At 42.5% G+C, this 60948-nt stretch overlaps 1 protein-coding gene across 2 annotated transcripts; it reads right to left on the bottom strand.

Moving 5' to 3' along the window:
- Window positions 1-2981: 2981 nt before the first annotated feature.
- Window positions 2982-55230, bottom strand: mgat3b (beta-1,4-mannosyl-glycoprotein 4-beta-N-acetylglucosaminyltransferase b). Of its 2 annotated transcripts, none has more exons than XM_070828482.1 (5): window positions 54971-55230; window positions 11368-11806; window positions 7556-8223; window positions 5932-6214; window positions 2982-5792 (listed from the first exon to the last, which is right to left on the bottom strand). In XM_070828482.1, the coding sequence occupies exons 2-5, from the start codon at window positions 11803-11805 to the stop codon at window positions 5295-5297; spliced, it is 1887 nt and encodes a 628-aa protein (XP_070684583.1). In that variant the 5' UTR covers window position 11806; window positions 54971-55230; the 3' UTR covers window positions 2982-5294. The 2 variants fall into 2 exon arrangements, with proteins under 2 accessions (XP_070684583.1, XP_070684582.1); XM_070828481.1 differs by lacking the exon at window positions 54971-55230 and adding an exon at window positions 15155-15231.
- Between the last annotated feature and the right edge of the window lie 5718 nt (window positions 55231-60948).

The following is a 60948-nucleotide window of genomic DNA, read 5'->3' as shown; positions in this document are numbered from 1 at the left end:
AAAAAAATGACCCTGTTAATGTCATGGTGATGTCATCAGGGTTATCTCAGCTTGGGCTTTCAGACTCAGACAGCAGTAAATTAAGTCTTTGCCAGGCAGGGAAGGTGTAGCAGAAAGATGCTATTTAGTTGCATTATGGGAAATTCAGGATCTTTTCGGAGGACACTTTAACCTCTGCTGGGCCAATTTTGATGACTCTTTTTTAAATCTTAGTCTTCATGCAGGCGCAGTACTAAATCAATTGTTCCTTTAAGCCTTTAGGTACAGAAATCACATGCAAGAATAAACCTAAACAATTTGATGTATTTTAAGAATACATCAAAAGGGAAAACTGCAGGATCCTCTGAGATACAGCAGTTAACTTGACATTGACAGTGGCCTGATATACTTCAGTATACTGAAGCAGACAACCTGCACACAGAACACTGTAAATATTTCTTCAGAAAACACTCCACCTGCACTTACATCCTCCAGTTTCATTAACCTTCCAAAGTTTGCTATAGCTAATATCAATAACTGAAAGGAAATAAAGACGGCGCTGAACTGTTTCCTAGCAACACAACTCCAAAGCTGTCTGCAGCAGCATAGCTCTGTCTCATTTATAGTTTTGCATTTTACATTTAATTTATTTCTTCTGTTGCAATCACCTGAAGAAAGCGTCCGTGTTTATTGCAGAAACAGTTGTTGGTGGAGAGCCCCTGAAAAACCTGATTAGATTAAAAGTATATGTGTATCTTTGGTTCAAATGTTTGAAACTCCTGCAAACAAGCTAGAACACCCTTAATGCATGTTGTGGCTACAGGCTGCAGCTATTTCTTTTTCCATATGCTACTGCTCTATTGATTTTAAGATCAATAATGACAAAAATGACAGCAAGCACCAGGCCAGTGGAGGGATTAGTTAGACTGCCCAGTAACGTAAATGTCACAGGCTTGTTTAAGTGCTATATAACATCTGCTGGTCACAATCTGCCAAAGCGTCCTTGAGCAAAACACCGCCGCTCCTTTTTCCGAATATCAAAAACTTTGAATTCATTATGAGCCCAGTGAGACGGCGCACACAACACTCCCACCGTTCGACACCACAACCTCGTTTTCACTTTAACTGTCAGTGGTTTATAGATTTCCTTTTACAGGGATGATGAGCTGCTCCCTTCATTTGGACGGTTCTCATTTCATCGCCGCAATGACTTTCCCTCATCAAAGTGAAAAATCAAAGCCGTTCGGTCAGGCTTATTACCTCCCTCCTCTCCCTGTGCCATAACCATGCTTCATCCACTAAGACTGTCACTGGGAACAGCAGTGGAAGGATTATTTCCGAAATGTCTCTTTTTGGATTTAAGTCTCCATTCATCAAGCCTTGGCTTTGTTTGAAACAGGACTCTCTGTTTTTTCTTGTCTTCCTGTCTTTGCTCGGTCCAAAAAAATATTTCCCAGTCATGTTTTATTCCTGGCTTATGATTTTAGAAAACAGTTTTTTTTCTGTCTACCTTTTCTGCTCCTTGTGCAAATTGTCTGCTTGCTGTGATGAGTCTGTCAAATCAATGAAAAAGGCAAACAAACAGTAAAAAAGGAGAGGTGTGCGCTGGTTAATGATGTGCACTGCGTGTGTGTGTCACTATTCTCAGCTCTGTCACATTCACAGAAAGCAACAAATGACAGATTTGGGCATTTTATGTAAAGTTGGATGAGTAGAATTTAAGTGTAACTATAAGTAGTACAAAAACAGTTTTGTGATTTCTCCAATCACACTCCATCTGCTCTCCCTCACCTCTTATCCTATTGGTCTGCTATCTTGGTTGATGACCTAAGGCTGTTAGGGATCTCAGGAATTCATCAAGAGGATTGTTGCCATGACGATAACGGGGCAACAGGCCGAGTGAAGTAACCCCGGCCTGTCTTTCAGCAGGCCAGACGCCCTTATCTGGCATGAGTCACTGTTCATCGCCCGCAAACACGAATGACTTTAAAAGTGCACAGCATACATACAGATATGCGAGCACACACTGCGCACCAGATGTGCAGCCTGATTGCAGCAGGCTGAGAGTTGGGAGTTAAATCTGGTTAAATGCCTCTTGGCAGAGCTTAAACACAAATACACACCCCAACCCTTGATGGGATTGAACAGACAACCCCGTGGTAACATTTCTGAGATGATGTTCCTCTATACAGCATGTGGCAGCGTGAAAATGAGAGGATGAACTCATTTTTCACCAGACAGATAGTGTCGGCACATTTGTTGTGGTTTGAGGCCTTGAAATCAGGGGGAGTTTGTTTGTTTTTTGTATAATCAAATTAGATACTTCATTTTCAAAGTATCATCAATGGTGTCTTTGCCAGAAAAGCTCAAAAAGTATTTCAACATTAATCCAGGAGGGGTTGTATTGCAAGCATTTTTAAAATTTCATTGAGGCAAAATGATTAAATCTAAAATGTTCTGCAGTCGTCAAGTTTCTTACTTCCCTTTAAAATGTATCACCTGCTAAATTTTTGTTCCATCAATCATCATCTTTCCTAATGGCAGAAAATCTAATTTAGGAACAAAAAGCGTCACATCCAGCATTGTTGTTGTCTCCTCTCTTGTCTGATGTCAAATCCTATTTAAAGCCCGTTTCTCTGCAGCTCCTCCAGGGTTAGATGGGGGTTTGGCTCTCAGCACCAACACCAAACCCCTAACAGCTGCCGCCACAGACCGCGCTGCCATCGAGGCAGCAGCACAGACCCCATACAACTGTCAGCGGCCTGTTGGCTAATCCGCTTTCCTCACTATGAGCTCATAGCCATGAGGAGCCAGCACGGTGACCGACTGAGTCTCAGCTTTGTTATTGATTCTGTCATTAATTTCAACATACATTTCAGGGTTTTGGCTGATATGGTTGTGCAAAGGGACTAAGTGATATGTGAGGAGGTTGTGGTTCAGCGTCTTACTCAAGGGCACTTTAAACAAGGTGAAACTGGTGGAGGTCAGGCAAAGCATTCTGTATTGAAATATTCAGTATTTCTCCAACTGAAATTACAGCTACAACATCACATACTTGCCTTCAGGTTTTTTAAAATATTCTCATCTCTATCCTCACTCCACAGCAACTTACCCATGAAATTCTGTATTCCTCTTGAAGAGCTGTTCACTTTGAAACAGCATCTAGCCTGAAGCTGAGGTAAACAGTTTCTATAAAGCCCAGGCAGGTCTTGAAGAAGCAAATGCTGGGTGCAGTCAATTCACAATATAAAGAAAAATCAATATATTTACGGTTACTTGTTACTGTGTGCTTCCTTCTTTCTCAACTGCTCCCTCAAATTGTTCATATTGCTGCTATGCTTCCATTGCCCTTGACAAGAATGTAATCCTGGCCTGAATGCTCACCAAATTGTCCACAACATCATCAAAGTCTGCCAAACGATGTGGGGTGGGGAGTCAGGCATCTAGCCACATCGACAGCCGCTACGGTGGGGAGAAGGCATGAGCGCTCATGCCTACATGTTCAGACGATAGTGATCTGTGGGCACAGGGAAGGCATTGCCATGGTAACGTCTGCCCTGTCCTGTCCTGTCGAGACGTGGAGAGAAATGAGGTAGAGAGAAGATAAATACACCCCTATTACAGAAACGGGGCATTCTTATGAGGATTAAGAGGAAATAGATACACACCCAAAATGGAGTGTGAGAGCGTGTGTGTGTGTGTGTGAAAGAAAGTTAGGAAAGAGCTGCAGATTTTAATATTTTTGAGGGACACGGGGACATGTATAAAGAAAGAGCGAATATAATTGAAATGAAGAGAGAAAGCAGGCCTTGTTAATGAGGATTAAGAGGAAACCAACACCAAAGGAGGAAAAAAAAGTCACTTCACTGGCATGAAAAGAGAAAGAAAGAGGAAAGGAGACACACAGAAAAAGCTGGGAAGAGTCACTTTCAGAGAATGGGTGACTGACAGCTGTAGAGAAAGAGGAATATTTAACCAAGGGGACCTACAGTCGGCATTGACCTTGTCTGAATGCTGCAGCCTGATGTGAATCCACCCACTCATCTTAACAACACCCATCCCCATCTCCTGTTTCACATACTTTAGTTTCCAAGGAAACAAAGTCATCTCGGTTGCTGGAAAGACAGAGAGACGAAACTGAGGGGTGATCTTTCCCCAACTGGCCTCAATTGTTCTCATTGGACGAACAATAACGGTGAGTTTCATCCATCTCGGATGCCATCGACAGGGTATGATTTATTCAGAGCTGTCTGTAAGCTCTGAGGGACACACACATTCACACACTCATCCCTGCAACACCCGTGCATCAGCAGGCGCTATGGGAAAGGAAACGTAGAGATTTTCATCACCGCTCTCTTCCTCCCTCATTATTCTCCTTTCTTTCCTGCCTTCTGTCTCGCTTGTGCTGTTTTCCCATTTCCCTGTCTTTATTCCACGTCCCCCCCCTGATGATTCTTCCTCGCTTTATGTTTCCTCTCGCTGATCTTGCCCCCCGTTCACAGCTCAAAACCTCCCAATATGATACAAAGACAGACCGCACACACTTTTTGACAAACACAGACTGGGTTTAAGGTGCATGTGAATGAGTGTGAATACATGAATGAGCCCAAACAACTTCATCTAATAACTCCTTTTCATTTGGCAGTGGGTACTCCAGCGGGGCTTTAAGTAGGATTTACAATTTTCTACTGAGACCCAAGAATAACGTAATATCTGAAGGTGTGTCCGTTTTCTGGAAGGAGGTCACCAAACATGACAGGAAGACATCTGAAGGTGTAGAGTGAAGTGGGAGCGTCAGCCAGTCCGTAAACGTTAGTAAACCCAGTCAGAAACAAAAAAAAAACAATCCTCCGCTTCGTTTCTGGTCTCCACAGGTTTCACACAACTGCGAAATATCCCTCTATTATACTTCGAAGAGGCCCCATGCTCTCAGACAGCAGGCGTATTGGCTCGTGTGAAGAAAGGGATGACAGGGGCGGGGTGACAAAAAGAGAGATAGCTTGGCTCCTCCCCCAAAAAGGGAGGAATGAGGAAATCTATAATTTTGTTTATCCAGTGGTTGTATCCTCTCAATGATCTCTCTATAAATCCATGTTGGATGTGATTCAGTACTCCCTTTTTAGACCCCAAAAATAATGATTTTTTTAAAGAGATTTTAAATCCCTGCAACATCAGTGCTGCCTTGTGAAGATACATGTAGTATCGCTCCAATGAGAGATATAGTTCGTCAGTACCATTACGCCCCCCAAAACTCAGTGCTGAGGCCTCACTGGGGCCCTACTAGTTATTTCACTTATCTTTTCCAAGATGGACTCCTAGCCCTCACTCAGTCTGGACTCTTTGTTGTAAGGGTTCTCCAGGAGGTAGTGATACCTGTCATAGTGCTCCAGCATGTACTTGGGGGCGTACATGTGCTCTTTGGGGTCCACAGGGGGATATTCCTGCAGGGAGCCATCGAACCAGCCCCCCGTCCTGATCAGATCGCGGATGTAGTTGAGGTCGCGCTTGTCCTCGTAGTCGCCCCACCGCGGGAAGTCTCCGTTCTGCGCCGACACCAGCTTGAAGTAGATCCCCTCTGGCGTGAAGCACCAGGAGCAGTGCCACCCGGCGAAGTGAAAGGGGCTGCCCACTGACCACTGCACCAGGATGTGGCCTGTATCGTTCTCATACTTACGGAAACCCGGCATGGTGTAGTACTCGCGACGGCGGAGCTTGATGCCATCGCCATCGTAGACGTCGCGGAGCATTCCCACCGTGCAGCCTGATACCACCTCCAGAGAGCCAAACTGTTTCCAGAAAAATCCATACAGTGACTGGATGTTTGGAGAGAATAGAAAGACACCAGAATTATAATCAGATAGCATTAAATATGGCTCACTTGTTGCATTTGTTCTTTTCAAAAAACAGAGACCAATTTCATGCGTGTCACACAAGCTGACATATCGCTGCTACCTTGCGCATGTGGATGGCAAAAGGCTCTGTCCAGCCATCAAACAGCTTGAGGAATAGGAGGCCTTCATGTGCTGGGATTTCGTCCGCGTCATTGATGACAAAGACATCGTCTGTTCTTACGCCCACCACCCTGGACATGCCATTGTGTGTCAGGAATGTACGCAAGTAGTCATCAGCGATCCAGCCGTCCTGCCGACCACCTTCTGGGAAGTGGTCGAGGAACACGTACAGGATCTTGTGGCGTATGTAGTCGTACGTACCATTAAGGAGGAGCCGCAGGAAACTGGGGAAAATTACAAAGTAGTTAGTAGATTCTTTTATCAAAAGAAACTTTAAGCCATTGGTTTCCACTGTTTTCCATTCGTTTTAATTTGTTATAAGACTCTTAAAGTTCACTGGACTTGAATCAATCACAGTGTACTGTATTTTTTGCCAAGGTTAGATTGTCCTTCTTTTGTTATACAGTACAGAAGATCCCCTATGGAGTTTTGGACTGCCATGCACTTCAAAGCAATATTTAGCTCATTTTGCTTGCATCCCCTGCTTTACAGTACATTAGCTATTCTAATGATTGACAGTCTTTGTATACCAAAACGTGCCAGCAAAAGGTGGTGAAGAGGGAGATCGTAAAAAATGCATGTCTCAAAACATTAAAGAAATTACTTGAGGAAGGAAATGAAAACACTCAAAAATCTGTACAATTCCTTGTGGTGTAAAGAAAACTCCTTAGGATATTTTAACAGCCTGCTTATTGATTTCCATACTTTACACAACACAATGGAAACCAAAAACTGCCTGGAACAGTAAGAAAAACACATTTAAACTGTTGAATACATGGAGATTAGCAAAGCTGTGCAGCACAGAAAAAAAGACAACAGGCAGCAAAGGTCCTTGTTTGACAAATTATGCCTTTCAGTGAGAAAACCCACTGTCCATACAGCAAACTGACTGAAAGAACAACTCAATTAACCTGTTGATATGCATAGCAAAAGAGATTGTTCAGTGAATGTAGCCGCTTTCATGCAGTGTCACATCCTATGATTGAACACACCAATCTCTCCCTCCAAGGCTGCACGCAGAGTCAATCATGTCGCTCTTGTCATAATCTGCTGTAAAATTGCTCCCGAGGCATTTCATGTTGTTGCCAAAGGAGCTTCACTGTAATTGTTATTCAGCACTCTGATACTCAAAAAGCATGAAGGTTGGCTGTAAACAAAGACTGTAAGCTGTAAACACTGACTACTCAATGCAGCAGCAGTGTCACAACTTGGCAAAAACTTTTGAATTTGCTACTGATGAATATGAAAAATGGAGCATAAATGAGCTTCTACAGTGACCTCAAATAAACTCATTTATCTATATTAAGACTTGACGATGATTGAACAAGTTTTTCATGATATATATATACTTCTGTCAGGACTGCACTGCACTACAAGTCCTATCATCGTGCCCTCTTTACCTCTTAAAACCAGCTTAAAGTTTGCTGAGCATGCATGACAATGCTACACTGGCAGGAAAGAGTCATCTACTAAACTACTGAGCAATTCATTTGAGGACTACACATATTGCTTAAATACACTTTAACTTGATCTCAGCCACACCAGTCCAAACAATGGTGTCTTACCTCAGAGGCCGTTTCTCTCCATAGGCAGTAAAGTTGGACTCACACACGAGGAACAGATCAACAGCTTGGGCAAGCTCATGAAAGCGCACATGCAGCAAGTCAAACTCGTGGTTAACGTTGATGGCATTGATCACCCTCCGTGGAGTCTCTCTGGGTGTCAGCCGTTCCTTAGTGGGCAGATTGGAGTGGTATACCATGGTAGGAACTCCGCAGTAAGGTCCGTGCCATCCCGGCCGACACACGCACTTAACCAGCCGTTTCCCGTTGCCCCTGGCCCTTGCTTTGGCTTTTGGGGCTATGGAGGGCTGCTGCTGGACCTCCAGAGGTTTCCTTTGGCCAGCTGCCCCAGCTCGAGCACCTTCCCCTGCTCCATTGGCCACAGATGACCCTGATTTTCCAGAGTACTCTTTTGGGGTAGCCACCTCAGTCCCCTGCCTGAAGCACAGGGCACCGGCTTTGGTTCGGACAAAGTACGGTGTTTTGTCATTTTGAAGGTGGTGGGTGCGTGTGTGGAGGTCTCCCATATTTTCTAGGGGATCTAGAGTTTTTTCCTTAAATAACACCACCTGATGCTCTTTTGCCACCAATGGGACCTCTGGGAGGTCAGGCCCGGCAGGTTGTTCTGGGTGGCCAGGGTTCCCAGGCTTCAAAAGATCTTCAGCTCTCTCCTGAAAAGAAAGACATAGAGGAGAGAAGGTGACTTCAATTTAAAATCAATGCCTTCAACACGTACATTTTACTGTCAATGATAAACCAAGGAATAGCTTGAAACTCATGGGTATGAGGGTAAACTACATTGGAATTCATAATTACACAAACATCGAATGTAATTTTTGTTTTGTCCTATAGTCCGCTATTTTAAATACCTAAAGATCAACTGACATGCTGAAACTGTGTGTCTGTTATGACTTCCAAAGGTTCATATAAACAATTCTCGTGTAAGAAAATTTTATTTGATGCTGTTGTTATATAAAAGTTGCTATGAAACTGTGAGACTCTTGAACACCTTGAAAGCAATGAAGTTGATGATACCAAATAAAGAACAAATACTCAGCGTCTTTGTGGATCAACAGATGAAGGTTGGGGAAAGAACACATTTATCTTCTCTGGTTTAAACCAAATTTGCCCATTCTGACAACTAAAGGCGATCCAAGTTCGTGACTTGTCGGGAGTGATGGTCAGTGCAAAGGATATCCCATCCCAAGCATCCCACTAAACTCACAGACTCAGCTGTTAAAAACATGTTTAGTGGGTACAATGCAACATGTAAGAACATGCGAAGAACACAGATTTATTCAAACACCAGAATTTGAAGTGAGGCCATTACATTAAAACATTAGATTCCGCATAATAATGCATACTTGTCCTTATGGTCCATGAAATAGAATAGAAACTTGGAAACCCATGTCCTACAATCTAAGCACTGGTCAAAATGATATTTTTCTTTTTTCTGATTACTGCTACTACTAAGAATCAAGCCTATTTCACAGCCTGTGTCAAAGTCTGTTTTCATAATTGGCTTTTTATACTCCCTAATGTCTACAAGTGGATTTTATTACATAGTGGGGCGAAGCAATGGACATTGGAACTTGGTTACTAGGTAAGGTATCTCAAATGTGAGTGAATGAAAACAAATACTCAGTTACTGTAGTTAATGTTTAGAAACACACACAAAAAAAAAGTGCAGTTGCCTCAGTCACAGCAGAACAATGGTCACCTTATCATGAAAATCTTCACATGAAAGCAATTACTTTTTGAGAAATACAGTTTAATGTTGACCAGAGACGATGCACGACCATATGACCTCTGATGACTGATTACAGAGCAGTTTCCTTCATCTCAAAGGTTCCATGAACATAAATGTGAGAATTTGCTGAATGTTGGAGATTATTTGCACAGTGGTAAAACAAGAAAGAGCCAGTGTGATAAAAAAAAGGATGACAGCAGGACAAGGTGAAAGAGGATATGCCTTCATAATGTGTGGTAATATTTCATTAGATTTACTTCAAGGGGGTTATGACAATATTTTACTTCAATGTGAACAATGTGAATTGTGCTTCTATTTTTCTTCTGCCATTCTAAAATGCACTCTCATGAAAATATGTTGTTTTTACCCACTTTGTTTCATCAAAACTAATTTGAAGTTAAGCCTAAAAAAAACATTCTTTTAATGAAATGACACATATCACAAAGTTCATGAAGCAGTACATTTCTGCAGGATTATTTTCTTCCTGTGGTAAATGAGTTAAAATAAAAAAAGCTTTATGTGATCACAAGGAACTGGAGCCTCTTCCACACATGCTGGGCACAATGTTGCTTGTATATCACTATCAATATAAAAACAACACTTAAGTTGTGCACAGTGAAAAAGAAGTTTGACTCAAGAAGTCTGAACTTCATGTTTACAGTGATGATTTATCAAACTATCTATTTATAACTGCAGCAAATGAATTCTTCTTCCTCTTACAAGAGGAAAATTATCCTTGATATGCACAAATAGCAGAACATAAAGTACAGTGGAAAGGAGATGATGACGTGCATGATGAACACAACCCCTAACAGGAAAAGTGATATAGTGGGAGATAAATTCATAGTGTATAAATTATTCTGACGTGTCCGAATCTGTAATAGCATCCATGCTGATCCCCCAGGGTGTTTATGCAGAATTCACATGGGTCAGTGTGATGTATTGACTTTTTTTCTCTTGCAAGGTCTGGCATCACTTCTTTTGCCTCCACTAAATCATAGTATCTTGAGATGAGCTTCATTCGACCATCAACTTGCACCGTAAACAAATGAACTCTACATCTTGCAAAAGCACTTCTCCTCCACTCATTTAAAAGAGAGCTTGTTTGAAGGTTTAGACATCAGCTTATCATTATATTAATCCTTAGGTTTTAGAATTATCTCCACACAAGCTCACAGAAATCAATTTTACAGGTGTTGACTTTTATCCCAGAAATAAAAAAACACTACTTATCCAATCATGCTGTAAGCTTTTCTTTTGTTTTTTTTAGACCCACACCATCTCATCATATAGCTGAGACATTCATTCCAGCTGAACAAGTCTCCTTCAGGAGAATGTTTGAAGTGATGTAAAGCCTGCATACAATGCAATCTAATACAACAAAACAGTCCTTTAGTAAATACTAACTTCAATCAAATCATCAAATCATCCATCCATCCATCACTGGGGGGGGGGGGGGGGGGGCTGGAGCCAATCCCAGCTGACTTTAAGTGAGAGGCGGGGTACACTCTGAACTGGCCACCAGTCAATCACAGGGCCAACACACAGACACAGACAACCACCCACACTCATACTCACACCTACGGGCAATTTAGACTCACTAATTAACCTGCCCAGTTTCAGACCTGGATTCTAACCACCGCTCCACCGTGCTGCCCCAATTTATATAATTTTAAATTAAAATAATGTGCTGTTATCTGTGTGTATTATGTGTGAATAATTCAAATTTCTGCCTCCCAAGGTATGCCAAATCTACTGAATGCTACATTTCTATCTTGTTACATTAGACCAAGTTGGACTTGGTAAAAATGCAACAAAATATAAATTTTCAAGGGAACAGTGTTGTTAGTTCTTGGCTTGGGAAAATCCAATATAATACCACCACAACATAGAGCTTCAAAATCATTCAGTTTCAAATCAATCATCAGTCAACATACTAGCAACTAAAAACATCTGTTTCAACAAACATCTACTCTGTGGTAGTATTTATTGCAGGGCTGTTGCATTGCATTTTATCTGGTCACCCAATATGCCTAATGTTATAGTAAAGGTTTATTCATCTCACCTCATTCGGAGAGTCTCCTCGCTGGTTCTCCTCCGGTTTCTCCCAAGGGTGAGGGGGCGCCGGCTCCTCTCTCAACCTCATTTCCAGGCCGGCGCTGCCAACGATTCCAGCACCTCCAACAATGACACCCCCAATCCCCAGACCCATCCCTCCTCCTCCCACAGAACCTGCTACGGCTCTAGTTTTGGTGTCCAATTGATGGAGAACGGGTAGGGGTGGGGCCTCTTCAGGGGAGGCGGGGCTGAGTGGGGTGGTGGCCACACCCTTCTCCCTCCAAAAGAACCCAGTGACCATGATGAAGGATTTGATGTTGGGATATGGGGCAGAGAGTTCGCGCAGCAGGGAGACGTAGTGGAGGGCCTTGTAGTAATGGAGGAAGGAAATGACACACAGGCCCACCGTGCACAGCAAGAACACCCTGTGCCGCCGCATTTTCATCCTGGAGAGAGAGGAACAGGAGAAACGAAGAAACATGAGTCTGACAAGCAGCATAAGAAAAAAATGTCCATTTAGGAATAATTTCTCTGTGGGTGAACCACAATTAACATAAAAGTAATGGCCTCAGGTTTATTAAAAAGGCAAACAAAACAAAAAAGGCATCAAGGTATCAAGTTGGTTGTTACTTGGCGAAGCAATAGTTCAAATAACAGAAGTAAATATTCAAGTGCCTCGAGCCATGACCCTTCAAGCTAGCTCAAGTGCAATGATGTTTGCCATTTTTCAGCATGTTGTCTTCTAATTATAAGAAAATAGCTGAAAAGGCGAAAAGATATTCTTCAAAGGGGAAAAGTTAGGCTAGGATCTAGGCTAGGCTGTACATAGATAACAGAGTTAGCTTGCTTTGTTTCTGGATGACTTGACATGAGCATGGGACTTCTGTTCTCCAAAGCTGGAGTCAAATTCAGATGTTCCAGACAGTAAAACAAGTTTCTATATTATACAGACACACATTAGCAGCTATATAATAGAACACTAAGGAGCTACACAACCATATATTTCCCTTAGTGGTTGGTGGAGGCCAAAACAGGGATAAAACAAGAGTGAATACTTGACGTAATTTCAACATTTGAATACAAACCTGAAAATAAATGCTAATTTTGCTCTGTATCTGCTAAATATGTAAATGTGCAACTGTTTGTCAACTTTAAAGGTTGATAACGTCACCTTGACCCCCAAAAGTTTAATTTAGTTTCAGCTCAAACCTATAAAAGTGCAGGCTTATTCAATAAACATGCTGAATCTCTGCTTACGTGCATAATCGGCCACACTTAGAATCAAAGTCCTGTTGCTGGCAGTGCTATGGCCTGGCTCTGCCTAGTGAGCTGTACATAATTTATGCTGATTATCAAGTTGATTAAATGATTTGATTTAATTTCCGTCCTGTTGCTTTTTATTATGGAGGATTAAAGGGAAAAGGAGGCATATACAGAAAAGAGTGAACAAAAGAAGAGAAAAATCAACATTGTCTTGATATCATTATTCATGCTGACTTTTTGCTTCTCATGGACGGCTTGCTAAATGTGCTTGCGCTGAGAGATAGGGAGACCAATGAGATGCAGGCTTACTCCTTGCGAAGTCGTCTTCATAATGTTCAAAAATACCTAATCTAGTCTTGTTATACACACCCACTCGATCCAATCCCCATACATTTTCTCTGTTACAATAAAAATAATAAAAATATTCAAAAAAAGCATAAAAATGGACTCGAAGCATATCGATGTCAGCATCTGTCTTGGCTTTTGAGTGGGATTTCCTTTTTAGCCAGGCACAGGCAATACGATCAAGGATTGGGGACGCTCAATGCTTACGCAGCAAGATTTATTCTTGCCCTCTAATCTATCTTCAAAAAATCTTGGACATCTGAACACATTTAGCGCACAATGTGCAGGGGAAACGAAAAACAAAACACTGAAGCAAGGGAAGGAAAAAAAAGAGCCGACTCTGCCAGTGACCTCCCAGCATGCATAGCATGAATCTCAAGTAGACTGTTCAGCAGGTTGAAATCTATCACTAAAACAAATACTACTTCATCGACAAGAGACCATGGGTGTCTTCAATTAATGGTTAGAAATTAATGGTCGTCTTCAGTGACACTTTTCTCCCAAATCGTCTTTTTCCAAAATTTCAAGAGGTCCTTGAGTAAAAAGAATATGTGAGCAGTCCCAAATGAGATGCGGATGCTCATTTCAGGTCATGTTGTGGGAAGAACACCATCCCACGCTCCCCGTGTCTTCAGTAAACAAGCCCTAATACTGCAGCTCTGGCGGAAATGTGCAACCATATATGGATAGAGATGTATTATGTTGTGTAACTACTCCATCTCCTCACTGAGATGCTTCACTTCTTTTCCCAAGATGTCAATGAAGTATACATAATACCTTAGTTTACAATCATACATGGAAGAGAGGATAAGAGAGAAGAGGTGATGGGAGCAGAGGGCAGAAAAGCAGAAAAAGTCAAAGGAAACTGCTGGTGTTTGGTGTGTTACTGAAGCACTGCGCCACCTCGTCTCCCACTGCCACATCCTCTCTGCAGCTCTTTCAATTCCCCACCATTATCTGTCATCTTCAATTCCCCCTCACATTCACTCCCTCCTTCACTCCACTCTTCTGTCTCCCACACAGCTCGCCATGAAAGACAAAGAGGAGGAAGTGAGGGGTGAATAAAAGACTCATCTCTCTTTCTCCATGAATACACAGAGAATTGAAAAAAAAAAAAAAAAGCAGTGACAGTGAGGGAAGCAAAAGGGGTTTTCTTTCTTTCTTTTTTTTTTTTTTTTACAAAAACCCACTGATATCTACTGCATGTCAGGTTTGGGGATAACTTGATGACAAGTCACAGATTAATGCACCGAAGTATTTCTCTCTACAAAGGCTGTGAAAAAAGCAAATGGCATGAAGCCACAATCTTTTAACAGCATTGTGACACAAAGTATTAGGACAGTGCTGGAAGGCATGCACCCGTGCCAAAAGAGTTGATGCAATGTTATAATATATATATTTATAATAAACAGGTTTTTCCAAGACAATCAAGTGGGGTTTGTTTTCGGAAAGCAAAGTCCAATGTTTATTACATTTAGCTGATGTAAATGTACTAAACATTGTACGTATTCATATTCATTTCAAGGTTTTAAACATTTAAAATTAACAATGCAGTTTTGAATTTGGTGTGTTGGCTCTTCTTGTGTGTTGTAACAAGTTTGAGTAAGCTTGACAGTGACAGTCCCTGAGCAACAACATTCGAATGAACATGAGAGAATGAACACAGAGAGAAATATCCCAAAGATGAACGCTAACGCAAGAGGAGATTTCATTTGCAAAGCAGCAGGTACGGCGGGTGAGGAGCAGTGTGAGAGCTGGAGTACGCAAATCAAAACAGCACACGTTTGATTATATGGACCATCTAGAGTGAGCCTGGTCATAGAAATGTGACAACAAAACAACATCATAGTGGAACATGTGACAATAAAACAGCTGTTGTGCTGCCTTGACTAGTGTGAGGAAGTGTGTAAAGCAGAGAAATGATATGCAACAACTTGGGAGTACAGAAAGGTTGCATGCCAAATTGCGAAATAATTAGATCAGAATTAGTTTAGAGGAAAAATATGTCCTGATGATTGATAGTCATATTAATGCTAAATTTAAAAAAGTGATTCTGGCAGTATTGGTGAAAAAAAAAAGAGGAGAAATCACAGAAAATAGAGAAAGGGGAAAGATTTGCACCAGGACTGATTTATTTACCATCACCACTCCACACACCCCAGCAACCCAGATACAAAGGAACTTACAAACAGAGAAACCGCAGGCATCGTGTTGGTGTTTTCTGCAGATTCAGGGAAGCCCAGGCACCTCTAAGCCAAGACATGACTGCAGAAATTATTCCAGTGTGCTCATGTCACCAGTCGTTGCCAGTCTATTGTTGCAACCTTCCTCTTCCCTGCGATGCTGCCTGTCAGACAATGCACAGGAGTTTTAAAAGTGGAATAGCAAACTGCGTCTGCATATCTGTAACTGTGTGACGAGGAAACACAGGCGGAGGAATGTACTGTACATATTCTGGTTCTATTGGTTTTTTATGACTTAAGTAACTCTCTGCAAAGAATGGAGCTTGTTTGGTTTGTTCAAGCATTTACCTCACATCTACTACTAACCGGTCTGGACACAGGCCTCATGAAATGCAACCACACCCCTTGGCACCTGCAGGGGCTGCTACAGGGGTTTGGGGGTGTGGAGAGCCAGGTGACAGGCCAAGGCGAGGTCCTGGGTGTTCGGGCTCCCAGCAGACAGTAGACTGGCTCTAGGCACATGGATGTTCATCGTCTACACAACCCCAGCTGTCACTGGCTGAGAGGCGAGGCACACCCAGGACTGGTCGCCAGTCAATCACAGGGCTGACACATAGAGACAGACAACCACTCGCACTCACACTCACACCTACGGGCTGTTTAGAGACACCAGTTAACCTAACCGGTATTTCTTTGGACTGTGGGAGGAGTCCCACTAGAGAACTCGTGCAAGCACGGAGACAACATGAAAGCTCTACACAGAAAGGCCTCAGGCTCAAAGTGCAAACCGCATTTCTGCCGGCTAGCAGGCTTGAACCAGGAAGCCTTTTGTTGTGAGGCAAAAGTGCTAACTACAAGAGAGAAATAATTCAGTTTGATACAGCAGAGGCAAAGATATTTTCACATTTAGTCTCCGTATTGGGACGTTTTCCATAATTAAGACTCAACAGCATCATTCATTACAGACTTCTACTGCCTCAACCATTCCCCAGTTTGTAACAAAGGCCTTCTGCAGTCTACAACCTCAAGCTGAGATAACCCTGATGATTTTTTTATTTTTTAAAAACGCAGCCACTGACGACATCAAGGAAATAATAACCGTGTGGATATTTTAACAGATGATCAGAATCCATGAATGTCTAAACGAGACACAGACACAGAAATACTCCAGCGCCGTGGCCCCATGTCTTAGCACCTCTCCCTTTTCTTTATCTTCATTGTAATCTAAATGTACATTCCTTTCTGCTGTACAAAGCACTGTGGACAAACTAGTCTGTTAAAAGCTGTTTAAAACCCAGCCAACCATTCGCCAGGGCAACACCCAGCACCCGTCTCTACGGTGATAAGCCAGCCAATCAAAACTGGGCTTGTGTTCAGGGCTGGAATGTATTGAATTGAAGGAAGAGGACATTTTCAGAAAACTACTTTTTGTGTGTTTTGATTCAGGCCGGTTTGAGTTCCTGTGTTTATACAACTGAAAGTTTTTTTTTTATTTGGAGGACAGTCTGATATCAGAGGAGGCGGAGAGAGCAGAGATAACTCTCCCCTACAAAGCTGCTTGTTTATCTTATCAGTATGGTCTTACTTTTAGATTTCACACTCCTCCCAAACAAAACTCCCCTCTCTCCCCTCCTCTGTCTCCACCCCTTACTCTGCCCTTGTGGGAATTTCTTTAAAAAGTTTCTGGGACTGCAGATACACCCCTTGGTGAAGGGCGGGGGTGGGGGGGTGGGGGGGGCAGAGAGAGAGACAGACAGAGAGAGAGACAGAGAGAGAGGGGGGGGGTAATTTGATCAGTCTGACTATGTGTATGTGTGCGCTGCCACTGCTGGTCTGTTGAACCAATTTCACATTGAACTTGGTTGGTCTTAGAAATTGAAGGTGGCAGACAAAGGGGGGAGGGGGGGGGGGGGGTGTCTGTTGTCATGGCAACAGTGGGATGGGGTGGGAGGGTCATTGCTTAACGAGGGCAAATAGCATCATTATATGCAGTTTCCAGTTTTCATTTTTAAAAATGACAACATATCGGTGCAGAATCTTTTCGGTTATTCAAAAGAACAAAATGATTTCTAGTGCAAACACACTGGAGGTTTCTTTTTATTTGCCGAGTACAAATCCAACATCTCATTTATATCTCTATATTTTTCTCACCCTTTTCTGTGACCAGGAGCATGTTTTGAGCCATCAATGTCAAATAAGGACCTAATTTACTGTAAATGATTGTAATCAGTCGCTATTTGCAATAGGAAACTTTTGGGGAAGTGAAACATGGTTGACTTGGGCCCAAACAGCTCCTTTGAAAAATGGTATTTTTTGTCAAAACTAGTAAAAAACAGACAATAATGAGTCGTACTAGTACTAGTCAGTACTGTACTATCAGTACTAGGAATCTAATGTTTTTTACATTATAGTATGGAGGGTATTTCACAGGGAAAAGGTTTAAGGAGCTGTGAATTGGTATTACAAACAATTCTTTGTGAAGGAAGTTGACTCAAAATCATGTAGACATGCCATTATTAATAAACTAATGCTTCAATGCTTCCTCGTGGTTGTTGTGTTGACACATTCGACCAATTTGAATTTATTGAAATAGAATAGAATTTATTTTTAGTCTAAGTACACAATATCATCATGACTTCATTCTCTGCTCAGGTCAACATTACTCCACTGTATCTTTGCAGACCGAATAGCTGTTTAATGCTCATCTAATGTTCTGTAAGTCACATAGAGAGCCTTTACCCAGAGTGCTTTTTCACACCTAGTTTTAGTTTTTGGTTCAGTTTTAGTTAACTGAAATAACCTTGGTCAGGAGGCAAAAACATTCAGCCCTAGACTCAGCTTCAGCAAAAGTGCTCACCCACAATATTTTCAGATATACAAGCGTTTATACATGGAGGCAGACACACTTCAACACACACAATCCCACACTTGGTGGTTTGTGGCCTAAAAAATTTGCCACATCAGCTGAACTGTTTCAAAGGTGGAGTGATAAATGACGCACTGCTCCAAAGTGCTTAAAGGCCTTTGTTTTATAAGAACTCAAGGCAGTAAAGCTGTGTTCAGTGTGTGTGTTTGTGTGGCGATGCTCTATGAGAAACGAGCCGCCTGAACTAAATCCCCCTTTCTTCTCTTTCAGCACAAACAAAACTCACAGCCATCTTTCCACATGGGAAAGGCTTTGGTATCGTCTCATCTGATCTACAAAGCATCTCTCGGCTTATTCGGCACCACCCACAGTCACTGACCAATCTGTTGACCTCACCTAACAAGCACCCAGGGGGGATATTGAAAGAAAACAAAGCACCTAGGGCGCAGCAGTTAGTGAGACCAACTTCCACAAAGACGATCGTAAGTTTGGCCCAATCAAAGTGTCCTTAGTTAAGGCCCTGACGTAGAAGAAATAAACTTGTAGTTGCACTTTGTGCCACAGAGACTCAAACTTAAAAAGGAGCCACAAAGTCTTAAATCCTTTCATTGAAATTTCTCAGATTGTCTTTACCAGGGAAACTTTGGGTTGTGAAGGAAAGAGCAAAGCTTTTTTAAACAAAATTGAACGACCAGGGAATATTTCTAATGAAATCTATTGTATTCATGGGTTTAATAAAAAGCTATTCAGACTGCACCTTTACCCGTGAAGAAATTAAAAAGACAAGTTTCTTAACGTAGCACTTGAAGCAGCTCACCTTCTTTGATGCATTTTACGCACTTGCATGCATGAGTCTTTTTTAGGTTGTATTCACTTGGTTGAATTGTAAGTCGCTTTGGTTTAAACCTTTAGCTAGATAAATGTAATGTAATGAGTTCATGGGTTGACATGGACGCATTCACACACACGGCCGTAATCTCATATCTCTTTACATGCTGATGGCTAGAAACAGAATAGCATGCTCTGTAATTGAAAACCGACCGCATATAAGGTGCGGGGCTGAGGCAGACGAGGCCACAATTTAGCACGCTTTAATGTCCATCTCCTTCACCCGATCCTCGGAAACAAAACACAGATAAAGTCCAATTAATCGAAAATGTTATTGCCAAGCAGATAATGCATAGATGCAGAAAATAGCGGCTATTGTGGATGCACACCTTCATCTATTTTTTCCTGTCAATCATGCAAATGTAAGTATTCCTCAGTCTAGCAACTATATTGTTATGAAATAATATTATTTGACTATTATTGTGAAAAACTACATTTTTCAAAACACAAGGAGTTAGTAAGTTAATGTGATGAAAATAATTGAACAGGAATTTATCAAGTAAAAACCGCCAATTATATTATTATTGTCATATTTTTCTCTTATTAAAGATAAAATGACTCATCAGTTAATTTGAGTAATAGCGGACTAATGCATAATCAAGATAATTCTCCACTGAAAGTATTTAGATTAAAATGGGCTAAAACCTAAAATCCTATTAACACTTCACACATACAGACTTTGTTTTCTTTAAATGGTTTTGTTCCAAATCCATTTGAAAAGTGCAACTTCTAATCCAATAAACAAGCACTGGCATGAAATTGAAACTAACTAAATATGAAAAAAAACTTACTTTTTTTTTTTATATCGAATCTTGAGCATCAGGCAGCAACTTTTCTCCCAAGATGGATGAGTTTCTGAGTGAAACACCTCAGCCATAAAGTTTTATTAGCCTGATCCTCCAACTGCCAGAGTATAAGAGCACATTTCTCACCATGCAACACAGTTTCCCCCCTTGTTCCTGCTTTTAACGCATGCTCAGCCAACTTTCTTGTAGGTGGTTCGTCCATTAGCAAAACAGGTCTGTTTAACTGGAAAGATTGTGAGAGGATGAAACTTGATGCAGTCACCAGCACTTCACCACTCACTCTGAATGGATTTACTGCACTTCCTCACTCACATTTCACCCTTCCTTCCCTGATCGGTGCCAAACGAGTGTACATACACACTTTGCTCAGTTATTTAGGAGATTCGTCTGAAGGTATATAAAAATAGCTCCCTGATCATGCCAAATGAAAGCTGTTGGTCCAGGGCATTCTGGGTGCTGACAAAGTTTGTTTGGCCTCTGTGCCTGTAATGCATGTTCCTTAGAGTCTTTTTCAGGAGCTGTCTGGCTGACTGCCATGCTTGATTTGTGGCTTTTGAGTCATATTGGACTTATTCGTTCAAAATGCATTACACTGTTCTTGAATATATGCGATGCTTTGAGCTGTTGCTTTTGGATGAGTGCCACATAGCCTTTCTAAGGCTGAGTGCATCATATGACTGAAAGCTTACCCCTTGGCCACCACACCAGCTAGAGGTTTGCTAGCTCATTCTTCTCTGCTGTGATTGAACTGCTGGATAAAAATGTAAAAATCACAACCGTAACCTGACTCTAGCACTGCATTTCATTTTGAAACTGTGACGAGCTCCCATGGATGTATTTACACAGGATAATGTACCAAAACATGCTTCTACTAAAAACAAGTTTCCTACTTTTATGTCAATAACGCCTGTGCATAAGCGTCTCTCCATAGATGCTGCTGAGCTACTTTGGAACTATTGTTTTGGTTCATGTTGTGGTAAGTCGTTTTTGAATGTACGATGCTTTGACCTGTTGCTTTTCAATGGATGCCGTATAGTCTTTCTACTGAAGCCTGGTGATTTTCAGTAGGCCTAAGAGCAATTTGTTTCTTTTAAATACTTTTAAATACCAGCTCTTCTTCTCTCATTCCTCCAGCAGCAGAGTGTGCGTATAAGTTGTTCCTTTCTTTCCATTTCATCAGAGACTAAAGCTGTCCCTCTCTTGTCCCGATCTGATGCTAGAATATTAGAGTAAATTCTTCTCTAGTCTCTTTTTTTGCAGCAGAATCGGGGAATTCAGCTCCTCTTCTCTGGGCTTACGGGTCACTGGTTTGGTGATTCAGATGTCAGGAGAAAGCCAGCATGCTAAGTGGGTTTCAATAATGCAGGCATGGTGAGGGCCTCAAAACAGTGTGTGTGCGCACATGTGCGAGTGTGAAACTGTATGTTAAGAAAGAAGCAGGGTTTAGGTGTACATGAATTTTGGGAAGTGGAAGGCTAGAGCTGCAGTGTGAATGTGTGCTGCCTCAGAGACTTTGTGCGTGTGAAGAATATTCTTTGGGTGAAGGGAGTGTAATTTAGTGCGTGTGTGTGTGTGTATATTCAGGTGGGAGGATGGGAAAAGCCGGTGGAGTGCCTCCATTCCTCCGACCTCATCTATAATTCAGCTCTGTAGCGGTCCGTGAGGTCTTTCTCTCATTCCCCCCTGTTCGCTCTCTGCACTGAAGGTGGAGACAAGTGTTCCACGGTACATTTCACTGTCTCAGCCCATCTATCCATCCCCATCTACCGCTACCTCTCCAGAGGCGCAAGCAGCTGTGAGCAGCAACCCACTGAATTTCACTGAATGAAGATGTTCTGAACATAAGAATGACTTCAGCGGGTGATACTAGACTTAGCCCAGCCGTAAGACACAGTTAAAGATGTCCTCTATGTTCTCCATTGTCCTTGACTGAGCCTAAAGCATTCATTATCCACCTTAAGCTTGCATTTTAAACTACCTGCTGCGGCCATTTTTCCCTCCGTCTGTCACAAATACAATGGATAGGATTTTTTTATTAAAGGTGCTATTTAATTTTGCATTTCCATACAGTTGGGGGACTCATGCAGTGGGGGTAAGATTTATAAATGAAGGCAAAACAATGCTTCAGAGGTCACGTTATTCAAGCCCCTGCATGGGTCAAGATCCGGAAACTGTGGATCGTACATTTCCAATATTGTGACTCCATAGCTTGCATTGGTAAGACTCTCTCTGCCTCATAAAGCTCTTACATCACAGGCTTTTTATGAAAAATTGTAGCCTCCAAATCCAACCTGAGACACTTGAGCGACTTCATTTGAGTACATTTCTCAAAATTCTCATTTTTTTCCTCCATAGCCACAGAAAGCATTAAACAAATGTTGGCTCTGGATGCACATTGTTTTTCAGCAGCAGCAGTAGTAATGGCCTGTGTTTTGGTTTTATGTACTTGTATAATTTTTGTTTGTAACTGTAAAAGCTGCAAAGTCATTCAACCTAAGGGACAATAACGGCTCGCTCAGCTGAACCCCCCTCTGCTCCTCCGTCAAGGCTTATTCAGCTGTTATCTCTTCGTAGCGTCCTTCCTTCCTTTCATTCCAACTTTCTTTTGCTAAAAAATTCAGACACCAGCATTTTACAGAGGCAGTGAAGACACGTCCAGACCCTGATCCCTCCTCAGCTGCACTGTAACATTTCCTCTGTTATCAGTTTTCTCTTTTTTCTCTCCAGCAGTGTCTCTCTCCAAAATAAAAAGGTGGCTCATTCTGTAATGGCACACTGTCCTGCTTCCTGACACTCTATTCTTCAATTTAAATGTCACATGTTCCCGTAGACCGCTGTGATTTTACTTATGTTGATTGAACCTTCATGTGCTATCAAGTGATTGCTATGATTTCTTTGCAATTAATTTTAGTCTTTGTCAATTCATGTATTTTTATCAGCAGTAAGAGTAGTTGTATCTGTGGTACCAATTGCACCTCAGGCAGAGTGGATGTTGTGCTGTGCAGGTGATGTTCAAGTTTTCAGTTAGTGGGTCCATTCTGCTCTGTGCAGGATTTGATGCACCTTAAGGTTAAAACAACAATCTCAACTCAGCGTCCTCTTACGTACTCCTCTTACTGGGTGATAGCTCGCAGAGGTCCTCAGAATCACAGACAATCTGAGCATCTATGACAAATAAGCAAACTTGATCCACTGGCGAAGACTGCGTGATAGAGTTACAAGCTGGAAAGGAAGCGAGTACGTGGACCTAGAGCTGAGATCATTTTGTCTCCCTTGACAATTACTTTTCTTTCTATGAAGAAACTAAATCTTGCCTCTTGAAAACACCTGTCTGTCTCACTAATTTGTTGCCACATAGAGAATTTAATGCAACTACAGTTGTTATTGTAGTTGTTGTCAACCATGACAACTGTCACCACCAGGAAGTTTTATCCTCAAAGGTTTCAAAAACATGAAAAACTTAAAATTGATTCATTAACAAATAGAAATAGGAGTCCTGTTAAGAGCGTGACCTGTTTCTCTATTTCTAAGTGAAATCTGGCTCAACATTATACAACATGTCCCATATTGTGATTCGCTTGTGCAGCCTTGACAGCCAATGTTAGATGTCTTATGTAAGATATGTTACATATTTGATGAAGCCCGCCGTGATTGAAAGGTTCCGTACGGAAATGTTATTTTTCAGGGATAAAGAAAGTCAGCAGAAGGCCCTGTGAAGAAAAACAGCAATGAAGCCTTCGAGTCTCACTGAGGAATCAAAATATTATTGTCCTTTTCATAGGGAACGAATTTCAGCATAAAATCTAATTCCTAGTTTGTGTCCTCTCATCATCATCATCATCATCATCATCTCGGCTCTCTCTGACCCTGATCTGGGTTCAGTTGCCTCCCCTCGATCTGCAGAACATTCTCTGTACTGAAAAGCTAATAAGACTCCATGCGGCCTGCTGACCATGGTTCAGCTGGCAGTTTCCAGTCTTGTTGACCGAATGCCAAATTAAAGAAGTTAGCCAATTATAAATCTGTGGCCTACGGGAAATCTTCCCTCCACTACAAAAGCTTAAACGTCCATCTTCCCAGTTTCCTACGATACCCCGCACCGTCGTACATCACTGTGCAGCTCCACTAATGAACACAGCTCTCTCAAAAAGCAATCTCCACTGCAGTGAGTCACTCCTTTAGTCATTTGCAGAATACATCTTCCTCTTTTTGCCACGCCCACTCACTTCTACTCTATTAGAAGCTAAAAGCCAACCGCTAATATCGGCTACTGTTTGCTCGTTACCACTCTGCGTTCTGATTGTGCGGCGGACTTCGCTGACTCACGCTAGCATTTGTGTAACATCAGTGGTAATGACAGGGTTCTGCAGATCATCTTGACAGTAAACAACGATGCTCTCTGTGTTGCAGTGCTACCCCCCCAGGTGTGTCATTATTTTCAAGGCAGGATGAAAACACCAATTCTTTCTCTGTTTTTTTCCACTTCTCTCCCACCCTCCCGTCCTCCCTGTCTTTCTCTCGGATGCCTGCTGAACTGAGAATTGTTTGCTGCAAGGACTACCGCTTCTATTTGTGCCTGAAGTATTGAAGTCATTAGTTTTGCTTGTGTGTGTGTGTGTGTGTGTGAGTGTAGTGGGGTGACAGTGGTCTCTCTGGTGGATCAGCGTGGGTTTGCGCTCTATCTATTGGACACACAGGCTGTGAGGGAGAAAATGAAGTGGCAGGTTTTTACCACCGATTCTCAGTGTGTGTTTGTTTACCCATGTGAATACACGTCCCGGTCCAAGCCAGCCTTTGTGAGAAGCGCACCTGCTTGTACTAGCCGCATCCTTTCATTTGTTTTCGCTGCCCCCTTTCGCTGCATCCTCTTAAATTGGGATGAGTTGAGCAGTCTGTGTTACATATCACAAAATTAGTTCTGCTGGCTAACGAGGTGGTCAGTCGGCAAGGTCAAGGCACCTGTCCCTTCAACATCAATGACTTTTCAATCTGAATAGCTTACTTAGCAGATTGAGCCCGATTAAACAACATACAGGCATATACACGAGCCTGGGATTATCTTAAGTAGGTCAACTTCCAAAAAACACTCAGCTGATGGATTCGCTGACACACTTCTATTGTCTGTGTGGCTACCATTGTTAATACGGAAACAGGAAGATGGAAGTCATTAGAAAGGTTCCATTTTGGCTCTGGTTAAGCCGCATGGTCTTTGCATTAGTCTACGGTCCATGCGGTAATTGCTGAACGCACAGAATCAGGCCTGATGGACCCAGAGAATGGCGCCTTTGTGTCCAGCATTGTTGCTGTGTGATGCATATCAGGATACTCAATGCTGAGAAGTGGCCACGCTGGTTTAAAGCAACCCGCAGTGAGGAAATCTACAACCATACATTCAATTCTCCCAGCAGCTGCTCAGTTTACCTCTCCCTTCCCCTCATGCGACAAGGCAAGTAGGCATTTTGATGCTTGGTAATGTAATGTGTTCTGAGTCAGAGAAAACAGGGGTTACACCTACATGCAGCTCACTCGGCCTCTGCAACTGTTTTTAATTTCAGGTCGGGAGATCCGAGGGAGGAGACGGTGATTAGAGAGGTAAAATGCAGGGGGCGAACATCAGAAGAGGAACAGCTAGAGGGAGAAAAGGGGGCGAAAGGATATTCTTAAAAGGGAAGCACGAGTGTGAGGAAAAAGGGGACGGTTGGTGCAACTGATAGTGCAGCAGGAGGATGTGTGGCTGTGGATGGCAGCGAGAATAGGAAGTAGGAAGGAGGGAGGGACGGAAAGAAATAGAAATAGAGAGAGATTTGTGGGGGAGGGATGCAGTGGAAGCGCTGAATAAAGAAACAGCCAGAAGCTGTGTGTGTGATCAAGGCTGTAGACGAGATCACAGTGTGTAGGAGAGTTGGATGGTAGGGGATGTTCAACAGTAAGTTCAACAGAAAGAGATGAAACATTTGGTACATTTAAATGCAACACAAACAATTTGACTACAGTGGATTCACAGATTGAGGATAATGCTTTGATTGAGGAAACAACAGGATTTGCAGTAACCTGAGCCTGTCATATGAACTGGCTGGCACATATACCTATGTCTCTAAGCTAGAATTGGCTGATGATATTGGCCCATAGAACAGGAAATGTTTGATAATTAATAATGTCTGCATTAGAGCCAATAAGAGGTAATAACACAACAGAGTAGATGGACGGGTTCAAGTTACTTACAGTGTTAGTTGTAACATTAAAGCTGTTTTGCTGTCATACCCTCCAAAAAATCTTATTTCTTTGACATAGAGCCTAGTGATGATATTTTTTTTTTTTTACCAGGGAAGGAAATCACTAAGCTGTATAGATGCCAAGAGGAATTTGAGTAATCCAGCTGGGTTAATCGAGTTCTGCTTCTGCGATTACAACCTTAATGCGAGTAAGATAACTCTAAAGGGGTTTATCTGACAGTTGTGATACTACCCTTTTGGCCGTAATCAAATTATTAGTGTCCATGTAAACGCCGCGAGTGACAGAGAAAAAGATGGAGGGTGAGGAAAGGATGGCAGAGTGGCACATTAGAGAAGTGACGGTAGAAAGGTTCAGAGAAACTGATACCGATGAAGCAGGATGAAAGAAAGAATCAGGTGATTCATGTCAGTTGTGTGACGCTGAAAAAAAAGCCGAGCGCCGGGGGAAAAACTGCTATCAGCCCTGCTCTTCCTGGCTCTGCTGTCATCTGCTCTTCACTTGCTGAAAAGACGACCGGTGAAAAGCCTGAAGGCACTTGGCACACACTACCAGTGTCTCCCTTCCCCTCGGACGGGCCTTCCAGACATAAAAGTTCACCAGATCTGAGCTGAGAAAAGTCAGGCAATGGTGTGACACTGAGGGTTAAACATATTTTCCTGTTCTATCTGATAGTTAAGTCATTTTTCATCCTCCATACATTTCTGTCTAATGTTTTCAGAACAAACACAAGAGGTTGTTTGGAATAAACAGAAGCAGCATGGGCTCCAACCACAGCCACCATGGAACAAACACCTCCACCTTCATCAACAGAAGGACATAAAATGTTGATGAAAATGTCACTTGAGGCTGCGTTTTAGGAATTATATCGTAGCGCATCACATCAGGGCATATATACAGTGTAAATAAAGAAAGAATGTCCCATGAACACAAAACAAGCCATGCTGAAGGAGTTCTCATTCATCCTGTGGATGTCAGGTAAAGTTCCATGTAAAAAGCCTAATATTCATGTGCAGTTACTACTTAACCAACTACTGCATCTCAACTATATTTTGACCATATTATCATACATCTCTGTCTTCTTTAAGGCTGATTTCTTTTAATTACTAAATAACAGATGGCAGGGTCAAAGTACCAGATAAACACTGAAGCGTGTTTGATCTTTGCAGCTCTGAAAAAAAGGAAGCGTGTGAAAAGTGTGCTTATGTGTGAACTGTGGGCTGTCCTTATGGGAAGGAAAACTGACAGTGGTGTGAGGGTGTTGCTTGACTTGACAGTTGTATGTCAGTTAGCCCCGTCCCTATATATCGCAATCTAGAATATGACCACAGAGGAAAAGCTGAAGATGGATGAGACACTGATCTGTGCCAATAATACTGCAAACCAACAGAGAAGCAGTGAGGAAAGAAGTAAAACTAGAGACGTGGATGGCTGACAGTGTGATATTTAAAGAAGAAATCTCTGTATCCAAAAACTGCAGAGAAACTGATGCTGCTAAAAAAAAACAACCTGTGCAGCAAATTAAAGGCTGGAAGTCTGAACTTGTTTTGTTTTGCTTTTAATGGGAGCATTATCTTAGCATACGGGAACTCAGTCCTATAAAGCAGCATTATGTCATTCCATTGTTGACCATAATCAGAGCTAATAATGCTCATTAGATTGCTAAACCAAAAACCAACACAGACCTGTCACTGTGTTTAACAGGTGGCAACAGTTTAGGAAAACCTCGGCTTGGACTTCCATTTCGTTCAGGTGCTTTGTCTACACACTCTATCTGTAAGCCGTCAGCATACATTTGTTGTTGCTACAATTTTTTTTTTTAGCTGTTTGAAGTTTGAAAATTAAGAAGTTTTCTTTCATTTCTTAGGATTTTCAACTAATTTTCCCTTTTTGGCTCAGTCAGGTACCTGTAATGTAGCCACAGATTTCTTTGAAGCTTTCAGTTGCTCTATGCAGCTTTGAAAACTCACATAAAAGTATTTCTTAAAAGAACCCTCTTCAAAACGTTGACACATTCTTGCTAATTAGCTTTCATTTGCATAATCTTACTAACTTTTCTTGTAACACTGCCTTTGTAATTGTGACTAAATCAGGAAAGAAAGTTGAGTCCTACAAGTTACTTCAAACAAAAATGTGAGCGATCAGCTTCAGCTGTAAGCCTGCATTCATGCTGAGCAGGCTTCACCGGCCCAGCTGACTCCAAGACCCATGTGTTGATTCGTGCCACAACCCACGAACCTCACCTCATACAACCCCCCCAAAACACATTCAGACCTGCACTACTGACACACAGCAACACATGCTCGCACACCCTCACAACACCCTCCTCTGTTTCCCGCCCCTCATGCTGCACACAGCTCTTTTGCTGTCTGAGTTTTCAAGCAGCGTGACAGACTGATCAGCAGTTGCTGTTGCGAGTGTGAGAGCGACGGTGTCCGATCGGGGTTGGCAGGTTTCTGCGGCCACAGCGTTGTCCAAACTTGGTACGAGCCCGGTGCCAACTGCGATCACAAGGCCTGTCTCTGCACTCCACAGCTCACTTATCGGTTACAGACGTAGTTCAGGAGGCGCCGTGCACGTTGGGAAAGCACAGTGGCTAGGCTCTGGCTGTGTATTTGTAAAGGAGAAAGTGTGTGTGTTTGAACAGAGAGAGGAAAAGGAGACATGCATGTGCGTCTGCGCACCCAAAATATCTATTTATTAACAGACTGTGGCTCTTTGGGAGTGTTACTGTTATCACCATAACACTGTAAGCCTTCACGCCACACCCTCTCCCACGTTCAGACTTGACATTTAGGGAGTTAATTTTAGCGACAGAACAGAGCAGAACAGGGAGGCAAAGCAAATGGAAAGCAAGTCTGCAAATAAAGTTATACAGCAAATGAATAAAAATGCCAGGAAATATAACTTTTTAAAACCAAGCTTCACTCCCTTTTCCATGATGTGCGACTCCCTCGTGGCTTAAAATCCACTTTCAACCTCTCAATGACCCGTTACAGAATAAAAAGGATGTGTCATTTTTAAGACATCTCCTTGGGAAAAAGCTAGCCACATAACACGACACACCACGAGGCGTCTGCTCTGTTCTTAATTTTCGGAGGATAAACAGCAGATCTGAATAGGTTTGGCAGATTTCTGGATATGCGCTGACCACTGGCCACCTATTTTGTGTCAAATACACATCCTGACTGTTTTTAAATCAGGCTCCGTTCCATGCAGTTAAACTGGGGGGGGAAATGCTAGTAATGTAAATCCAAAAACACCCAGTTATGCTGTATTTGACAACACACTGCTCAGCTCGGCCACGCAAAATGACCCGTGGTGCTGGTGCAATTACGGTGCCACTTACAATGATGTTTTAGATCGGATTCCTGTTGTGTTGCCATAGAAGCTGCACATTAAAAGCAGCCACTGACGTACATGAGATTTCTATGTGAGAAGACAGGAGCTTCACAGCATTCACCTGATGGAGAACAGGCGGTCCCTGCTGAAGAGCTGTGTCGCTCTGACTAACCAAGGAACAGGTCAGTATTTTACAGTTACAGCCGGATGGGACTACTATGGGTGAAGAGCTAGTTAAAAGAAAAAAATTAATGCTGCTGCCCATGACCTCTGGGCTGTTATATAATAACCCAAATGGCTGTAGAGATGGGGGGTGTGACAGGAGGATAATTACTGTACTGAAGAGTACATGCACAACTTCAGACCAAATAATCAGCTGAGAATACTGCATTAGCCTAAATGGGTTGTTTTTCTCTCTGAATCTGTACATTTTGTGCACTGCTGTGGTGATACTGCTTCTGTTGGTGCAAAAAAGGAGATAATAAATCAACATAAGACGCAACAATATGCAAGAAAGAGCAGATAGAATGTACATATACATAAAATGTGGAAAGGCAGAGATATGGAGATAAAAATAGCAGCCACATCGCACTGCAGACAGAGCGCTACACATCCCCAGACCAGAGAAACTCTATTATTCTCTTGGCCGACAGAGAGGTCACGGTGGCTGCAGTCTGTCGCGTCGGCACCAGTCACTGTCAGAGTCAGAGCTCCTTCCGTCTGAGATCGTGGCATTGCAGCAGTAAGACCAGTGAGGAAGAGTCAGACTGTCTGATACTCTTTTTAAGCTTTTCAGCTCCAGACTGCAGTCTGGAAATGCTTCAATTAGTGTATCAGGGAGACTTCCTCTATTACCGACCCTCTGCTATTTCTCGTGCCAAAGGGCGGGTTCACCCAGACTCCAAAAGAGCTTTTCCTCTTGCTGTTAGTGGTATCTAGCCATGCCAGTACTGGAGTTTTGGAGTTTATTTGGCAATGTTTGGAGACATGTGTCTGAGATGTTTGCTGCCATCTTAATACAGTTATGGTGACTGGAAATTAGAATTAAAAGCAAATCAAGTAAAATTACATTTAAAGCTGCATTCATTGATTTTTGTGGCAACCTTTGGGGCAAGTTTTCAACTGGCCAACTTCTGACTGTTAGTCCAATATCGATTCCTCTTTTAGCTTTGTTACTCAACTCTTGAGGGAAATACTTGCCTATTTAGCTGATAAATGTTTCACTAAGTTCACTAACTAATTGCTAAATTTGTCTGTCTTTGTCTGGTGCTACAGCGGTACAGAGGGTTTATCACAGCTTTTGCTGCTGAAAACAAGGTTGATGAGAAAGGAGAGAAAGAACCAAAACAGTTAAGTCGTAGGCGGTAAAAATAAATGACCTAAAAGATGCTAAAACGCTTCATGGAGCTGGGGGGGGACTGCACAGTTGGGTTATAATTCTGTCTTGCTTTATCATTACTTGTGCCCCTTTCACATTACACACTTTTGATCCTTTGTTGATATAAAAACATCAATTGGTGCAGCTTTAAAAAATTTAAATTAAAAAGCAGCATAACTTTCAGGGGCTAAATCCTAGTAACTCTGGATAATCCACTAGCCTCACTTGAGAGTTTGCATTGGAACTACTTTATACAAAACAATATGAAGTGTTCACAGCCTGTGTTGGTTTTATATGAGCACCAGAAATGCTATACTTCACACCAGATCTCAATTATATTTGAATAAGGGGCAGAAATCTCAAACAAATCTCTCAAAACCTGTGCAAATAAAACCACAATTAAGTACCGCTACAAATACTAGAACACTTGCTAATGCTTTTGCATTATGAGTGAATAGACTCAGATAGTGTACAAGATAAATGCATGAATCATTCATGTGTTTGTGTTTTAAATGATTGGTCAGCAAGCATTTATTTCATCACTCAAGATTACATTCAGCTCATGTTTTTTTGCCAGTGCTTTCCACGTTGACCATTCGCCCAACTAACCAAATAGCATCTCAAGTACCCTTATCTCTGCCGACCCTTCTTCCCTTTCGACAGCTTCACCTGCACTCGGGGCACTAACTGGAAAGGTCAGGAATGTAGAGGAGAAAGAAAACGGGGAACGGAGAGCAGGAAAAGGAAAATGTCAGGCACCCTGAGCTACTTGTCAGCAGGACGTGCGTTAGAGAGAGGAGGCGGTGTGCTAGCATGTCCGATCCCTCTGAGAGGAGGGTAAATAACCGTGGGCTGTTTGCTGTGCTGCCTCTCCTGCTAGCGCTCATGCTAATCTTCACACAGACGTACACACTCAGATGCACACACACACACACACACACACCTATTGTCAACACCTCATTGTCATTCACGTTCTCATCTCCTGTTTCTCCTTCAGTCTTTTTCTCTACATCTCCGTCTTCCTCTCTGCTCTGGGCCTTTAAAAAAAAACAGAAAATATGATTCAGCTTTTTGCCTCCCTTGTCATCTCGTCTACAAAGAAAGAAAGGGAGAAAGTATGCAGACATTTTTAAAGCTCTGGCTGCTGCACGGCTTCAGATTGTACTCAACACCAAGGTACTCTCATCCCGTGTAGCGAAATGCTCGGAGCTCCATGCAAAGCACTACAGCACATCCGTGTGACGCATTATTCATTGTTATTATGACAAATCACCAGAGGCGAAATCACAATGAGTAACTACAAATGGCTTCAGGCAGTAAAATATAACGGGTATTAATTTAGGCAGGTTGGAGTACCTCAACGGTACTGGAGCACACTGTTTGTATTAACGCAATGACATAGAATAATGATTAAATAAGGGAAGAAAATTAGATTCGTATATTTCAGTAATGAACTTGACATCATGCAGCAGATCATTTTGTTGTGTCAAATGAGCAAGAGGCTACAGAGTCATAAATCAGTCCGTGCAGAGATCTATTTGTTACATTTACTCTGAATGAACCCTGAGGTAACTAAATTCATGAGAGAAACAACTCAATGCAAGTCACATTGTGAAAGTATGAATACATCTGTGCATAACCGGAAAAATGTCCACGTCAAATATTAATCAAATCTTTGTGTTTCAACTTTTGAGTTCAACCCATGTGTAAATAGCCAGTCATGCAGCTTCGGGCCACCTGCTATTCGTGGTATGAGTTTACACTCCAGGATATGAAAAGTGGCCTGACAGACTGACATAACTTTGTCGCGCTCTTTTTAATTAGTGCCAACTTAGTTTAGTGTGTGGAGGACTTACACACCAGAAGTCCTCACACCAAAACTACAAAGTTAGCGGAGTTTTGTCCAGTTTTCATGAAACTGCAGAAGCACTTCTCATCCATGTTGGCCATCCTGACGTTCGAAGTTCATTCTTGATCTTGGAACAGCTAGATGTTAAGTAAACAATCCTATCACAAAGTCAATTTAGTAGCTGTTCTTGAGCTTTTAATCATATCACATGATCATGTTCATGTTCTCAGTGTCTGTATGACTGCTCCAAAGACTGCTTACAGGTGGTTCTGATTTTCCATCAAGGTCTGGTTATGTTTAGGTACTAAAATCACTTCATTAAGGTTAAAGAAAGAATCCCCCCTGACCCTCTCCCTCAAGGGTTTGCTGCAGCATAACAACAACAAGCTGGTCTGCTATTGATAGTGATTGAGAAGGTCATTATTAAGATGACCACAAAAGATTACTGGTCAGGAAAACTAGATGGCTCATTTAAAAGTGAATTTAATTCAAAGTCAACAGCAATTAACAAGTTAACAACCCTTAAAAGGCGATGGATGTATCAATGTGTCCATGATGACTAGGCAAACTCCATCTGCTGATGAAGATCAAATGATATGAAAGAAAGCTCTGGAACAACAACTAAATGGACCTGAAGGTGAGCTTGTTCAGTGAGTAAACAACCAGCCAGTGTTGTCATTTTTCTGGTGAGGACAGTTGGGGAACTTGAACAGTAAAACGCTGACGCATGATACCATACCTATTACTACAAGTCAAATCTTATTCATTTTTTTGTCATTTTGAATTCACAGAGCCTCTTTTTTCCAACGCTAACCACCAAAATACTCCCACTCTGCTGCGACTTTTTTGTTCATTCTCTAAAATTAAACTCGAGCAGATGGGTCACAGCAGTCTGGATGAACCACTTGAGGCTACTCCTGTGCTTTGGTTGATTGGGAGGCGAGTGGAACATTTGAAAATATAAATAATGATTTCATTACCAGTGCATTTTTTTTCTGCTTTGATGCTCTTAACCTTTATCCATACTGAAGCACAAGAAGTAGTTGCAGTATCTCCCCATATTAATCTCCTCTCACAGGAAATGTAAATGTTAGGACTGAGAGATACTGTATATGGTGCATTGATATCCTCACATCACTAAGTGTGTGATGGTTTCCTGTAATACTGAATTGACACTGGTGGAAATGTTTCATTACAGTCACATCAAACAGCAGTATGATTCAGAGCAGAGCTCTCAGTCCACCTAAGATTTAAAACCACTGTAGCTTGCCTATGTGGCTTAGGGGAATATATAGACGGCCTCAAGCCACTATCTGTTCCAGTAAAAGTAAGTTTATCTTTACCTTCGTCATCAAACTCTAACTTTGCATGCACCACATCTAAAAAAAAATCACCACAAGCAAATGCTGTTGATGTAGGTCCAGCACAGCATGAAAATTCTTTATCGTTAGACGGTCCTTTCATTTGCTAATGGTGCAGAACCACAGCGAGCAACAGCCCTGGTCACAACAAGACACCATGAAGAATATTACACCCAAATTTCAATGCAAAAGCAAAGCAAGCGTTTGCTGCTAGAGTTTTGTTCAACAGTTTACTGCACTTCATGTTTATCATCTCCAGGAGAACAAAACAACACACATGGGTTTGATGGTAGATGTGCTAAGAATACATCAATCATGCCTAATACTTGGTTATTCCATTAATGGTTTGGCTTATAGTTGTGACAAATGGTCGTGACAAATTCCCAACAGTCTCAATAATAATAATCTATAAAACAATGTAGTAGTTGTAAGTAGATAAAGCAGCTAAAAAAGTTTATCAAATATCTTTAATCTTTATCATATAAGACAAACAAGTTCACTTGCTAACTGACAATTATCTAATAAAATCATGTTTTTTTTAATGACTTTGAGCACTTCAGGTAGTCACAGACCAGTTACACCACACAAGCCTCTGCTAGAAGAAATAATGAATGAATACCTGCAGCCTTTCTGTTGAGGTACATAAAGTCCTTGTCTGATACATGCACTTGGTCTCATGGACATCAACCTGACCAGCATCTAGAAGTATAAAATTATTATTTTAGTTCTCTGCAAAATCGGAAAAAAAAAAAAATTAGAAAATGAGCACCTGCCCCATCAGGCCGCTGTGGCTGTTTCTGGAAGGAAATGTGAGAGGAGGGCGAGGCGACTGGCAGCTCATTAAACCCTGGAAGACAGCCTGTTAATGATGCGAGCAGTAAGCTAGCACCTTACCCCCGCCATCAGATGTCACAGAATGACAGAAAGGTGCATGAACAAACACGCAGGTGAAATGAGCGAATACACAAAGACAAAAAAGAAAACAAACACAGACAAGAAGTAGATACTCAACTCACTGCTGCGGCCTCTTTGGGCAGTAGAAAAGCCGCATCCTTACATATCCGTACATTTAGGCCCGCAAATACAACACTGCAGCATTCCTGTGCCATCTAATTGAGATCCTGGCAATTCAGCAACATCTGTCCGCTCCTTCTCATCTTGACTCTTCGGCATTCAATCAGACACGCACACACACACCACAATTACAGAGGGCCTGTTGGTGACGTTAAGCCTTCCCTCCCGTGATGGCAGGATGAGAGAGTTCACGACTAATGGCTGCTGTACATTTGCATGTCTTGCCTCCCTCCGAGTGCTGTTTTGCATACGGGTGTGCAGCTGGGACTGTACCCTGAAGAATCACATTCTCCTTAATGAACTGCGAATTTCTGCAGAAGTTCTGGTAATTGCTTTTAAATTGTATGATTAATTTAAGAAGGTAATGCGAACCGGTCGTTTCCTTTGCTACAGATCAGGTATTTAAATGCCATTTAAAAGCTGCTCATGCTGAATTTTGCTGCTGACGTTATATTTTATTTTGGTAGATTTCACAGGATACATTTTCAAGATGTCCTAAATGCTGCGTCAATGGCCATCCATCCTAAGAAGAGAATATATATATAGGGGTAGTGTTGTTGTGTGTTAAAGCTCAGAGTAGAGTTCAGTCAGAGGCAATCCATAATTCAGGTGTCAATTCATGCCACGGAGATTTTTTTAGCTTTTCCTCTCAGTTCAGACAATTAAAAATCAATTTTCATGATCTTCATTTAAATTGTCTCTGCACCAATGCCACCAAAACAATTTTCAGCACCGCCAAAATGAAAGAGATTCTGATTAAAACTTTTTTTTTTAATTAGTGTTTTAGTTGAGTCCTGTGTTAAAAATACTTCAGAACAATTCATCAGCCCAGGCTACCTGTTCCCGCCTAATCAAACATCTGCCTCTGACTCTATTCTTCGAGATTTACATATTAAGATTAGCTTCTCCCTTTTTTTTTGCCATCTGCGTCACATCTGTTTCAAAGCTACTTTCAATACCTGAACGTTTGTCTCATGAGGATGAGCTATTTCTCTCTTTTAGAAACCTGTACTGTAAGCGATAATCTACAGGTTTAAATAATCATTCAAATTAAACACTCTCAGAAAAGGAAATACCTTCTTTCGTTGACCTCTGACAAGGAGTTCAAAAAGCAGAGAACTACAGCTTTAAACCGCAGCCACTCGGTTGACTGACGCCAAACTTGCTGCAAAGTTTCACAACTAAAACGCTCCAGCGGCCCACCACTTCACTGCTCATTCGATTTCCTGCTCTTTGCATTGCTTCCATTTTCCATTTTTTTGGCACTGGGAGCAGAACAAGCCTAATTTCCTGGATCGTTTCTGTTTTAATCAACCAACTGTAAAGAGAGTAGGCGGGAAAGCCTCCGCTTCCCCAGCAACGGCAAAGAAAAACAACATTCCTGCAACCTTAAAAAGATCATGGTGGGAAGAAGGTCCTCGAAGTGAGGAGAGAGGAAGAGGGTGGATTTCTTTAATGAGAGTAATTAGTGCGAGCAGAGGAGGACAATGTAGGAGAGAGGACAGGATTTAATGGGGTGACATGAGGTTATTCTTAACGTGATGAGTTTTCAGCCTACAGTGACTTGTACTCTGCAAAAGGTGAGACGGTCATCTCGCCACCATTGTTCGTGTATATGTTGTTGTGCAAGCATGCATTGTATTCTTTGATTTGTCATAAATCAAGTTTCCCGTTAAGGACAAAGAAAGTCTGCAAGCGACACAGAACAACAAATTTCTGAATTAAGCTGACAATGGTGGAGCAGTCCCTCTGCTTAAACTGTGGCTCAGTGTGAACACAAACGCAGCTGTATGCTCAGCCAGATAAATTGGATCATTTAGACGCACAAACAGCCTCTCTATTTTCTGATAAAATGCTGCATTATGGCCCCCGAAACAGTGAGGGGCACAGAACAGTAGGGGGCTTTTCTCTAACTTCATGCCTCGTCAATGAGCCTTTAAGAGCAAATGATGGTATTTCAACTGTGAGCACACACACACACACACACATCAGTATGAACACACAGTTCCTTCTTCACAACACGTCTTGTCTCTCAAAAGTAAATGGTAATAACAAGCATTGTTCAATATTAAGAGCAGCTCTCAAACACTCTTCATACAGTTTTTCTGTATTAATATACAGCTCAGTACAAATGGTCATTTCAAGCCAAAAGATTAAAGCGTCTAAACAACAAAAATGCCTCTAAATCCTGTAAATCGTTGTGGATGTTTTTGATTTCACCTTGAAACAGTTTAGCAGAGGTGGTCAGCCACTCGGCTCCTGACATTCTGATCCTGTAATTAATTTAGGGAGCTAATGGCCTAAACATGAGTTACACAGCACAATGTGACAATGATTGATTAGATGATTGACACACTGATGCCTTTGCTTTTTTTATACAGTCTTATAAATAGTTTTTCCTGAGAGTGTCGCTAGTGGAAGAGCCACGGGATCATTGAAATCAAAAATAATTGTAATGAACAGCATGAATCTCCTCTGCGGCAGAATGCTAATATTATTTGGGACGCAATGTCTGCCCTAACAAAGTCTGCGGTAAGAGAGAGAGAAAGTGTCCAAAATGGAGAGGATTCGTCCTGTGGGGAGTTGAGAAAGTATTCTGTGCTTTTAAATCTGTCAATTAGACATTTCTAGTGGAAATGCTGGTTTAACTGTGACACTGGATGAGAGATAATATACGAAGCCAATTCTATTCATTAAACTTTGTTCCATTTAAATTCTAAAATCATCAGATTTTGGTGGTTTTCTCATTTCCCACAGTCATTTAAAGTCAGTTTCTCACTCAACGGCATGATATCACTGAAAACCTTCATGTAAAAGCAAAATCCACTTGTATAATAATAATAATAGAGGTTTCTTTTAACAGGCTTCCATCACAGCCAAACACTGCGATGAAAAACAGTGTGATGGCAGATTGGCAGTAATGGCAGCAGACCTGCAGAGAGGCAGCGTGACACTGAACTAGAGTCAGAGTGAGGGAGCGAGAGGGAGACAAAAATAGGTATATAGAGGCGGGGGGTCACACGAAATGAGACAATAAGTGAGAGGAAACTTTTAGAGAAAAGCTTAAAGGTATGAGTTTCTGGGACACACAGCAGACATAATACCAGTTGATTGGAGAAATGAGAATTGCATAAAACTCAATAATAATGACAGCTTTCACATTTTTGCTGCCCCAGACTAGACAAAGATATTCAAAGTTTAAAGAGCTCGTCTGTGATATCCTTTTCGGGCGACAGCTTTGGTGCTACGGGCTCTTCGCTGTGGTGTTTTTGAGTTACAACTCCCACTTATCGCCTGTCAATCACACTGTGTGGGCAACACTGGGAAATACTTTAGATTTTTTTTTGCTCCACAATTGAGAGATGTGAAACAGATTTTTATATGAAAAGGACACAAAAGAAAATGTCTGATTCGTCACTAGCGATGAGGGGAAGATTTCCCGCCAGCGTCTACGACCTCACAGCCAAACTAAATGTGGGCAAACTAAGAAGTGAAATTTTGTTTCCCCCATGCAGCTCCTTTTTGTGCGTTATTCCTGGAAGACAACTTTATTTCGGTATATGCAGACAAATCTTGTTTACCAAGCTGCTGCTGCCAGCTCAGCTTGATGAGCAAAGTTCAGGTGAAGGAGCATGGCTGATGGAAAGCAAAAGTGTTATAAGACAACAGCCCTTGGTTAAAGAAGTACTTACCACATACCCGTACAGGAAACCTTTTGGTTTCAGAAAAAAATGTGTGTTGAATGAAGCACATCGGCCAGTCATTTCCCACGTGAACGGCGTGTGCAGGATGATTATGCTGCATTTATTTGTGTTGATACAGTCAGCATGAGCATCTCTACCTGCCAGCAGGCTTTTATCTCCTGCTGGCTCATTTACATTAACTTTGTGTTTCACTGTGTGTCACTTATCCACTGACTGTGCTGTAAAGTACGAAAGCACAAAAGGCAGCAAAGAGGAAGCTTGTGTTTTTGCGTGACACAGATATAGAAGTGTCAGAGCATCTGTGTGTGCGAGAGTGAAGACAGATATAACAGCATGTGTGTACACAAGAGACAGCCAACAGAGCTGTGCATGTTTGTGTGTGTGTGTGTGTGTGTGTGTGTGTGTGCGCGCGCGTGTGTCTACCAGCGTGTTTTTTCATCACATCTCAACTTCCTTCTTTGCCATCAGAAAAACTCAATACACCTATCTATCACAATCATTAAATGGCAGCTTCAAGTTTCAAGTCAGCTTTGGCCTATTGGAATAAACAGAACAAGCTGAGCTTTGTGCTAATAAGATTGTGACACTGCACAACATTCAGTTTGAGCTCAGCTTTTGGGGCCTGAGCTCTAAGGAAACATTATTCTTTTCCTTTTAATTTGAAAAAAAAGAACTAAATTAAGGTACTCAACCATCTATGGATATCAGCATACGGTCAGCAAGTAATCTAAGACCAGGGCTCCATGCTGTACTTGATGTATATCAAACTGAACTCCAAACCTGTACACACAAACGAACATTACAGCTGGGTTCATGCACTTTGTGACCAGATGAGCAGCGATCAGTGTTACTGCGGCTTTAGTTAGCGCTTTGTTCTTTTCTAAATCTGTAGCAAGAATTCATCACGGTCTGTTTTAACCAGCCTTAAGTAAGATACACTGCAGCAAAACCAGGGGAATCATTGTTAGAAGGCCTTGTCCTCTGGAAAACATGAATGTTGGTAAAAAGTTCATGTTAATCAATCCAGTAGTTCTTGAGATAAAGAACTACAAAGACTGACCATCGAACACTACTAGAAAGGCTACTAATAACCAAAACAGATTGGAATCTCTCATCATTTCTGTACAATCAATTTGAAACTCTGTCCATGCTCTTAAAAATATAAAATAAAAAGTATACTTAAGTTCACGTCTACTGGTGACTCAGATTGTTGCTGTTTTCATGGCATCACATCACAAGATCCCTCATCGTTCTCTGTTAGTTCACAGGTGGAAAGTGATTTTTATAGCTTGTAGGTCTAAAGGTCAACTGCAGCACATAAAAGACAGAAAATACTCTCTAATTGCGACGGCAATTTTCCGTTATTGTCAAAAAAAATAGGCCAGAAAAGGAATCCAATGCCAAGGTGTTACAGGTATTATAGTGCTGCATCTCACACAGCGGGTTGCTTGCTGGCGAGTCAAAGACACCAAAGCCTCTTCCGCAGGATTTAGAATTAGCTCTGGAAACGGTGAGAGCAAACTGAGAGACCTGCTTGGAAAACACCACTTGCTGTAGTGAATGTGTATACAGCAGAATTTCCAATATGGCTACAACAAACACCACAAAGTCTGCACTCCATCGTGTGTTTGAAAGTGTCAGATGTGTGTGGAGTTTTAGACATGAGCAGAAGCTAATGTGGACAAACAGTGTTAATATGCAGCGCTTATTAGAGAACAAGACTGCTGTTGATTCCAGTACAGTGCTTCTCATTATGTGGATGTGTGTGTGTGTGTGTGTGTGTGTGAGAGAGTGAGAGAGACAGAAAATGAGAGCGACCATTGTGGGGTCAAGCATTAGCCTGGACAGAGAAAATTGTATATCTGTGTATCTGCGTGTGTGTGTGTGTGCACATGTTTTTCCGTCCCTACTGGGACTGATTCCAGACCAGTAGTCCTCACGGGGACCAAAGGCTGATTCCTAAAGAAGCAAAGTGTCATTTCAGAGGTCCTGGTTAATGTTAGGGGTGAGGAGTGAATTGAGGATGCTTTAATGTTAGGATTTGAGTTAGACTATCAACAATGAATGGAAGTCAGTGCAATGTCCCAATAAGGACAGCTTAGTGTGTGTGTGTGTGTGTGTGTGTGTGTGTGTGTGCGCACACCATTGGCTCGCCACTCTGTCTCCAAGATAGTGCAGATGGAACACAATGGAGCCCATTCAACTCTGGAGCCACCTCCTGTCTCTAGAATAGTGCTGTATCACAGCTCCTGATTGGGTTAGAGCATGAGACACACACACACACACACACACACACACACACATAATCCTCAATAAAGCCATCTTTGAATTGTCATTATGTTGATGTAATACCATCATGAGCAAATGTGACGCCAGGATGGTGTGTCTGCCTGTGAATTATAATAACTACAGACCTTTATCATGTCATGTCAGCGCACTGAAAGGTGCTTTATGAGGGGGGGCACATGCCAAACTCACACAGGCCAACCATATAGTCCTTAAAGCTCATCAGTGATGAATAACAATACATCAATACCCATTTTCATTTATTAAATGACCAACCTGCAGCTGCAGCATTGGGGCTATAATCTGCTGTGACAACATGATATATAGCCACATCATTTTACTATAATATTATATGTAAGCACCCAGAGTGAGCAAACAGAGAGTCCCACATGCTAAATCAACACACTGCTAGACACCTGACTAATAAGCATAACATAGTTTACAAAAGGTTGCAGCCCAAAAAGTCAATACGACCATTTAAAACCGAGCTGTTATTATCAATCTAAGCTCCGAGGTCTACAGTATGTCTGTCTTTAAGTATGTTCCCAGACATCTTAAGTGACTTGGTGGCACCCTCAAATTGGTTTGCTCCCACCAACTTTGATTTCTTGCTTTCATTGTGTTTACTTCTGCCTTCCAGAACTGTGTGTGGAAAATCAGACCAGAGTGCTGGCTGACTGGTGCCTGCAGCAGTGGTGCATTCACGTGCAGTCATGTGCAGCAGTACATTTACTGGAGAAGCACACTGAGCGTACATGTGCACAATCCAGAAGTAGTTGTACTTGATTATTTCCATTTTATGTTGATAATTCTAATGTCTAATGTCATTACTTTGACCAGTACTTAGGATAATGACCAAATACCTGAAAACCTGCTGACATTTGAAACTAATTAGAGGAAAACTAGAAACAGTGTTCTGGCACTTCCAGATAAGAAATCAAATTAGGTGCTAGTATAATAATGTTGTTTTTCCACAGGCAAACATAACATATGTTGAGAATAAAGGTTCCAAATAATGAATCATTAATGAATTAATATTTACTGGGGATGAAGTGAGGCTTTTCTTTCATAATGTCCCTATAATTGGTACCAAAGAACAGTGTGATAGACCCGTAAAATAAAGTGTGTTAGTATAACACTGTCTAAAGGGCGACTATACAGTTACTCTGACATGTATTCAATATCCCAGTTATGTTTGGATGTCATCTTTCTGCAGTGACACAGTAACACATATTAACATTCACAGACAAAAAGTGACAAATCTCAAGTGTCACATGGAATAATCTCCTCCTTTGCTTTTCGGTGAGGTAAGACTCACATACAATAATCGGCCACAACAATGTCTTTGTTCGATATTATACAATTTGACCCATGTGCATTGTTTAAGTAGTTACTGATCTCAAATAGCATCTTGGGTTACTGACAATGAATATGAAGGTGTGTAACACTGACCTGTTATCTCACACAGCTGTTAAATGTGAGCAGGCTCAGGTGTGTGGTGTGTGACCGAGATGCTCCAAAAACACACAAAGTCCTAAACACACTTGATCTCTCACATGACCTTTCTTATAGTACAATCTGTCCTCTTGCCAGATAATAGGCTTGGCTCAGTCAAACCTATTCAGCTCTCCACTGCCTTCTGGGTATCTACGACAGAGACGCAGTGGCAGTGGGAGAGGTGTCTGCTTACACAACCTTTACGGAACAATGAGCCACCGGTGGAGTGAAACGCCAAGCAGAAACCCTCCGGGGTCGGTATTTGACTACAAGGCAGGTAGGGCAGGAAAGTTTGCTTCTCTTATATGAGCCTCATTGTTATGCTGGCAGCACACAAGATGACTTCAAATCCTAAATCAATGGGTAAAAGATATTTACTGACTGATGATCACAGGTTAACCAACCACTGAATACGGTCCAAGTTTGTCCAGATTCCTGGGATATGTTTGAGATATGATTAAATCAGGCCTTAGGTTATGCAATGCAATCCTGGCAAGTGCTTCTTAAGACTAATCTCAACTGTAGTCAATAAGTCTTATACCAAAAGAACAACACTAAAGGTTGTGCACATTATAACGAGTCTGACTTTCTTGATTCACCACTCTTTGCATTTCTTAAGAAAATGAGTTAAAAGGAATTAATTCATGTGTGGAGTTAATGCAAAACGTGTTCTGCGAGGTTTCATTACCACATGAGCTACAGAGAGATAAGAAATGCAAGAAAGGAGAAGTACACAGTGTTACTAAAGGATTCAAACATTTCTGTCCATACTCATGTCATGCAAACTCAAGTATAGTGCGACTGCGACTGAGATGCAGATGTACATGTTTCAGCAGAGGTCAAAGGTCATGGACAGTCAGCAGCACTGCTTTAGTGTTTGATTGCAAATCGCTTCCCTGTAGCGAGTATAATCCTATCAACAGTGGAGTGGACTGAACCTGTGAGCCACCCAGCTGCGCTAAACCAGGATGTGTGTGTGTGTGTGTGCAATTCACTTAACTGAAAGCGCATGACAGCAGTGTAACAGACACACACACACACAAGCAACTAATGATATGCAACTATGTTGGTAACAAGATGATGCCATGAGGAGACAGCAAAGTGTGATATGATGAATATTCCCACATCCCACCACCATCCTCATTAAAATGCATCATTCATTCACTCCCTCTCTTTCACACACACACACACACACACACACACACACACACACACACACACACACACACACACACACACACGCTCCTCCATTCTTGGCTTTTAGACTAAATCCAATCCAAGCCTTAGGTGATTACAACAAATGCGAGGAGGGGACTAGAATGTAACACTTTCACAAGCTGAGGCGATAATCTGACATAAAACATGCAGGAAAATATCACAAAATCAATTCATGGTTTTGGGGGAAAACCTTTAAGGATCAAGTACTAAATGAAATACTAAACCTTTCAGATGCGTTTCAACTTTAATATGAAGAACAAATAGTTAGGAAAAGCATCATTAATATTTCATCCACTGCAGGGTTTCACACACTCGCACTACGTTTAACGGTAATCATGGACCATGTGGTACAAACCAACCAGCACTGATGATGAAAGGAAACATTTAACTACGTTACTAATACCACAAATCAGAATCCTTTAACAGAGCAAGTATCAATACGGTCTAAACCAATGCCAGTCCTCCAGTTCGATCCTGATCTTGCGCATTCTAACAGACAACACTCGGGCCTTTCCCAGCACGCCACACAGGAGAAGTGTTAATGTGTTAACAGAGCTCCCAGCCTCTATGTAAAGTCACGGCATTTCGTAAGTGGAGACATCTTAAATCTCACACTGAAACCCAACCTTAACAAAAACACAAAGCAGGATTTGTGACTCATCCTATGTGGAGCGTCAGGTCGCCCCTCATACGTTCAAGCTGTAAGAAAACCAGAGCGGCAGTATGTTTTAATCTTCACTGCTGGCTGCATGTACGCACGTCCGCTTATGAAAGAATTTAAGATTAACCTACTATCCTACAGCCATAGGTCACTCCAAATAAGAGTGCAACAACAGTGAGTTTCAGTTCAACTGCTCCGTCCTCCTGCTATGAAGACTAAATCTAACTAAACTAATGTGAGGTACCGTAAATATGAAAAGGAGAACCACAGCACAAGCGTTACTGTTTGCTAGGGGTGTAAGGATTCACTGTTATAAATGGGTCAGAGATGTAGCTACATTGATAAAAAACACAAATCTGAGAAGTTCAGCATGAAATTTGGAAAAAAAAAAAGAAAGAAAAGTGAAAAATGCACGTGTACACGTACAACCCTGTCTTCCATGTGCTGTTTTATCTGCAGGAACGAGCACCTGTACAGCTTTACTGGGAATTCAAAGCAAACTGAGGTTAAAACCTGATCAGCAACATTTAATGTAAAAGTTCTTCCTCCTTAGGGACTAGCCAATATGTTACCCAGTGTATAAATGTGTTAACTACTGCAGAATTTCTGATGATTACTGAAATAAAAATTGACAAAGTGATTTGTTTTAGCTATACTTGCATTATTCAGAAAGTAAAAATATCCTAACTGGCTGTGTATAGACTGAGCCAAGATGAGAGATCTCTACTCATTACCCTTCTGTGGTGTGATGTTTAAACTACTTTACAACTGACTGTGTGATGAAGTTATGACTATATGGCTGCCATATATCAGTGGCGCTGACGGAGGTACTTATATTCATATAGTTGATGAACAGTGTGACTAAACGCCATCATGTGACATGAACTATGCATGTGAAAGACTTGGGGAAAACAGCACGTTTGGCTTTTAAAAAGTTTAAAGTATATCCCCTAAAAATGCAAAAACAAGTCGGATAAGAGAGTGACCGTGAAAAATGGCTGATGTTGTAGAGCCCAAGGCGGCATCTTCAAATTGTCTGTTTTATCTTTAACAGTCCAGACCTAGAATGTGTTCAATATGCAGTAAGAGGAAAACCGAGAAAGATCCTCACATTTGCAAAGCTGGTACAGGCCAAGGTTTTTCCTGATCAAAAAAAATTATTTAGCAGATTTTTTGATCAATCGCCTGATGAATGGACTAATCGCTCTGGCGCCTGTATAATTCTGCCTTTGTCCATGTGCATTAGGTGAACTTTAACCCTTCCTAGAGTTTTATGCATCTGGCCTGAAGTCTCCAAGTAGAAGTACAGCCAATATGGGATACAAAGCACGTCACCGCTATCACGGCTCTCCTCCTGGCTGCAGCCTGCTGGCGGGTGGGCAAGAGTTTGGGGACGCTTAGTGAATAAACAGTGTAATCAAGTGGGAGGGCCTCCACTGGGATTCAACAAGGAGAACAGACGGATGGACCACACGCACACACATAAATACACACACTGATATTCACAGAATTATATATTAAGATCCAGCAGCAGAGTCTTCCTGGAGAGACCACTGTGTAGCAAGGAGGCTACAAGAGGGGCTTTCCTGGGCAAATGGAGGTGAAGCAGAGCTTTTCCAGTTTTTGCAGCCTCCTACGGCAGTGTGTGTGTGTGTGTGTGTGCGTGTGCGTGTGTGTGTGTGTGCAGTAAGCACTGGGCCACTTTCCCAGATGAGATTCTCTGCTGCAGGATAATCCTGATGAAAATGTCTTTCCTCTTCCTCTTCCTCTCTCACTCTCAATTCTCTCCATCCGTCCATCCATCCATTCCCAGACAAACAGTTGGCTAGCCACCCTCACCTCTTCCTCTCCCACCTTTTGCTCACGTCTCACCTCCCTCGCACTCCCAGTGACAGACTCTTCATTGACGTAGGTATCTCTCTCGACAGCCAAAAAGACTAGTAAAGCTATGACTGTGTCATTGTCATTCTTAGAAAACATGCTGAATGGGCGAGCTGCTTTTGTTGTTGTTCAAAATTAATCATAAGCATGTCCTCAACCTCCGCCTCCCTCCTTCATCTCTTTCTATTCGTCTCGAACAAAACCTCCCTCTGTCCAGCACTGACACCATATGCTAGTGCATTCATTGTTCCTAACACCTAGTCGGATTTGACAATTTAAAAACAGTGTCTTAATGTTTGCGCTGAGGGACACAGGGCAAGCATTGTCTGCTATTTTAAGGCGCTTTTTCAGAGTCGTTTCAGGATATGCTGCAGGCTCGCAGGAGGCAATAAAACACGTGTCAAAAAGTGAGTGCCAGTTGAATGGAGACGGCCTTCAAGTCAGCACATAGAAAAATGGTTAGCAGTATGTCACAATGACCACTCTGACACTGGCTACTCTTTCTTTGGCTTGAACTATAAACTCACTTCATCGCTTCATCAGATGCGGCTCGAACAGCATTTGCAAATAATTCTCTGACTAAATTCAAATTTAAAGTATTAGATGAGGATGGATAGCGTTACCAAGGTCGGCATCACATCCGGTGAGCATTCGCAGGTCAAAAGACTCATAAGTGCAAAGGTTTTACTGCATTATTATTTTCAGAGGTGACGCTATTCAGAAATATCCTAATCTGGGTGACACTATGCGAGCTCTGAGACAAATAAAAAAAGGGGTCTGTTTTCTGTGATTTGAAGATGTTTTCATTACAGTATATGAAAAGAAAAGAATGTCAGTGTTGGTAAAACCGTACATTTGGGACATACTAACCTTAATGTGTCCTCATAAAGTTAAGCCCCTTTTTCAACCTGGGTGTACAGACATCTTTTGACCTACAAATCAGCAAAACTGTGCTTCACGGACACTCAATATTTCAGCTTGTTCTTCTTTAAATGTTTTGTCCTGCATTGCACAAACACAAACCATCTGGTGCTCCACAAAGACTAAACACTCACACAAATATCTGCATATTCATCTTTGCCCCAGCCGTGACTTATGCTTCGTTTCCAACTGGCACCAGACACCCCCCATAAATCATGTGGCAGTGGTACGCTCCAACACTGTAGCCTCAATAAACACACATGCTGTGTCGAGCACAGGTCAGGACCATTTTCACTCCCCGCTAGGTGGGTCTCCTGAGGTCTCCATGACTGTAAGGTGACACTGAGGTGGCCAAGGTGGGGGAGGAGAAGGAGAGTGGGTAAGAGAGTAAGCGGGGCATGGGGAGACAGGCACAGAGAGAGAGAGAGAGAGAGAGAGACATCCTCAAGGACAGACAACTTCTATTTTGGCCTGGTGGTAAACTCGGCTTGGCTGTGTGACAGGAGTACGACACAGTGGCGGTGTGTGAATGGGGGGTGGGGGGGTGAGGGGGGTGAGGCCACGGAGGGAGAAACTGCCTTATTTAGAAAAGGGGAGCACCCTCCAAACAGCAAGAGGGGAGGAACAGAAAAGAGAATGAGTAAGGGAAGAAAAAGGGTTGGGATGTCGGTCCTGTCCTTGACAAACAGCAGCAGTGCGGAGTGCTCTTCATCCACCCCCACATAAAGTCCAGCCACACTCAGTTTGACCTGCCAGAACAGAAATCCATACTTCATCATAACAACTGCTGCCCCTTCAAGACCCTGCCTGAGAGACTGAGGGTGTTTGTATGTGTGTGAGAGACTATGAAGGGGTTATTGAGTGGGACTGACTGCATTATAAGTCTGTGCTTTATGCACTATAGCACCAATATCTCACAGATTACGACCGTTTGCTGCTGATGCAACATTGTTTTCCTCAAGCATATTAACCAGAGTCCATCTTTTCCGTGCAGGCAAGATGATGAGGAGGTCTGTGGACACCTGCAGGATTTCTTTTATAAAGATCCTTGTTAAACTGGTACTTGCCAGAACTGCTCTGATAGTAATCTTTATGGCCCAGCAGATGACACTTAGGCAAGGTCATGGTTAAGATACAGGATGTTAAATGCTGCTGTAAAAGCAAGAGGAAATAAAACTTGAAGAGCACACACCGTGACAATGGTCAGTCTCGGCTTCAGTGAGCACAGTGAACAACTCTTAACAGACTTCAATGGCAGACAAATCCAATGCACGAATCACTTCTTCAAAATAAAAGCCTTACTATTATTCTAATTAGGGTGGATAAGGATACAGGTTGCCATATGATGTACTGACTGTAACGCCTTCTAGGAATGCCCTGCATTTCTAGCCAATACATCTGACAGAAAAATACAAACTCTACGGAAAAAGAAAACATTCAGAAAACAGCACAGAATTCTTAATAGACCGAGCCGTGATATGCAGTAGACAATGTGATTCACCGCAATCAGAAACCACAAGAGCACACCAAATCTTCTCAGCTTAACATAAGAAATATTATAATGATGACTGACACATGCAAATTAATGCTGCATAAAAGTAGATTTAAATATTGAGCGTGAAGGTTCATTGTTGGCCTTTGAAATAGTTTGACATGCGAGAGACGTGGAAAATGCAGTGGAAAGCTTTGGAGAAAGATGGTAAAAGGGTCCTGGATCTAAGATTGTTTTGTCAAATTATATCTAAATAACTTGTAAAACAATAGCAGTAAATCTTCCATTACTGAATGTACTGCACATCACTACGGGCCACTTAGCTGCCCAACGGCTCAGCCTGCCACCACGTCGTTATCCAAAAGTGAAATTAGTAACTAGCAGCAGCGCTTTTATTTAGACAAACCAGATTCTGAGGCAGAAAACTTCAAATAATTGGAGGTGTTGTCACTATTCATGACAGTCAAGACACACTTCTGACACCTGTTGCATTAAAGTCAAGGGCACACCTTGCATTAGGAAAATGTTTCTTGCCTGTGCACCCGAAATACCAGCTTCACAGTCTGCAGAAACATGGGAGCTTTTCAGAGTCAAAGTAGAACACCGGAGTGCTACCTTTCATGTGCTGAGCTCGGGGATGATATTTTTTTTTTCCTCTGTAGCTCGTCGGTTGACAGAGGGTTAGTGACGGGGAAAACTTTGAGCTGTTCGTGCATCGAGCCATCAAACGTCCTCCAACCGACTAATGAGGGCTCTGAATGCTGAATCCAACAGCAGTGGGGGGCGGGGGCACACCAGCAAATGTGCTTTTTCCTCCCTTTTTGCCCTTTGTCCTCCTCTTTCCTGTCTTTAAACACGGTATGCATGGGTGGGGGGGGGTTGTAATGCAGGTGTGTGTGTGTTTATGTGTGTGTGTGTGTGTGTGTGTAGGCAGCGAGAAGGAGAGATAGCTAACCTTCCTGATACAGTTATATACACACACACTGCATGAGAGAGTGTGCAGAAAGAGATGTCAAAAAAAAGGAAAGAGATGTATGTCTGCGTGTCTGATTCTCTCTCCAGGAACAGTGTGAGCACAGTCAGGAGCCTTTGCAGTGTGTGTGTGTGTGTGTGTGTGTGTGTGTGTCTACAGATGCCAGATCAGAGGTGGAGCACAGCTTAATTCCCCCAGCAGCAGCACCAGGCTGTGCTCGGCCATACATAACCTGGTGGTGGGGTTAGCATGACGCCATTTGGAGATCCTGGAGCTTGGGACGACCCCGAATGATACGCACGCACACACACACACACACACACACACACACACACACACACACACACACACACACACACAGAGACAGAGGTAATGATGCACACACACTGGTTCTACCGTTTGATCCAGGTCAGTGGAAAAACAATAGGCAATGCTCATGTTGCTGCATGTTTCTTTTCTCTGCTTTCACTCTCTGCTGAGCTATGTATTGTAATTACAGTAGCTCTCACCAAGCTTTCGCTTCTGTGTCTCACTGCTGAAAACATCCCTTTGTCCCACTGACTTCCATAGGAAAAAAAGAGAGCATATTAATGCCCCGGGCAGGAAGCAACACTAGCAGCTGGGACAAATATGGCCTCCCGCAATACACAGCTTCGAATTTCTCCACCCAGCACTTTTTTATTGTGGAGACACAGGTAATCTAGATTTAGTCCTTCACATTTAACTTCAAAATTGTTCTGTTGCTGCTCAATTTCAAGCCTGCTCAACAGCTACAGTTAAACACGTCAATAGGGCTCATCTACAGCTGCTGCCTGAGGCCACAATACTTCATCTTCAGGAGGCTCCAGGAAACAAGCTATGTGCAAAATTTGCATGATGACAGCAGACTAGTTCCAGTTTCTGTCACGAGATTACATATTCATAAAATACAAAATGGAAAAAAAAGAAATCCACCTGCAGTCACAGCCAACATGCAACCAAAGGAGCGGCCCGGCATTTCACTTTGGAATCACCTTTACAGTTGATACTTATAATCGAATCAAAGCACATTTTTCTTAAAGCTCTTGTTACAGACATGTGAGAACACTCTGCTTTGGATAATAATGCGTTACCTGGTTAAAAAGTACGTCTACACATTCTGCCTCATTGAATCTATAAATATGTTTTTTTTTTGTTTCAAAAGTTTAACAACTGGACCAAGATGTCTTCTACTTCGCTGAAAAGTGGTTGCATCAATGCACATGCCTGGAAGTTAACACATCACACTTGTGCGAGTCGCTTATCAGGAAATTAAGAAATGCCCTCCCATCTGGTGAAAGTGAAAAAAAGCCTTCCGATGTCAATCTTTTGCAAAAGTAAACAAAAAATAAGCACATTTTGGAGTGAAAGGGTGTAGAAATGTTTTCTTTCTGTATACTGTTCACTGAGGAAACATTTCCTTTGTTGGTTCTTTTGTGGATTTTTGCATCCGGCTCATTTACATCCATTCCACTCACTTTCCAAGAGACCAACATTAGTCAACAAAAGTCGCTGATTCACAGGTAGTTTCCTTAATTTGACGGAGGAATTTACTTTGGCTATGCAAAACTCTCTTTGCAGCACTGTGTTGTCCTTCAATGGTGTTCACACACTGCAGGATATCAGATGTCTGCATCCATCTGCTTATAACAACAAGCCTGGTTTGTGCTCATTTCCTGCAGTCTTACATTCTCACTTCTTGCAAAACGCCATGCGTTTGACTTGGAAGAAGATGAGGCCGCCATTTGGGTTTCACGCAGCACTGTTGACATAGAAGGAGAAGGAATACACCCTCTGGTCTACACAGGGACAGTGTCAAACATTCTTTATCTGATTACTGCCTGACAGTTTGAAATCAGTGAGCTATGATAACGAGAAGTTTGGCTGTTGGGTGACTCACAGTGAACATCTGATTTCCTAGAGGTCAAGACTTGCCTGCAAAACAGGATGCCGTAGAAGAGGAAGAGGCTGCTGATCTCTGTGTACCCAGATCACCTCTGGCTATGTTAACTGACTGCCCCTCTGTGCGCCAGCGAAACCATTTGTTATGGCCTTACAACTTCAGTTGCAGTGCAAAGGGGGCACGACATAATGAAATTGCTTTGCGAGAGGAAGCAAGGAAGTGTGAGTAGAGGAGCTGTGATAAAACAAATAGAAAAGTGTAAGGCTGCGTATGACAGACTGCTAACGGGAGAAGAGGTGTGGTATGGAGAAATATATTAACCATTTTACCAGAGAGCTTTTCTTCTTCCCACATGAATTCTTAACTTTAAATACTGTGCTTGCTGTCCAAAATGCAAAAATATTTGAGCCGAACACGATCAAAGTTTTGAAAAAGCTTCAGTATCCCAAACATTGTGACCACGCCTGATGATGAAAAGCTTTCTTTTCTCTTACTGGAGAAGGACCGACACACCGTAGGGCGAGAAGCCACGTTTGTTATCAGCTGCCACAAAGTGAGACAGACAGATGACAAATAATCTGTCACGCTGGATCTAAGTGCCTTAAAAGGAATAGTTCGACATTTTGGGAAGCTCAGTTGCTCAAGTTATATCAGACGATTTAAACTGCTCTCTTTTCGGGACAGTGAACAAGATGGCAATTCTGAATTTTATGAGGGGGTTACCCCAAGGTTACTAGTCCCTGCCAAGAAATAGTCCCGCACATAACCCTCTGTAGAATGTCGTATTGTCCACATTAGTGTTTTAGTTTTTTGTATATATTAAACATCTTTACAGCTGATCCCAGCTTCACATGTCCCGTACAGACATGAGAGTGGTATCAAACTCATGGCAAGAAAGCGAATGAGCATGTTACCTAAAATGGTGAACTATTCCTTTAAATGTCATCTTTTTTTTGGTTTTTATGTCCCTTATCTACAATTTCTCTTCCTTGCATGCTTTTTCATAAATATATTTACATCTCAGGCCAATAAACCACATTGAAAGTGAAATAAGAGACTGTGAAAGGGAGAATTTACTGGAGAATGGATATAATCAAACCTGGCAAACGAAGTGTGCTTCAGCTGTGGGGCTCAGGTGGATCTCGGGAGTCCATACACACTCTTTGAGGCAAACAACTAGATAACATCCCCTCAGCCCACTCAGACCCTGTTCTCCCCATTTTCGTTATTCTTCAGTCACTCCATACGTCCATCTACTCTCCATCTATGGATTTCACTCATTCTGTCTCCTCACTGTGACCTCAGCAGCTACAACTCAACTGTGATGCACACAACATGCATATTCATGTATGGCAGCAGTGTTCAGTCCCAGGCTGTGGCATCCTAAACCCCAAAGATCCTTTCCAAGCTTTTTCTATTTCTGCAACCCCACACGTTCCACACACACACACACACACACACACACACACACAAACACCAGCCCACTGCCCTGTCTTTCAGTATTAGCATGACCATGAAGTGAAAAGGCCAGCATCGCCATGAGATGTGGTGTGTTGCTGTTTTGAAACTTGGAGATCTGGGCCGTCGGGTGGGGCACGGTTGACAATTTGAAGCAATGGTGAGATAGCCACAGAGAGCCCGAGCGGTAGTGTTACGGTATAGTTGGAGGCCTCTGTTTATGCCGCTGCAAACACACAGTGAAGAGTATACTTCCTGCTTTCCACTAGCTCACATTTTTTCTCTCTCTGCTTTCTTTAATGCCTGGCAGGTACAGGTCCGGGGGCCAATTCGCTGTCCAAACAAGTCACAGTAAATCGTCCCGCCATTTCATCAAGAAAGCTGCGTCCGGGTTCAACTGGACCAAATGAAGGCTGGTATGTCTTCTCCACAAAACACACACAGACTGATCTCCCTTGGAGAAACCTTGGATTCTCAAATAATTACCTCTACGCGACATGCATTTTTAAAAAGCTGGACTCATCCTGACACACTGAGCATGCTCATCAGCGATGCCCCGTTTCACACGTTCACACCTGGGAGCTGCCAGGTACAGCTACAGTCTGCTACTGTTGTACTACTGAGCGTCCGTCTAACAGAGTTGTTGCTGATTAATTGCCTTGCTCAAGGGCGACATGTCATGGGAAAGAGAAGGCGGTTGTTGTTTATACCCCACAGCAACAATCTTCATCTGCCTCTCTATATCCTCCAAGCTTCCACCAGCCCTTCATTCATTTTCACTTCATTTGCACTTAACTGCCTATCAGGGATCAGCTGACTCCAGCCCTCATATACTCAAACCCATCTGGGGCCCCAAGATCAATACCTGACCCCTAAACAGCGAGCAGGGAGCCGGGCCTGCCCTTGTGGGAAATTAGAAATGGATTTAGCAGGCGGTGGTGTTTGGCTTTGGTTTGCCTGGTTGGGAGATGAAAATGTTTTTTGTCAGCGAGGCTCGCAGTCGCTGCATACAGAAGACAACCGCCTGGGGCAGGGTGATTCAGACGCAGCGAGGTGACGTGTAGTAGGGATTTCCTCTGGGCTGTGAGATGACAGAGTGACGAAGCTTGACACTGCCATCAGTTCAGGTGTTTTGGGGCGGGGGGGGGGGGGGGCGGTTATGTGTAAGAGCGTGAAAATGAAGAAAGGCCCTGCAGAATGCTGCCACATTAGCTGGCTCTTAAAGTGCGGTCTCATTCCACGGTTCACTCAAGGATGGGGATCGAGCCTCGATTCTTGCAAGTGCAGCATCAAACCGCTGAGCCACAGAGAACGTTTAATGGTTTGAAAACTACAAGGCTAAATGGTTTTCAATGTCATGGGCACTTTATGAAACAAATGGGCCACTGGGCAAAAGGACAGCCAATCTTCCTGCATAGGAGCGAGATGCCCAGACTGAAAGTGTTGTGTAGTCGCTTCGCTTTTTTGTCAGTTTGCTCGTCTTTGTGGTCATTTAGCGCCTCTTACAGACTGTTTAGCTCTGATTTTTTGGGTGTTTTGCTCGTCTTTGTACTGGCTTTGCGTCTCTTCCTGTCCCCCTGACCCCTTGGGTGCCCAGTACACTTGTTCAGCCATCTATCTATCTATCTCTGCACCTGGTGTGTTCCTTCTGTGAACTAAAACTAGATCTCACATATCCATGACCTCAAAAACATAATAGATGATTCATGTGATCATGCGAGGTGGCATAAGCTACATTATCTCCAGTTTGACCAGTGGCGAAAGGCCATCTGTTCTTTTCCACCCATCTAATTCCCAATTTCGTCAGATGCAACTTCAGCAGCCTCACACACGCACAAATACACCCCCCCCTCCTCCCCTCCTCCTCCTCTACGCTACAGTCATATACTGTGCAGTGGCAGGGGTCCTCACGTCACAAGCCTTCCTGCCCCCCCTCCTCCACCCTCCTGCCCAACCTCCAGATCCCGGAATAAACCCATCAAAATAACAAAAAGCAGAGCATCTCCTCTTACCCATCTGTGCCCGTGTCGGATGTCTTTCAGAGGTTCATGGTGGATGAGAGCCCTGCTGGTCTGATTCTAGTCTGCTAGTTCTGCTGCAGAAGCCGCTATGCCATCGCATTGGTGATGCTGGAGTCTCGGTGATAACCGGGGGCCGGGGTCTCTCTCTGTTCCAGCCGGTTTACTCTACAGTCATCTCTCAGTATTTAGGCTACCCCCCTCCTCCGGTTTTTTTTTTTCATCTGCCGGATCGGTTGCGCCGATGATCGTCCCGAGCAGGACTTACAGTGGAGCCTGTCGGTCGTATTGATGGCACAGCCTCCTCCTCCTCCTCCTCTCTTGCCTCTGATGTGTGTTCCGCAAAACACCGAGCCGAGGTTTGCCCAGAAAAGATCAAAACAGAGAGAGGAAATAAAAAAAAACAAAACACCGAGATGCTTTGGTGCGCAAAGGGATGAGCCAAACGGTGCGGAAAAGGATGGAGATGAAGAGATGAGGAGGGACGCGGGGTAGGCGGTGGGGCGAGAGAGAGGGGAGGGGGGGTGATCGCCGCTGTCTGCCGTCCTATTCGCCGTTTTCTATCGTGTTTACGACCCGCTGTCGCCTCCTCCCTCCGTCTATTCTATCTCTCTCACCGTGATGCGTCTCCGTTTTCCGTCCTCCGCGCTGCGCTCCGCACCCGGCGTGACGCCTTTTCCGCTCGTACGAAAATAAGACCCCCCCCCCCTCCTCTGCTCTCTTCTCTTTTACTTCTTTTTCATCATCTTCCCTCTCTCCCTCTCGGTCAAGCAGGCTGCAAGGAGGGGGAGGCGGAGAGGAGCAGTGTGTGTGTGAGTGTGTGAGTGGGGGGGGCAAGTGAAGGAAAACGAAGCAGTGGAAGGAGGAGCCCCGCGAGGAGGGAGCTCCTCCCCCGTTATGCTGCTTATCAGTGGAGGACGAGGGGGGGCGCGTCTATCATGAAGGAGGGAGGCATGAAGGGGGGGAATATAAGATAGGATGGGGCGGCTGTGGTCTTCTACAGAAGCTTTACACTGCTGTTATCATCACTTCTGCCTTCACTGTGACACTCTGAGGTCCCATGTCCCTTAAATTTACCCAAGAAGTTCTGCAGACCTGAAAAAACACAAGTCAAAGTCTGTGACCACAGCAGAGCCCCCCTGAGGTTGTAATGTCCATTACATACCAGAAAAAAAAGGCATGGATTAATATGAAGAGACAGAGGGGCGCACACGGTAGAATATATAGGAATAATTTGACATTTAGAGAAATGCGCTTTAAGTATTTGCTCCCTTACAGAGAGGCAGATGAGAAGATTCTCTTATGTCCAAGGTGGAGCCACAAGCCAGTTAGTTTAGCTTAATTAGCTTGGGTTATTGACACATAATAATGAAACTAAAGTTAATCACAGATTGCCATTTCCATTCTTTGGTTTTTATAAGAAAAATGGTATATAATGTTTTCCTCTCCAGCCTCATATTCATTATTTCAACACATTTCACCATGTGCATTGACGGCTATATGGGACAGACATCGATCTTCTCATCAAACTCTCTGCTAGAAAGCACATAAGCGTCTCCAAATAAACTTCAAACTATACCTTTAAGTAAAAACGGATTTCTATCGAACACATGTTCTATATAATATGGGATACATGGTGCATGAACAACGTCTGATTCGTGTCATGGGACAACTTCATGGTCGCATTAATGCAGAGAAGTCATGTGAGGGTTAAAAAAAAAAAAACTATACATGGTCAATGTAACACTATTTCCATTAAAAGGTGGGTTTTAATACCCAGAAAGACGTACTGTGGCTGATACACGGCATCCATGTTTGGCCTTTTCAGGCACTATTAAGAGCCGAGTTGGATACATCAGAGCTGATATTTATGGTTGTGATTACGACTCGGACATTGACATTAACATCCTCTGACACGTTGGTTACTGGTCACTATGGAAACTCTGATACTGTATGATATAAAAGCAGCATCAACATCTGCACAATGTATATTTTAGAACATCTAAGACTGGACTAGCTCTGCTCTACTGTGCCTTTATGCACACTAGTCGCCTGGTTTGGATCAGGTTTTGAAAGGATCCGATTATATGTAAAGACTGGTCTCAGGAACCTGGATACATTCAGACTTTAAGAAACCTGATCATGCCACATGTTGGACTATAAAAACCAGGATGCTGTGGCAACCTTATTGAATTTCCTATCCATTCTGTGCCATCTGTGCAGGCTCTTCCTAAACTTAATTTGCATAGTAGTCAATAAAATAAACTAAAAAAATCTAATAGTGGTTTATGTGACACACCCATAACATCCTTGGAGTTGTTTTTTCTGTGTGGACAAGCATTGTTTGCACACAACACACCCTTAAATGTGTGTCTGTGCACTTTGTTTGCACTTGTTCAGGTTTTCTTTTGAACATGATTCCCACTGCATTTGAACGCCTGTGGGACTTTACACTGTTTTAGTGACCACCAAACCGTTAAATACTCGGCTCAAATGCGTAATCTTACACTTACATACTGATCAATCAGACTGATCCAATCTCATCATCCTCAGGTGAGACAACAAAATTGTGCGCCAATCCACCTAATGGAGATATTTCACGAGATAAGATAAAGACTTTACCTGCTGGTGGTGCTCAAAGAAAAGTCAGAAGATCAATACAGTCAGTTGGAGTCGCCCTCTGAGGAAGATGAATGTCTGCATTAAATATCACAAATCCATCCAATAGTTGTTGAGATATTTTAGTCTGGACTAAAGACAAACTGTCCGACCGATAACGCCAATGAAAGACTCAGTAGAATAGCCAATAGAAACTGAATCCTTTCAGGAGAATCAAATGCACACAGCTGGGAAGATTTCCAGCTTCTGAAAGTTTGTAGGGACAAATTTGTGTTTGCTACTGTCCGGTGTCTGTTAAAACAGGCGCAGTATTGATGCTATAAGCTGCAGCTTGTCAGGCTGTGTCGCACTGAATAAGCAACCTACAAATAAACTTGACCTTTTCTCTATTTACCAACTCTTATCTTTCAATCTTTTAGTGGTATAACAGGTGATGTCATGAGAGGCATGGTTTGTTGACTTTTTGTGGCACACTACTCTGTTGTCTAATTGTCACGCTCACATCTAAGAAAATTATCTCCGGAAAGTCTCTGATTCCTTGTGAACTAAGTTTCGGGCTTAGTATCAGGTTACACTTGGGTCATTTTTTTCCTTCAGCCTGGAGGAAGCTGTTCACTCGTGAACAGGAAGTCCAGGTGCTCATTATATTGCAGCAGTGATACACAGTTCAGACTTACTCTGGCCTAAGATGACCTACTTTCTTTTCAACAAGTCTCTGTGTTCATGCAGCAAGTCAGCGGAGTTGCCTGCGTCTCAGCTTGTTTGTTATATGATAAACAGAGCTGGATGTTAGGCCTCCAAGAGTGTAGCATCGCTCATCTCAGCCTGAGATCTTCACCCGCACAGCCTCCATTTGTTTTCCCTCGGAGCAGTCAGCACCCGTTGGAGGGAGGCCGATAGACCCACTATATATATCAGACTGCTTATGCCTTTTCATCAAATATTGATATCAGCCTGTCAGCGTATCCACTGTGAGAGAGGTTTCTGTCCCTGACACCAGGGGATTGTTTTATAAAGCAGGATTAGGAAGTTGATGCGAGTAATACCTGGTGGCCAATCAAATTTGGAACGTGGTTTGAAGTGAGGATCCTCTTCCAGGTTTTACTGTCTTTTGCTCTGGGCAATTTGAGGGTTTTGAGCAGCAACAATTGGTTTCAACATTTTTATATAGACCATACTTGAATTTGGCTCCTTTTATGAGTTAAATACAATTGCTGGTGCTTATATGATAACTAACTTTGGGGAAAATAACCACTTTTGACTCCTTTTTCCCTCCAATTCAACAAACTGTATGACACTGGTCAATGTTAAATACAGCCATGACCTCAGTATTTCTTAAATCCCTACCAGAACAACATTTGCTGTATAGTTAACAACACTGCTGCTTCATGAGAGAGACAAAGAATATATATATAACCCACAATGTACACTACAATAATTCAGCAGAAGGCAACAACTAGAATCTACTCAGTAAGTTTATTGTGCCGTTCAGGGTTTATTCACATCACTGAAGTAAAATCAGCTGATATTTCGATTTCCGATGAGCAAAGAAACACCAGACTGTCCATTTGCCATCTGTAACTCCAACCCTTCAATGAACAAATATTTATTTAAAGACTATCGTTTGACTTTTAACAGGGAATCTGACCATCTCATAGCCTGAATACGAGAACACCGTCCTGGCAAGAGGAGAGACTGACAGGAGATATCGAACACTTGAAATCTTGATGTCTGAATCTTGATGAACTACTGAAGGCTAGACGGCCAGCCTCTGTCTCCATATATTAAACCCTAACTGCTCAAAAATCCCTCGTTAAAGAGAAAATGGAGTTTTCAACATGGATCTCATTTTTCCTACATGTGTACATGTGCACTCCGCATTCACACACACACACACACACACACACATATATATGCATGGACCTCCAGACACAGAATGTGAAATATTCAGCAGAAGAGGCTTCTCAGATGACACCGGCTGATACGAATGTTTGATCCGAAACGTTACTGTTGGCTACAGTTTTCATCCCCCCGACTGAAGAGCTTCCCTCATAAAATTCCAGAGTGACAGACCATCTGACTAACCTCAAGGTTAGAGAGACGGAGGTGTGTGTGGACAGTGTGGGCTGTAAACAGTAACAGTGTGGGCTGTAACAGAAAGTTAGTCTTGACCCCCCCAAAAAAATCATGTTTGTCCAAAGGTTTATGACGTAAGGGAAGAGGTTACAGGAGTATCAAGTTCTGGTGAATATGCTTATTTGCTTTCTTGCCAAGAGTTAGTTGAGAAGATCGATACCACTCTCATGTCAGTATGCTAAATATAAAGCTAGAACCAGGAGGCAGGTAGCTTGACTGGGAAGAGGGGGAAACGGCAAACTTTAAAAAAAGTGCAGCTCCATCAGCCCAAAACTGTCAAAATACTCCTTTAACAAAAAAGCTATGTGTTAAAAGTTTGTGTCACAATAACCACTGATTTAAAAAGAGTTTCAATGAGCAGCAGAACTTCTGGTATATTCACATATCAGAGATTACTGCTGATTCACAAGTCTAACTTCCTGTTTTTACAATATGGCACTGTTGAACCAGAGTATCTAAAATACCACTTAGGAACCAAAGTTGCAAGTAAACAAAGGAAGAACTCATTTCTGTGACTTCTTCCTACTTTGTGGACACGTTTCTGTCCATCGTTACCTTTAAAACAAGTGAGTCACATGAATCGCTTGACAGTACCCAGCACCCAGGCACAGAGGTTGTAAAATCAGCAGTAGTGTTTACTCTCAGAGACAAAGCATCAGACTTCATTACAGTCACAGCAATTTTACAGACACTTGTCAGAATAAAGATCACAGGATTTCTCCTCCACTGCCAGAGTAGTGGCAGACATGCTGCCATGCCTGCATCTGTTTACACACAAACACACACACACACACACAGATATTTCAGTTTGTGGGTCTTGTGTATTTACCTCTCACATTTTCTTCTAGCCATTTGTTCCCTCTTCAGTCCACAACAAGCAGTAAGCAGCAGCTCTGGGTAAACCACTCCCTGCCGCCTGTGTCCTGCACTCCTGCCTCCAGGTGACACTAACAAGCTCTGCCATTAAAGGTGGGAAGAGTCAGGTGTGTGTGGGATGAACAAACACGGCGATCCACACCCTCCTTGGTGACAAACTATGGTGGACATGCTCATTGGGTGTGCTTACAGCCTAAACACACCCACAGAGCAGCAGGTCCATACAGTAGCTGGTAACTTTTTAACTCTGATCCACTAAGTAGTAATAAAAAAAGAGGTTAGAATATAATTACACTGACAGTAACTTCTAACTGTCTTCTTTCTTTTTGATGTCTTTCATG

Source organism: Pempheris klunzingeri, chromosome 3 (genome assembly GCF_042242105.1).
Source record: "Pempheris klunzingeri isolate RE-2024b chromosome 3, fPemKlu1.hap1, whole genome shotgun sequence".
Taxonomy (NCBI): domain Eukaryota; kingdom Metazoa; phylum Chordata; class Actinopteri; order Acropomatiformes; family Pempheridae; genus Pempheris; species Pempheris klunzingeri.
The sequence above is the reverse complement of the archived record's forward strand: the minus strand, read 5'-3'. Positions and strand labels throughout refer to the sequence as shown.

What these genes read in the sequence shown, in the direction of transcription:
- mgat3b (XM_070828481.1), bottom strand. Translation starts at nt 15,231, where the DNA reads ATGTCTTGGCTTAGAGGTGCCTGGGCTTCCCTGAATCTGCAGAAAACA. An exon ending in TGCCTGCGGTTTCTCTGTTT is followed by an intron (nt 11,807 to 15,154) that starts GTAAGTTCCTTT and finishes CTCTCTCTCCAG; the next exon opens with GATGAAAATGCGGCGGCACA. An exon ending in TTGCCATCCACATGCGCAAG is followed by an intron (nt 5,793 to 5,931) that starts GTAGCAGCGATA and finishes CCAAACATCCAG; the next exon opens with TCACTGTATGGATTTTTCTG.